The sequence below is a fragment of the Phoxinus phoxinus genome (assembly GCF_949152265.1).
Source record: "Phoxinus phoxinus genome assembly, chromosome: 25".
In the NCBI taxonomy this organism is placed as follows: Eukaryota; Metazoa; Chordata; class Actinopteri; order Cypriniformes; family Leuciscidae; genus Phoxinus; species Phoxinus phoxinus.
This window is the reverse complement of record NC_136900.1, coordinates 18,290,003-18,362,091: the sequence shown is the minus strand read 5'-3', so window position 1 is coordinate 18,362,091 and position 72,089 is coordinate 18,290,003. Positions and strand designations below refer to the sequence as shown.

At 36.7% G+C, this 72,089-nt stretch overlaps 3 protein-coding genes and 1 long non-coding RNA gene across 7 annotated transcripts in view; all 4 read left to right on the top strand.

Annotated features, from left to right (window-relative positions):
- The first annotated feature begins 22,947 nt into the window (after positions 1-22,947).
- Positions 22,948-36,530, top strand: prr5l (proline rich 5 like). Of its 2 annotated transcripts, XM_079604612.1 has the most exons (10): positions 22,948-23,187; positions 23,682-23,718; positions 25,063-25,210; positions 27,014-27,094; positions 28,514-28,562; positions 29,262-29,319; positions 29,446-29,537; positions 29,637-29,771; positions 34,126-34,246; positions 35,607-36,530. In XM_079604612.1, exons 3-10 carry the CDS (start codon positions 25,092-25,094, stop codon positions 35,951-35,953), a joined length of 1,002 nt encoding a protein of 333 aa, XP_079460738.1. In that variant the 5' UTR covers positions 22,948-23,187; positions 23,682-23,718; positions 25,063-25,091; the 3' UTR covers positions 35,954-36,530. The 2 variants fall into 2 exon arrangements, with proteins under 2 accessions (XP_079460738.1, XP_079460739.1); XM_079604613.1 differs by lacking the exon at positions 23,682-23,718 and having other exon boundaries at positions 22,958-23,187.
- A 1,494-nt stretch (positions 36,531-38,024) lies between these two features.
- On the top strand, positions 38,025-46,651 carry api5 (apoptosis inhibitor 5). 2 transcript variants are annotated; one of them, XM_079604478.1, is made up of 14 exons: positions 38,025-38,420; positions 39,842-40,003; positions 40,097-40,190; positions 40,306-40,371; positions 40,519-40,670; positions 41,252-41,479; positions 41,872-41,976; positions 42,091-42,180; positions 42,310-42,488; positions 43,591-43,684; positions 45,221-45,277; positions 45,365-45,456; positions 45,547-45,689; positions 45,766-46,651. In XM_079604478.1, the coding sequence occupies exons 1-14, from the start codon at positions 38,349-38,351 to the stop codon at positions 45,843-45,845; spliced, it is 1,614 nt and encodes a 537-aa protein (XP_079460604.1). In that variant the 5' UTR covers positions 38,025-38,348; the 3' UTR covers positions 45,846-46,651. The 2 variants fall into 2 exon arrangements, with proteins under 2 accessions (XP_079460604.1, XP_079460605.1); XM_079604479.1 differs by having other exon boundaries at positions 38,035-38,420; positions 41,252-41,458.
- Positions 46,652-53,722: 7,071 nt separating this feature from the next.
- Positions 53,723-67,661, top strand: LOC306994133. 2 transcript variants are annotated; one of them, XR_013796623.1, is made up of 6 exons: positions 53,723-54,219; positions 54,457-54,474; positions 59,738-59,845; positions 62,768-62,893; positions 65,568-65,663; positions 65,984-67,661. It is a non-coding gene; the product is annotated as an uncharacterized lncRNA (long non-coding RNA). The 2 variants fall into 2 exon arrangements; XR_013796624.1 differs by lacking the exons at positions 53,723-54,219; positions 54,457-54,474 and adding an exon at positions 55,972-56,180.
- A 1,702-nt stretch (positions 67,662-69,363) lies between these two features.
- The window catches only part of hsd17b12a (hydroxysteroid (17-beta) dehydrogenase 12a), a 19,071-nt gene continuing 16,345 nt past the window's right edge, over positions 69,364-72,089 (top strand). Inside the window, exon 1 of the mRNA XM_079604477.1 lies at positions 69,364-69,683. Coding sequence (XP_079460603.1) covers positions 69,506-69,683 — 178 coding nt within the window. The 5' untranslated portion in view covers positions 69,364-69,505. The remainder of the gene's footprint in view (positions 69,684-72,089) is intronic.

The window sequence follows — 72,089 nt, the reverse complement described above, 5'->3', positions numbered from 1 at the left end:
AAAAACAAAAAAAAACATGACCCGGGACTTGAACTCAATTTTTTTGTGGATGGAGCTTAACTGCCATCAGTTTAAAGAATATCTTTTGCCTTTTAACCATGATAGGAAAGTATGAAAAAAAAAAAAGAACGATGACCCGGGACCTGTCGTCAAAATCCCAAAAGTATGAGAAAAAAAACAAAACAAAAAACATGACCCGGGACTTGAACTCAATTTCTTTTTTGGATGGAGCTTAACTGCCATCAGTTTAAAGAATATATTTTGCCTTTTAACCATGATAGGAAAGTATGAAAAAAAAAAAAAAACGATGACCCGGGACCTGTCGTCAAAATCCCAAAAGTATGAAAACACAAAAAACAAAAAAAAACATGACCCGGGACTTGAACTCAATTTCTTTGTGGATGGAGCTTAACTGCCATCAGTTTAAAGAATATCTTTTGCCTTTTAACCATGATAGGAAAGTATGAAAAAAAAAAAAAAAACGATGACCCGGGACCTGTCGTCAAAATCCCAAAAGTATGAAAACACAAAAAACAAAAAAAAACATGACCCGGGACTTGAACTCAATTTCTTTGTGGATGGAGCTTAACTGCCATCAGTTTAAAGAATATCTTTTGCCTTTTAACCATGATAGGAAAGTATGAAAAAAAAAAAAAAACGATGACCCGGGACCTGTCGTCAAAATCCCAAAAGTATGAAAACACAAAAAACAAAAAAAAACATGACCCGGGACTTGAACTCAATTTCTTTGTGGATGGAGCTTAACTGCCATCAGTTTAAAGAATATCTTTTGCCTTTTAACCATGATAGGAAAGTATGAAAAAAAAAAAAAAAACGATGACCCGGGACCTGTCGTCAAAATCCCAAAAGTATGAAAACACAAAAAACAAAAAAAAACATGACCCGGGACTTGAACTCAATTTCTTTGTGGATGGAGCTTAACTGCCATCAGTTTAAAGAATATCTTTTGCCTTTTAACCATGATAGGAAAGTATGAAAAAAAAAAAAAAACGATGACCCGGGACCTGTCGTCAAAATCCCAAAAGTATGAGAAAAAAAACAAAAAAAAAAACATGACCCGGGACTTGAACTCAATTTCTTTGTGGATGGAGCTTAACTGCCATCAGTTTAAAGAATATCTTTTGCCTTTTAACCATGATAGGAAAGTATAAAAAAAAAAAAAAAACGATGACCCGGGACCTGTCGTCAAAATCCCAAAAGTATGAGAAAAAAAAAAAAAAAAAAAACATGACCCGGGACTTGAACTCAATTTTTTTGTGGATGGAGCTTAACTGCCATCAGTTTAAAGAATATCTTTTGCCTTTTAACCATGATAGGAAAGTATGAAAAAAAAAAAAAAACGATGACCCGGGACCTGTCGTCAAAATCCCAAAAGTATGAAAACACAAAAAACAAAAAAAAACATGACCCGGGACTTGAACTCAATTTCTTTGTGGATGGAGCTTAACTGCCATCAGTTTAAAGAATATATTTTGCCTTTTAACCATGATAGGAAAGTATGAAAAAAAAAAAAAAACGATGACCCGGGACCTGTCGTCAAAATCCCAAAAGTATGAGAAAAAAAACAAAAAAAAAACATGACCCGGGACTTGAACTCAATTTCTTTGTGGATGGAGCTTAACTGCCATCAGTTTAAAGAATATCTTTTGCCTTTTAACCATGATAGGAAAGTATGAAAAAAAAAAAAAAACGATGACCCGGGACCTGTCGTCAAAATCCCAAAAGTATGAAAACACAAAAAACAAAAAAAAACATGACCCGGGACTTGAACTCAATTTCTTTGTGGATGGAGCTTAACTGCCATCAGTTTAAAGAATATCTTTTGCCTTTTAACCATGATAGGAAAGTATGAAAAAAAAAAAAAAACGATGACCCGGGACCTGTCGTCAAAATCCCAAAAGTATGAGAAAAAAAAAAAAAAAAAAAACATGACCCGGGACTTGAACTCAATTTTTTTGTGGATGGAGCTTAACTGCCATCAGTTTAAATAATATATTTTGCCTTTTAACCATGATAGGAAAGTATGAAAAAAAAAAAAAAAAAAAACGATGACCCGGGACCTGTCGTCAAAATCCCAAAAGTATGAAAACACAAAAAACAAAAAAAAACATGACCCGGGACTTGAACTCAATTTCTTTGTGGATGGAGCTTAACTGCCATCAGTTTAAATAATATCTTTTGCCTTTTAACCATGATAGGAAAGTATGAAAAAAAAAAAAAAACGATGACCCGGGACCTGTCGTCAAAATCCCAAAAGTATGAAAACACAAAAAACAAAAAAAAACATGACCCGGGACTTGAACTCAATTTCTTTGTGGATGGAGCTTAACTGCCATCAGTTTAAAGAATATCCTTTGCCTTTTAACCATGATAGGAAAGTATGAAAAAAAAAAAAAACGATGACCCGGGACCTGTCGTCAAAATCCCAAAAGTATGAAAACACAATAAACAAAAAAAAACATGACCCGGGACTTGAACTCAATTTCTTTGTGGATGGAGCTTAACTGCCATCAGTTTAAAGAATATCTTTTGCCTTTTAACCATGATAGGAAAGTATGAAAAAAAAAAAAAAACGATGACCCGGGACCTGTCGTCAAAATCCCAAAAGTATGAGAAAAAAAACAAAACAAAAACATGACCCGGGACTTGAACTCAATTTCTTTGTGGATGGAGCTTAACTGCCATCAGTTTAAAGAATATCTTTTGCCTTTTAACCATGATAGGAAAGTATGAAAAAAAAAAAAAAACGATGACCCGGGACCTGTCGTCAAAATCCCAAAAGTATGAGAAAAAAAACAAACAAAAAAACATGACCCGGGACTTGAACTCAATTTCTTTGTGGATGGAGCTTAACTGCCATCAGTTTAAAGAATATATTTTGCCTTTTAACCATGATAGGAAAGTATGAAAAAAAAAAAAAAACGATGACCCGGGACCTGTCGTCAAAATCCCAAAAGTATGAAAACACAAAAAACAAAAAAAAACATGACCCGGGACTTGAACTCAATTTTTTTGTGGATGGAGCTTAACTGCCATCAGTTTAAAGAATATCTTTTGCCTTTTAACCATGATAGGAAAGTATGAAAAAAAAAAAAGAACGATGACCCGGGACCTGTCGTCAAAATCCCAAAAGTATGAGAAAAAAAACAAAACAAAAAACATGACCCGGGACTTGAACTCAATTTCTTTTTTGGATGGAGCTTAACTGCCATCAGTTTAAAGAATATATTTTGCCTTTTAACCATGATAGGAAAGTATGAAAAAAAAAAAAAAAACGATGACCCGGGACCTGTCGTCAAAATCCAAAAAGTATGAAAACACAAAAAACAAAAAAAAACATGACCCGGGACTTGAACTCAATTTCTTTGTGGATGGAGCTTAACTGCCATCAGTTTAAAGAATATCTTTTGCCTTTTAACCATGATAGGAAAGTATGAAAAAAAAAAAAAAACGATGACCCGGGACCTGTCGTCAAAATCCCAAAAGTATGAAAACACAAAAAACAAAAAAAAACATGACCCGGGACTTGAACTCAATTTCTTTGTGGATGGAGCTTAACTGCCATCAGTTTAAAGAATATCTTTTGCCTTTTAACCATGATAGGAAAGTATGAAAAAAAAAAAAAAAACGATGACCCGGGACCTGTCGTCAAAATCCCAAAAGTATGAAAACACAAAAAACAAAAAAAAACATGACCCGGGACTTGAACTCAATTTCTTTGTGGATGGAGCTTAACTGCCATCAGTTTAAAGAATATCTTTTGCCTTTTAACCATGATAGGAAAGTATGAAAAAAAAAAAAAAACGATGACCCGGGACCTGTCGTCAAAATCCCAAAAGTATGAGAAAAAAAACAAACAAAAAAACATGACCCGGGACTTGAACTCAATTTCTTTGTGGATGGAGCTTAACTGCCATCAGTTTAAAGAATATATTTTGCCTTTTAACCATGATAGGAAAGTATGAAAAAAAAAAAAAAACGATGACCCGGGACCTGTCGTCAAAATCCCAAAAGTATGAAAACACAAAAAACAAAAAAAAACATGACCCGGGACTTGAACTCAATTTTTTTGTGGATGGAGCTTAACTGCCATCAGTTTAAAGAATATCTTTTGCCTTTTAACCATGATAGGAAAGTATGAAAAAAAAAAAAGAACGATGACCCGGGACCTGTCGTCAAAATCCCAAAAGTATGAGAAAAAAAACAAAACAAAAAACATGACCCGGGACTTGAACTCAATTTCTTTTTTGGATGGAGCTTAACTGCCATCAGTTTAAAGAATATATTTTGCCTTTTAACCATGATAGGAAAGTATGAAAAAAAAAAAAAAAACGATGACCCGGGACCTGTCGTCAAAATCCAAAAAGTATGAAAACACAAAAAACAAAAAAAAACATGACCCGGGACTTGAACTCAATTTCTTTGTGGATGGAGCTTAACTGCCATCAGTTTAAAGAATATATTTTGCCTTTTAACCATGATAGGAAAGTATGAAAAAAAAAAAAAAAAACGATGACCCGGGACCTGTCGTCAAAATCCCAAAAGTATGAAAACACAAAAAACAAAAAAAAACATGACCCGGGACTTGAACTCAATTTCTTTGTGGATGGAGCTTAACTGCCATCAGTTTAAATAATATCTTTTGCCTTTTAACCATGATAGGAAAGTATAAAAAAAAAAAAAAAACGATGACCCGGGACCTGTCGTCAAAATCCAAAAAGTATGAGAAAAAAAAAAAAAAAAAAAACATGACCCGGGACTTGAACTCAATTTTTTTGTGGATGGAGCTTAACTGCCATCAGTTTAAATAATATCTTTTGCCTTTTAACCATGATAGGAAAGTATAAAAAAAAAAAAAAAACGATGACCCGGGACCTGTCGTCAAAATCCCAAAAGTATGAAAACACAAAAAACAAAAAAAAAACATGACCCGGGACTTGAACTCAATTTCTTTGTGGATGGAGCTTAACTGCCATCAGTTTAAAGAATATCTTTTGCCTTTTAACCATGATAGGAAAGTATGAAAAAAAAAAAAAAACGATGACCCGGGACCTGTCGTCAAAATCCCAAAAGTATGAAAACACAAAAAACAAAAAAAAACATGACCCGGGACTTGAACTCAATTTCTTTGTGGATGGAGCTTAACTGCCATCAGTTTAAAGAATATCTTTTGCCTTTTAACCATGATAGGAAAGTATGAAAAAAAAAAAAAAACGATGACCCCGGGACCTGTCGTCAAAATCCCAAAAGTATGAAAACACAAAAAACAAAAAAAAACATGACCCGGGACTTGAACTCAATTTCTTTGTGGATGGAGCTTAACTGCCATCAGTTTAAAGAATATCTTTTGCCTTTTAACCATGATAGGAAAGTATGAAAAAAAAAAAAAAAAACGATGACCCGGGACCTGTCGTCAAAATCCCAAAAGTATGAAAACACAAAAAACAAAAAAAAACATGACCCGGGACTTGAACTCAATTTCTTTGTGGATGGAGCTTAACTGCCATCAGTTTAAAGAATATCTTTTGCCTTTTAACCATGATAGGAAAGTATGAAAAAAAAAAAAAAACGATGACCCGGGACCTGTCGTCAAAATCCCAAAAGTATGAAAACACAAAAAACAAAAAAAAACATGACCCGGGACTTGAACTCAATTTCTTTGTGGATGGAGCTTAACTGCCATCAGTTTAAAGAATATATTTTGCCTTTTAACCATGATAGGAAAGTATGAAAAAAAAAAAAAAACGATGACCCGGGACCTGTCGTCAAAATCCCAAAAGTATGAGAAAAAAAACAAAAAAAAAACATGACCCGGGACTTGAACTCAATTTCTTTGTGGATGGAGCTTAACTGCCATCAGTTTAAAGAATATCTTTTGCCTTTTAACCATGATAGGAAAGTATGGAAAAAAAAAAAAAAACGATGACCCGGGACCTGTCGTCAAAATCCCAAAAGTATGAAAACACAAAAAACAAAAAAAAACATGACCCGGGACTTGAACTCAATTTCTTTGTGGATGGAGCTTAACTGCCATCAGTTTAAAGAATATCTTTTGCCTTTTAACCATGATAGGAAAGTATGAAAAAAAAAAAAAAACGATGACCCGGGACCTGTCGTCAAAATCCCAAAAGTATGAAAACACAAAAAACAAAAAAAAACATGACCCGGGACTTGAACTCAATTTCTTTGTGGATGGAGCTTAACTGCCATCAGTTTAAAGAATATCTTTTGCCTTTTAACCATGATAGGAAAGTATGAAAAAAAAAAAAAAAACGATGACCCGGGACCTGTCGTCAAAATCCCAAAAGTATGAAAACACAAAAAACAAAAAAAAACATGACCCGGGACTTGAACTCAATTTCTTTGTGGATGGAGCTTAACTGCCATCAGTTTAAAGAATATCTTTTGCCTTTTAACCATGATAGGAAAGTATGAAAAAAAAAAAAAAACGATGACCCGGGACCTGTCGTCAAAATCCCAAAAGTATGAAAACACAAAAAACAAAAAAAAACATGACCCGGGACTTGAACTCAATTTCTTTGTGGATGGAGCTTAACTGCCATCAGTTTAAAGAATATCTTTTGCCTTTTAACCATGATAGGAAAGTATGAAAAAAAAAAAAAACGATGACCCGGGACCTGTCGTCAAAATCCAAAAAGTATGAAAACACAAAAAACAAAAAAAAACATGACCCGGGACTTGAACTCAATTTTTTTGTGGATGGAGCTTAACTGCCATCAGTTTAAAGTAAATATATTTTGCCTTTTAACCATGATAGGAAAGTATGAAAAAAAAAAAAAAACGATGACCCGGGACCTGTCGTCAAAATCCCAAAAGTATGAGAAAAAAAACAAAAAAAAAACATGACCCGGGACTTGAACTCAATTTCTTTGTGGATGGAGCTTAACTGCCATCAGTTTAAAGAATATATTTTGCCTTTTAACCATGATAGGAAAGTATGAAAAAAAAAAAAAAACGATGACCCGGGACCTGTCGTCAAAATCCCAAAAGTATGAAAACACAAAAAACAAAAAAAAACATGACCCGGGACTTGAACTCAATTTCTTTGTGGATGGAGCTTAACTGCCATCAGTTTAAATAATATCTTTTGCCTTTTAACCATGATAGGAAAGTATAAAAAAAAAAAAAAAACGATGACCCGGGACCTGTCGTCAAAATCCAAAAAGTATGAGAAAAAAAAAAAAAAAAAAACATGACCCGGGACTTGAACTCAATTTTTTTGTGGATGGAGCTTAACTGCCATCAGTTTAAATAATATCTTTTGCCTTTTAACCATGATAGGAAAGTATAAAAAAAAAAAAAAAACGATGACCCGGGACCTGTCGTCAAAATCCCAAAAGTATGAAAACACAAAAAACAAAAAAAAAACATGACCCGGGACTTGAACTCAATTTCTTTGTGGATGGAGCTTAACTGCCATCAGTTTAAAGAATATCTTTTGCCTTTTAACCATGATAGGAAAGTATGAAAAAAAAAAAAAAACGATGACCCGGGACCTGTCGTCAAAATCCCAAAAGTATGAAAACACAAAAAACAAAAAAAAACATGACCCGGGACTTGAACTCAATTTCTTTGTGGATGGAGCTTAACTGCCATCAGTTTAAAGAATATCTTTTGCCTTTTAACCATGATAGGAAAGTATGAAAAAAAAAAAAAAACGATGACCCGGGACCTGTTGTCAAAATCCCAAAAGTATGAAAACACAAAAAACAAAAAAAAACATGACCCGGGACTTGAACTCAATTTCTTTGTGGATGGAGCTTAACTGCCATCAGTTTAAAGAATATCTTTTGCCTTTTAACCATGATAGGAAAGTATGAAAAAAAAAAAAAAACGATGACCCGGGACCTGTCGTCAAAATCCCAAAAGTATGAAAACACAAAAAACAAAAAAAAACATGACCCGGGACTTGAACTCAATTTCTTTGTGGATGGAGCTTAACTGCCATCAGTTTAAAGAATATCTTTTGCCTTTTAACCATGATAGGAAAGTATGAAAAAAAAAAAAAAAACGATGACCCGGGACCTGTCGTCAAAATCCCAAAAGTATGAAAACACAAAAAACTAAAAAAAACATGACCCGGGACTTGAACTCAATTTCTTTGTGGATGGAGCTTAACTGCCATCAGTTTAAAGAATATCTTTTGCCTTTTAACCATGATAGGAAAGTATAAAAAAAAAAAAAAAACGATGACCCGGGACCTGTCGTCAAAATCCCAAAAGTATGAGAAAAACAACAAAAAAAAAAACATGACCCGGGACTTGAACTCAATTTTTTTGTGGATGGAGCTTAACTGCCATCAGTTTAAAGAATATCTTTTGCCTTTTAACCATGATAGGAAAGTATGAAAAAAAAAAAAAAACGATGACCCGGGACCTGTCGTCAAAATCCCAAAAGTATGAGAAAAAAAACAAAAAAAAAACATGACCCGGGACTTGAACTCAATTTCTTTGTGGATGGAGCTTAACTGCCATCAGTTTAAAGAATATCTTTTGCCTTTTAACCATGATAGGAAAGTATGAAAAAAAAAAAAAAACGATGACCCGGGACCTGTCGTCAAAATCCCAAAAGTATGAAAACACAAAAAACAAAAAAAAACATGACCCGGGACTTGAACTCAATTTCTTTGTGGATGGAGCTTAACTGCCATCAGTTTAAAGAATATCTTTTGCCTTTTAACCATGATAGGAAAGTATGAAAAAAAAAAAAGAACGATGACCCGGGACCTGTCGTCAAAATCCCAAAAGTATGAGAAAAAAAACAAAACAAAAAACATGACCCGGGACTTGAACTCAATTTCTTTTTTGGATGGAGCTTAACTGCCATCAGTTTAAAGAATATATTTTGCCTTTTAACCATGATAGGAAAGTATGAAAAAAAAAAAAAAAACGATGACCCGGGACCTGTCGTCAAAATCCAAAAAGTATGAAAACACAAAAAACAAAAAAAAACATGACCCGGGACTTGAACTCAATTTCTTTGTGGATGGAGCTTAACTGCCATCAGTTTAAAGAATATCTTTTGCCTTTTAACCATGATAGGAAAGTATGAAAAAAAAAAAAAAACGATGACCCGGGACCTGTCGTCAAAATCCCAAAAGTATGAGAAAAAAAACAAACAAAAAAACATGACCCGGGACTTGAACTCAATTTCTTTGTGGATGGAGCTTAACTGCCATCAGTTTAAAGAATATCTTTTGCCTTTTAACCATGATAGGAAAGTATGAAAAAAAAAAAAAAACGATGACCCGGGACCTGTCGTCAAAATCCCAAAAGTATGAAAACACAAAAAACAAAAAAAAACATGACCCGGGACTTGAACTCAATTTTTTTGTGGATGGAGCTTAACTGCCATCAGTTTAAAGAATATCTTTTGCCTTTTAACCATGATAGGAAAGTATGAAAAAAAAAAAAGAACGATGACCCGGGACCTGTCGTCAAAATCCCAAAAGTATGAGAAAAAAAACAAAACAAAAAACATGACCCGGGACTTGAACTCAATTTCTTTTTTGGATGGAGCTTAACTGCCATCAGTTTAAAGAATATATTTTGCCTTTTAACCATGATAGGAAAGTATGAAAAAAAAAAAAAAAACGATGACCCGGGACCTGTCGTCAAAATCCAAAAAGTATGAAAACACAAAAAACAAAAAAAAACATGACCCGGGACTTGAACTCAATTTCTTTGTGGATGGAGCTTAACTGCCATCAGTTTAAAGAATATATTTTGCCTTTTAACCATGATAGGAAAGTATGAAAAAAAAAAAAAAAAACGATGACCCGGGACCTGTCGTCAAAATCCCAAAAGTATGAAAACACAAAAAACAAAAAAAAACATGACCCGGGACTTGAACTCAATTTCTTTGTGGATGGAGCTTAACTGCCATCAGTTTAAATAATATCTTTTGCCTTTTAACCATGATAGGAAAGTATAAAAAAAAAAAAAAAACGATGACCCGGGACCTGTCGTCAAAATCCAAAAAGTATGAGAAAAAAAAAAAAAAAAAAAACATGACCCGGGACTTGAACTCAATTTTTATGTGGATGGAGCTTAACTGCCATCAGTTTAAATAATATATTTTGCCTTTTAACCATGATAGGAAAGTATAAAAAAAAAAAAAAAACGATGACCCGGGACCTGTCGTCAAAATCCCAAAAGTATGAAAACACAAAAAACAAAAAAAAAACATGACCCGGGACTTGAACTCAATTTCTTTGTGGATGGAGCTTAACTGCCATCAGTTTAAAGAATATCTTTTGCCTTTTAACCATGATAGGAAAGTATGAAAAAAAAAAAAAAACGATGACCCGGGACCTGTCGTCAAAATCCCAAAAGTATGAAAACACAAAAAACAAAAAAAAACATGACCCGGGACTTGAACTCAATTTCTTTGTGGATGGAGCTTAACTGCCATCAGTTTAAAGAATATCTTTTGCCTTTTAACCATGATAGGAAAGTATGAAAAAAAAAAAAAAAACGATGACCCCGGGACCTGTCGTCAAAATCCCAAAAGTATGAAAACACAAAAAACAAAAAAAAACATGACCCGGGACTTGAACTCAATTTCTTTGTGGATGGAGCTTAACTGCCATCAGTTTAAAGAATATCTTTTGCCTTTTAACCATGATAGGAAAGTATGAAAAAAAAAAAAAAAACGATGACCCGGGACCTGTCGTCAAAATCCCAAAAGTATGAAAACACAAAAAACAAAAAAAAACATGACCCGGGACTTGAACTCAATTTCTTTGTGGATGGAGCTTAACTGCCATCAGTTTAAAGAATATCTTTTGCCTTTTAACCATGATAGGAAAGTATGAAAAAAAAAAAAAAACGATGACCCGGGACCTGTCGTCAAAATCCCAAAAGTATGAAAACACAAAAAACAAAAAAAAACATGACCCGGGACTTGAACTCAATTTCTTTGTGGATGGAGCTTAACTGCCATCAGTTTAAAGAATATCTTTTGCCTTTTAACCATGATAGGAAAGTATGAAAAAAAAAAAAAAAACGATGACCCGGGACCTGTCGTCAAAATCCCAAAAGTATGAGAAAAAAAACAAAACAAAAACATGACCCGGGACTTGAACTCAATTTCTTTGTGGATGGAGCTTAACTGCCATCAGTTTAAAGAATATCTTTTGCCTTTTAACCATGATAGGAAAGTATGGAAAAAAAACAAAAAACGATGACCCGGGACCTGTCGTCAAAATCCCAAAAGTATGAAAACACAAAAAACAAAAAAAAACATGACCCGGGACTTGAACTCAATTTCTTTGTGGATGGAGCTTAACTGCCATCAGTTTAAAGAATATCTTTTGCCTTTTAACCATGATAGGAAAGTATGAAAAAAAAAAAAAAACGATGACCCGGGACCTGTCGTCAAAATCCCAAAAGTATGAAAACACAAAAAACAAAAAAAAACATGACCCGGGACTTGAACTCAATTTCTTTGTGGATGGAGCTTAACTGCCATCAGTTTAAAGAATATCTTTTGCCTTTTAACCATGATAGGAAAGTATGAAAAAAAAAAAAAAAACGATGACCCGGGACCTGTCGTCAAAATCCCAAAAGTATGAAAACACAAAAAACAAAAAAAAACATGACCCGGGACTTGAACTCAATTTCTTTGTGGATGGAGCTTAACTGCCATCAGTTTAAAGAATATCTTTTGCCTTTTAACCATGATAGGAAAGTATGAAAAAAAAAAAAAAACGATGACCCGGGACCTGTCGTCAAAATCCCAAAAGTATGAGAAAAAAAACACAAAAAAAAACATGACCCGGGACTTGAACTCAATTTCTTTGTGGATGGAGCTTAACTGCCATCAGTTTAAAGAATATCTTTTGCCTTTTAACCATGATAGGAAAGTATGAAAAAAAAAAAAAAACGATGACCCGGGACCTGTCGTCAAAATCCCAAAAGTATGAAAACACAAAAAACAAAAAAAAACATGACCCGGGACTTGAACTCAATTTCTTTGTGGATGGAGCTTAACTGCCATCAGTTTAAAGAATATCTTTTGCCTTTTAACCATGATAGGAAAGTATGAAAAAAAAAAAAAACGATGACCCGGGACCTGTCGTCAAAATCCAAAAAGTATGAAAACACAAAAAACAAAAAAAAACATGACCCGGGACTTGAACTCAATTTTTTTGTGGATGGAGCTTAACTGCCATCAGTTTAAAGTAAATATATTTTGCCTTTTAACCATGATAGGAAAGTATGAAAAAAAAAAAAAAACGATGACCCGGGACCTGTCGTCAAAATCCCAAAAGTATGAGAAAAAAAACAAAAAAAAAACATGACCCGGGACTTGAACTCAATTTCTTTGTGGATGGAGCTTAACTGCCATCAGTTTAAAGAATATCTTTTGCCTTTTAACCATGATAGGAAAGTATGAAAAAAAAAAAAAAACGATGACCCGGGACCTGTCGTCAAAATCCCAAAAGTATGAGAAAAAAAAAACAAAAAAAAACATGACCCGGGACTTGAACTCAATTTCTTTGTGGATGGAGCTTAACTGCCATCAGTTTAGAGAATATCTTTTGCCTTTTAACCATGATAGGAAAGTATGAAAAAAAAAAAAAACGATGACCCGGGACCTGTCGTCAAAATCCCAAAAGTATGAGAAAAAAAAAAAAAAAAAAAACATGACCCGGGACTTGAACTCAATTTCTTTGTGGATGGAGCTTAACTGCCATCAGTTTAAAGAATATCTTTTGCCTTTTAACCATGATAGGAAAGTATGAAAAAAAAAAAAAAACGGTGACCCGGGACCTGTCGTCAAAATCCCAAAAGTATGAGAAAAAAAACACAAAAAAAAACATGACCCGGGACTTGAACTCAATTTCTTTGTGGATGGAGCTTAACTGCCATCAGTTTAAAGAATATCTTTTGCCTTTTAACCATGATAGGAAAGTATGAAAAAAAAAAAAAACGATGACCCGGGACCTGTCGTCAAAATCCCAAAAGTATGAGAAAAAAAACACAAAAAAAACATGACCCGAGACTTGAACTCAATTTCTTTGTGGATGGAGCATAACTGCCATCAGTTTAAAGAATATCTTTTGCCTTTTAACCATGATAGGAAAGTATGAAAAAAAAAAAAAAAACGATGACCCGGGACCTGTCGTCAAAATCCAAAAAGTATGAAAACACAAAAAACAAAAAAAAACATGACCCGGGACTTGAACTCAATTTCTTTGTGGATGGAGCTTAACTGCCATCAGTTTAAAGAATATATTTTGCCTTTTAACCATGATAGGAAAGTATGAAAAAAAAAAAAAAAACGATGACCCGGGACCTGTCGTCAAAATCCCAAAAGTATGAAAACACAAAAAAACAAAAAAAAACATGACCCGGGACTTGAACTCAATTTCTTTGTGGATGGAGCTTAACTGCCATCAGTTTAAATAATATCTTTTGCCTTTTAACCATGATAGGAAAGTATAAAAAAAAAAAAAAAACGATGACCCGGGACCTGTCGTCAAAATCCAAAAAGTATGAGAAAAAAAAAAAAAAAAAAACATGACCCGGGACTTGAACTCAATTTTTTTGTGGATGGAGCTTAACTGCCATCAGTTTAAATAATATCTTTTGCCTTTTAACCATGATAGGAAAGTATAAAAAAAAAAAAAAAACGATGACCCGGGACCTGTCGTCAAAATCCCAAAAGTATGAAAACACAAAAAACAAAAAAAAAACATGACCCGGGACTTGAACTCAATTTCTTTGTGGATGGAGCTTAACTGCCATCAGTTTAAAGAATATCTTTTGCCTTTTAACCATGATAGGAAAGTATGAAAAAAAAAAAAAAACGATGACCCGGGACCTGTCGTCAAAATCCCAAAAGTATGAAAACACAAAAAACAAAAAAAAACATGACCCGGGACTTGAACTCAATTTCTTTGTGGATGGAGCTTAACTGCCATCAGTTTAAAGAATATCTTTTGCCTTTTAACCATGATAGGAAAGTATGAAAAAAAAAAAAAAACGATGACCCGGGACCTGTCGTCAAAATCCCAAAAGTATGAAAACACAAAAAACAAAAAAAAACATGACCCGGGACTTGAACTCAATTTCTTTGTGGATGGAGCTTAACTGCCATCAGTTTAAAGAATATCTTTTGCCTTTTAACCATGATAGGAAAGTATGAAAAAAAAAAAAAAAACGATGACCCGGGACCTGTCGTCAAAATCCCAAAAGTATGAAAACACAAAAAACTAAAAAAAACATGACCCGGGACTTGAACTCAATTTCTTTGTGGATGGAGCTTAACTGCCATCAGTTTAAAGAATATCTTTTGCCTTTTAACCATGATAGGAAAGTATAAAAAAAAAAAAAAAAACGATGACCCGGGACCTGTCGTCAAAATCCCAAAAGTATGAGAAAAACAACAAAAAAAAAAACATGACCCGGGACTTGAACTCAATTTTTTTGTGGATGGAGCTTAACTGCCATCAGTTTAAAGAATATCTTTTGCCTTTTAACCATGATAGGAAAGTATGAAAAAAAAAAAAAAACGATGACCCGGGACCTGTCGTCAAAATCCCAAAAGTATGAAAACACAAAAAACAAAAAAAAACATGACCCGGGACTTGAACTCAATTTCTTTGTGGATGGAGCTTAACTGCCATCAGTTTAAAGAATATATTTTGCCTTTTAACCATGATAGGAAAGTATGAAAAAAAAAAAAAAACGATGACCCGGGACCTGTCGTCAAAATCCCAAAAGTATGAGAAAAAAAACAAAAAAAAAACATGACCCGGGACTTGAACTCAATTTCTTTGTGGATGGAGCTTAACTGCCATCAGTTTAAAGAATATCTTTTGCCTTTTAACCATGATAGGAAAGTATGGAAAAAAAAAAAAAAACGATGACCCGGGACCTGTCGTCAAAATCCCAAAAGTATGAAAACACAAAAAACAAAAAAAAACATGACCCGGGACTTGAACTCAATTTCTTTGTGGATGGAGCTTAACTGCCATCAGTTTAAAGAATATCTTTTGCCTTTTAACCATGATAGGAAAGTATGAAAAAAAAAAAAAAAACGATGACCCGGGACCTGTCGTCAAAATCCCAAAAGTATGAAAACACAAAAAACAAAAAAAAACATGACCCGGGACTTGAACTCAATTTCTTTGTGGATGGAGCTTAACTGCCATCAGTTTAAAGAATATCTTTTGCCTTTTAACCATGATAGGAAAGTATGAAAAAAAAAAAAAAACGATGACCCGGGACCTGTCGTCAAAATCCCAAAAGTATGAGAAAAAAAACACAAAAAAAAACATGACCCGGGACTTGAACTCAATTTCTTTGTGGATGGAGCTTAACTGCCATCAGTTTAAAGAATATCTTTTGCCTTTTAACCATGATAGGAAAGTATGAAAAAAAAAAAAAAACGATGACCCGGGACCTGTCGTCAAAATCCCAAAAGTATGAAAACACAAAAAACAAAAAAAAACATGACCCGGGACTTGAACTCAATTTCTTTGTGGATGGAGCTTAACTGCCATCAGTTTAAAGAATATCTTTTGCCTTTTAACCATGATAGGAAAGTATGAAAAAAAAAAAAAAACGATGACCCGGGACCTGTCGTCAAAATCCCAAAAGTATGAGAAAAAAAACAAACAAAAAAACATGACCCGGGACTTGAACTCAATTTCTTTGTGGATGGAGCTTAACTGCCATCAGTTTAAAGAATATATTTTGCCTTTTAACCATGATAGGAAAGTATGAAAAAAAAAAAAAAAACGATGACCCGGGACCTGTCGTCAAAATCCCAAAAGTATGAAAACACAAAAAACAAAAAAAAACATGACCCGGGACTTGAACTCAATTTTTTTGTGGATGGAGCTTAACTGCCATCAGTTTAAAGAATATCTTTTGCCTTTTAACCATGATAGGAAAGTATGAAAAAAAAAAAAAAACGATGACCCGGGACCTGTCGTCAAAATCCCAAAAGTATGAGAAAAAAAAAAAAAAAAAAAACATGACCCGGGACTTGAACTCAATTTCTTTGTGGATGGAGCTTAACTGCCATCAGTTTAAAGAATATCTTTTGCCTTTTAACCATGATAGGAAAGTATAAAAAAAAAAAAAAAACGATGACCCGGGACCTGTCGTCAAAATCCCAAAAGTATGAAAACACAAAAAACAAAAAAAACATGACCCGGGACTTGAACTCAATTTCTTTGTGGATGGAGCTTAACTGCCATCAGTTTAAAGAATATCTTTTGCCTTTTAACCATGATAGGAAAGTATGAAAAAAAAAAAAAAAACGATGACCCGGGACCTGTCGTCAAAATCCCAAAAGTATGAAAACACAAAAAACAAAAAAAAACATGACCCGGGACTTGAACTCAATTTTTTTGTGGATGGAGCTTAACTGCCATCAGTTTAAAGAATATCTTTTGCCTTTTAACCATGATAGGAAAGTATGAAAAAAAAAAAAAAACGATGACCCGGGACCTGTCGTCAAAATCCCAAAAGTATGAGAAAAAAAAAAAAAAAAAAAACATGACCCGGGACTTGAACTCAATTTCTTTGTGGATGGAGCTTAACTGCCATCAGTTTAAAGAATATCTTTTGCCTTTTAACCATGATAGGAAAGTATAAAAAAAAAAAAAAAACGATGACCCGGGACCTGTCGTCAAAATCCCAAAAGTATGAAAACACAAAAAACAAAAAAAACATGACCCGGGACTTGAACTCAATTTCTTTGTGGATGGAGCTTAACTGCCATCAGTTTAAAGAATATCTTTTGCCTTTTAACCATGATAGGAAAGTATGAAAAAAAAAAAAAAAACGATGACCCGGGACCTGTCGTCAAAATCCCAAAAGTATGAAAACACAAAAAACAAAAAAAAACATGACCCGGGACTTGAACTCAATTTCTTTGTGGATGGAGCTTAACTGCCATCAGTTTAAAGAATATCCTTTGCCTTTTAACCATGATAGGAAAGTATGAAAAAAAAAAAAAACGATGACCCGGGACCTGTCGTCAAAATCCCAAAAGTATGAAAACACAATAAACAAAAAAAAACATGACCCGGGACTTGAACTAAATTTTTTTGTGGATGGAGCTTAACTGCCATCAGTTTAAAGAATATATTTTGCCTTTTAACCATGATAGGAAAGTATGAAAAAAAACAAAAACGATGACCCGGGACCTGTCGTCAAAATCCCAAAAGTATGAGAAAAAAAACAAACAAAAAAACATGACCCGGGACTTGAACTCAATTTCTTTGTGGATGGAGCTTAACTGCCATCAGTTTAAAGAATATATTTTGCCTTTTAACCATGATAGGAAAGTATGAAAAAAAAAAAAAAACGATGACCCGGGACCTGTCGTCAAAATCCCAAAAGTATGAAAACACAAAAAACAAAAAAAAACATGACCCGGGACTTGAACTCAATTTCTTTGTGGATGGAGCTTAACTGCCATCAGTTTAAAGAATATCTTTTGCCTTTTAACCATGATAGGAAAGTATGAAAAAAAAAAAAAAACGATGACCCGGGACCTGTCGTCAAAATCCCAAAAGTATGAGAAAAACAACAAAAAAAAAAACATGACCCGGGACTTGAACTCAATTTTTTTGTGGATGGAGCTTAACTGCCATCAGTTTAAAGAATATCTTTTGCCTTTTAACCATGATAGGAAAGTATGGAAAAAAAAAAAAAAAACGATGACCCGGGACCTGTCGTCAAAATCCCAAAAGTATGAAAACACAAAAAACAAAAAAAAACATGACCCGGGACTTGAACTCAATTTCTTTGTGGATGGAGCTTAACTGCCATCAGTTTAAAGAATATCCTTTGCCTTTTAACCATGATAGGAAAGTATGAAAAAAAAAAAAAACGATGACCCGGGACCTGTCGTCAAAATCCCAAAAGTATGAAAACACAATAAACAAAAAAAAACATGACCCGGGACTTGAACTCAATTTCTTTGTGGATGGAGCTTAACTGCCATCAGTTTAAAGAATATCTTTTGCCTTTTAACGATGATAGGAAAGTATGAAAAAAAAAAAAAAACGATGACCCCGGGACCTGTCGTCAAAATCCCAAAAGTATGAGAAAAAAAAACAAAAAAAAAACATGACCCGGGACTTGAACTCAATTTTTTTGTGGATGGAGCTTAACTGCTATCAGTTTAAAGAATATATTTTGCCTTTTAACCATGATAGGAAAGTATAAAAAAAAAAAAAAAACGATGACCCGGGACCTGTCGTCAAAATCCCAAAAGTATGAAAACACAAAAAACAAAAAAAAACATGACCCGGGACTTGAACTCAATTTCTTTGTGGATGGAGCTTAACTGCCATCAGTTTAAAGAATATCTTTTGCCTTTTAACCATGATAGGAAAGTATGAAAAAAAAAAAAAAAAACGATGACCCGGGACCTGTCGTCAAAATCCCAAAAGTATGAAAACACAAAAAACAAAAAAAAACATGACCCGGGACTTGAACTCAATTTCTTTGTGGATGGAGCTTAACTGCCATCAGTTTAAAGAATATATTTTGCCTTTTAACCATGATAGGAAAGTATGAAAAAAAAAAAAAAAACGATGACCCGGGACCTGTCGTCAAAATCCCAAAAGTATGAGAAAAAAAAACAAAAAAAAAACATGACCCGAGACTTGAACTCAATTTCTTTGTGGATGGAGCTTAACTGCCATCAGTTTAAAGAATATCTTTTGCCTTTTAACCATGATAGGAAAGTATGAAAAAAAAACAAAAAAAACGATGACCCGCGGGACCTGTCGTCAAAATCCCAAAAGTATGAAAACACAAAAAACATGACCCGGGACTTGAACTCAATTTCTTTGTGGATGGAGCTTAACTGCCATCAGTTTAAAGAATATCTTTTGCCTTTTAACCATGATAGGAAAGTATGAAAAAAAAAAAAAAAAAACGGTGACCCGGGACCTGTCGTCAAAATCCCAAAAGTATGAAAATACAAAAAACAAAAAAAAACATGACCCGGGACTTGAACTCAATTTCTTTGTGGATGGAGCTTAACTGCCATCAGTTTAAAGAATATCTTTTGCCTTTTAACAATGATAGGAAAGTATGAAAAAAAAAAAAAAAAAAAAAAACGATGACCCGGGACCTGTCGTCAAAATCCCAAAAGTATGAAAAAACAAAAAAACAAAAAAAACATGACCCGGGACTTGAACTCAATTTCTTTGTGGATGGAGCTTAACTGCCATCAGTTTAAAGAATATCTTTTGCCTTTTAACCATGATAGGAAAGTATGAAAAAAAAAAAAAAACGATGACCCGGGACCTGTCGTCAAAATCCCAAAAGTATGAAAAAAAAAAAAAAAAAACATGACCCGGGACTTGAACTCTGGTCGTCAAAATCCCAAAAGTGTTAAATGTCAGTGCTTAGACCACTAGGCTATAGGGGACAAGTGCAAAACAAAAGTTTGTTGAGTATTTGAACCTCACTGCTAAGAAACATGAGAGGGGGGGAACAGAATCCGACGGCAAAAAACCAGCTTTCGGAATCTGTTCCCCCACCCTCATTATGAGAGGTTTTGATGAAGTGGCTTAAAAAAAGGCTGATTACATTTTTTTGTGGATGGAGCTTAAGGAATACTAAAAAGTTTTATGGCTAAGCAAATTGTCATAGGTGAAATTTCAATAGGAATCATGCGATTGTGAATTTTGCTCAAAACTTTCGCTTTCCGAAATAACTGGATTTTGAACAACGGTAACATGACCGTACCTTTATTTTTCGCATGTACTGTAAGTCTCTTTGACTTATACTGACACCAAGTGGAGTTGAGCCAGCATCACTCAAAACTGGAGTCATTATCTCATCTATTTTTTAATCTATGATTCGTTTATTTATCTGTATAACTTTAATGAAGAACAGATTACTTTTTTTAATCGTTTTCAATGAATGTTGCCCCCTATTACATTGTGCCTAACTACATCTAGTATGATTGACTACAATTATTTCCCTAACTAGATCTGTTTTCCATAAACATGAGACAATACGCCAAGCACATTGGCCCAGAGAAGAATATGAGATGACGGAGAGTGACGAGAGCAGAAGAATCAGGGAAAGCAGGGAATCGCCAGGGAAACAGAGGTGACAGGGACTGTGAGAGAGGGAAAGGCTGTTTCTGCCTTGTTGCTCCAGAGATTCATTGCTCTCCTCATCAATCATGGAGGGCTGATGAAATTGTTCCTGCCCAGAGAGAGCCTCATGGCTCTCATGTGCAGAGTTGGCATAAATCCTGCTGGCAGGGAATAGAAGTGGATTATATTGTGCAAATTAATTGTTGTTTGAATTTGCCACTTTTTCTTCCTGCCCGCGGAGGGCTTGGAACATAAGCAGTGTATTGTCTTTTTCTCATAGCTGGGTTTTTTTTTTTTTTACCTTTTTAAAGGAACCATGTCAAGAATTTCAATTCGAAAGGGAAAAGGTTGAGGATCAGCCTCGGAGAGCATTTTCTGGATCTAAGTATTCCAAGCAGAAGGTCAAAAATGGACAGATCTTTATTATTTCAGCCAGAAACCCATAAATTCCCATAAGCACATAAATATCCACACCTTCACTGAAGAACAAACAAAAGAGCACCGCCTTCACCTGCAGATCAGTCATTAATGCGTTCCGTTTATTTTTAGACCACTTCCCCTTTGTTTGATCGGGCCGGAGCTGTAGACAAGCTTCGGGGTGTCTCTCTCTCATTAGTGTTTAACACGGGACTCTTGCCATCAAGGTCAACAGGAACCCTGTGCTTGTTGAGGAGGGCCTTGCCAAAACTAATGAGAGGACCACCGGTCGCAGAGAACAACTTCTTTATTTTCCTGCTCAGGTTCAGACATTCACTGTCCTTTGCCTGACCAAAAGGTGATACATATTTTTGCATTTGTTTGCTTGCAATTAGTTATATAATAAGTTAGTGCTGCATAGATCTAGGTATGATCTTCAATTGATAGTTTATTTATTTTAAATGGTATTGATTTTATCTAGCCTATACCCTTCTTTTTAAATGTATTGCAAGACATTTGCAAAATTACACAAATCTGGGTTTTGTGTCTTGGAGACAGAAATTTTGGAGACATGGGTTCTGTAAAATTAATATAAAATAAAACTCATAGCTCATATGTTATAGTTTGACCTTCTGAGTCTGACAACCATCATGTTATGAAGGTTAAGCAAGCATGCACCTAAAGGACAATTTGTTGTAAAAAGAAAAATGTGCCTCTTGTAAAAAGAAAAAAAACGTCTGCATATGATACTGTATGCTTTCCTTTGAAGGTAGATCGATATTTCAATGGTAAATCAGCACACAAAAAAATGTATTCACCATTTCAACGTGATGAGTAACTGAAATGTGCTGAATGCTGCTAAAACTCACGAGCAGTGCAATACTGCCCTCTAGAGGATTTCTAAAAAGTCATTTCAAAGTATTGGCCAGATGATCCTGTTGTTATTGTCAAATCTTTCATTTCATTTCTAAATCCAGTAGGCTATGCGGGTCAGCAGTTCATCTTAGGAAGAAAAAAAAGCTTACATGGCCTAAAGAAATATGATATAGGACTCCTTATTTGAACTTATTTATATGATGAAGATGCTTGGGGATTTAAGAAAACCACAGCATATGAACATGGTAAATTCAAGTCATGCAGACAGGGACAATGCGTGCCAAACGCACATCAAAGCATCCACAGCTGTTGAACACAAATAAATGTTCGATTAACACATTTAAATGTTCGAAAACAAATATTTAGTTTGATTCGGACGTGTTTAGTAAATCACTTCACAAATTCGGTCTGACTGAATTGCTCTGTCTAAACGGTTATAGACTCTAGAGTCAATAGGTAGCCTATGTTCGACTTGATGCAGCGCTTTTACTATAACTCCAGACATGTTTTATAAATATTTTTTAATAAATATGACATCAATCAAATTACCCATATAGAGATCACACTGTCAGAGAATACTCACACATAATTTATTCACATAAAAACATGAAATCAGAGTTTTAAATTCAAACATTTTAAAAGAGAGCATTAAGCTGTGTCTTCAGCAAGTCGTTTCCCATCGTGATCAGCAGAGTCGGTGGAGAGCAATGCGCTCGACTGCAGAATCTGACACGTCTGCCTTGCACTGGCAAGAGTTTTTTTTTTTTTACATACGTCAGCATGACATCATAGCCAGGCCGACCGCACTCAGACACATTTCACATCTCGCGCAGATCACCGGTGATCGGTTGTGCACAGATTTTGCTAATCTCAAACAAGCCTATAATCGAGTGCACTTATTCAATCCCACAATGCACCGCAATAACGAGTAAGCTCAACGGCTAGAATACCCATAAGCCATAATAATGCACTGTGAGGGTCGTGCCAAATGAATTCCCGAGCAGAAGATGAACAATCCATCAATTTTCCGAACTGGTCCAATGTGGCTACAGCATAATATCATACAGTTATTAATCCCCTTTTAATATATTATTCAATTCTTTAATTAAGCTTTATACATGCTAGTTTTCATGAGTTTCAGAGTTCAAGATAAATATTTGAATTAGGCTATTACTACTGGAGCTGCCAGTTTGCTATCAAATGATTATTAAACGACAAGCACGAACTATGCAGAAGTGACAGCCCTTACGGCGGACTCAGTGTCCGAATTCACTCACTCGTTTTCATTCACCCCTTCAAGTGGGCTAAATTAGTGGAGTAATGTAGGGAATAGCCTAGTGAATGAGGGTAGGCTAGGGCGCGATTTCGAACAATCCAATTTCGATTTCGCCAACTACTTGAAGGAAAATAATTATTCGAACCAAGTTGTTCAAAAGAACCGATTCCGGAAATGACTCGGACTCACTACAGCACACTTGTTGCATGTGTGAAACAGTTGCAGAAAACTCCTCCCATGGTCCGCCCACGAGCGGCGCTTCACAGCGGAGCATCTTTCATTCTTGACTCACACGATGAATACTAAGTTGACAAACGGGCTTCTTGAGGGTTGAACTTTTGCTTTATGTGTAGCCTATGGGTTTTTACAGTAGGTTAGCGTTCGTTCGTCAAAGTTGTATAGAGAGTTCAAATGTGTGAGAACTGTCGCGGAAATTACAATGTGGCCAAACTAACGTTCAGTTAGGACTGAGAAGAACAAGCGGGTAAGTGCAACATTTACTCAGTAGCGTCTTGAGGTCCTGTATAGGCTACACCAGAGGATCCATAGAGAAGATTAACAAAACGTGCAGAACATAATGCCAGTTGAAATACTTACTTGTTACGTTGTAATGTTAGTTAATGTCATTGATGAATGTTATTAGAAAATGTTACAGAGTAAAGCTCACTTTTTATGGGATGGGATGTAGATGATTTCTCGGTTCCTTCATTGGCTGTGCCTCAAAAACTAGTGCGCTACAACATTTTTGGGCATTCATTTAGGCTATAGGCAAATTCGGAAAAAGCATTTTGTCATTTTACTTAAAATGATAGTTAACACCAAACTAATATAATTTTCTTATATTCTGTGGAACAGAAAATGTGATATTTTGAAAAATGTCTCATTCATTGAGAAGATATTTTGAAGATTTTTTTTTTTGTCCAAAGCAAAATTGGACAAAAAAAAAATCTTCAAAATATCTTCTTTTATGTTCCACAGAAGAAAGGAAACCTTACAGATTTGGAACTTCTCAAGGGTGAGTAGCTACATGATGACAGAATTATAATTTTTGCGTGAATTGAGAAAGGAAAACTTTGAAAGAATGTTTTTCCCAAACTAGCCATAGTTGTAATGTGGACTTCAGCTGCTTTAGAATTAGAATGATTATTTAAACATTATAGTTATCCTCCTTAGTGTAAATGGGCCTTCAAAAAGTTGAGGCTGACTTTGAGAGTCCGTTTAATGTACTTAAGCTAGGTCAGCAGTTGGACGCGGATGATAAATGAGGCTGTTTACTCTCTTCTGGTCATGCTTTGAGATGCTGCAGCCGTAATTGCATTACCTAACTGCCCTGAGTACTTGCTCATGTCTGTTATTACAAGTTCACCAGTCAACCATCAAACCAGACAATCCAAGCCCTAATTCACTAAAGCACTTGGTGAATAAATTAATAAACCAGAGCTAAAAGAATGAGATTATTCTTAAGGAGCGTGATGTCTTGGTTAGTGTGATTTATGATCAGAGGCACCCCATAAGCTCAATTCATGCGAATTATGTATGCGAGTGCAGAGAATGAATCAACGGCAGTGGGAGTCTGCAGCATGGCTTGCTTTTGGCCTCATAATTAGCAGATGGTGAGTATGGATGCATAACATTTTCATTCATGTTAGACTGTGAATGAGCTCACTTTCTTGCAGCAAGCGGCAGGATGGAACAGATTCGGTGTGCCGTCTGATATGACATCATTGCCATCTTCTTGCTTGGTGGATAAAGTACCAATTTAACCCATCATAGGCTTTACAAAGACAGCCTATAATTGGAGCCATTGTTTGCCTTCTCATGGCACCGTAGTTGCCATTGCTGCACTGATTTTGTCAGTGTGGGAACAGACCGAATCTATTATTAGGCAGTTGGGATAAATATGTACGTTTACAGTTGCTATCTGGTATCAGATGTGTGTGGGTTCGAGTTGTGATGCCGTCAAGGGTGAGTCTGTGAGAAAGACAGCTTGAGTCGCAATTCTGGGAAGCATGCTTGCATAGGAAACCAAGAGGAGAGGTGTTTGAACGTGTCAGCATCTGATACAGGCATCTGGTTAACTGCATCCTAACAGATTATCAGATACATCTGCAGCCATAAGTTCACCAGGAAGTCTCATGTCAGGCTTAGCATCAAAGGAAGCGTGCTTGTTTGTATGGTAGACGTTCTGTGTGGTTTTCACTATGTCACAGGCATCGATATAAATGAGTCACCGCAGATAAACCGTGTAAACAACTGCACTTTGCGGTGGTTTTGTGTGTTTTTTTGCGTCACACTTTTGGTGTACCTTGTGGGAGGTTTTGCCTCTAACGTGACTTTCTGCTTCTCACATTTGTTCTAGCACGTGCCTGTCCTCATCGCACCTGAAGCATGGGGTCACTCCGAAAGCCCAGACCCCGTTTCATGAGCTCGCCCGTGCTGTCAGACCTTGCCCGCTTTCATGCCAGCTCGCCAACATTGCAGCTGTCCAACGCTAGTGTTTGGAACAGGTGGGTGGTTCTCTTTCCCAAGGACGAAAAAGAGAAAAGGCATTGTTTAATTAATTGCCATGAGATTTGAGGATATTGCTATTGCGTTTTAATAGACAGAATAGAGAATTTTTTTACAAAGAAAGTTCATAAAAAAATCTGGTAATTTGGGGGAGTCACACCACATGACCGTTTACAACCTGAACTAAAATGTTTTATCATAAACACACATGGCAAGAAATGTACTCTATGTTTTTATATTGGTTCCATATGTTTTGAAAAACTTTCACACCATTTTCAAGAAAAGTTTATATCTAATGACTCTAAAAATGTAATGTATTATAACCATCAAGTAAAAACTATGACATATTTTCCTTACGCCTTGGATACCTATGTAACCTATGTACACATTAATTATTATTTTCCAAAAAGTTTTTAAATATAATATGTATAATAAGAATTCAAATATAATGAATTACTATTTCAAGATATTATTTAGTTTTTGGGAGTTGTACCACATGACATGTTGCAACCTGAACTAACCTTATTTTTCATAAAACATGGCAAGTTCTTAGAAAGGTATTGTTTTTTTTATTTTGGTGACATATGGGTTTGAAAAACTTTTACACCATTTTCAAGAAAAGTTTATATCCACTGACTCTAAATATGTCATGTAGTGTAAACATCAAGTAAAAACGAACCTTATCTTGTTAGAAAATGTTCACAATTTAGATTAGGGCATTAATATGTGCTTTATAAGTACTAATAAACAGCCAATATTCTAATAATATGCATGCTAATAAGCAACTAGTTAATAGTGAGAATTGGACCCTACACTAAAGTGCCATAAAACTACTATGGTAACTAACTTACTATCTGATATTTTAAAAGACTTACAGATCTTGACACACAGTAATAAGCGTCTGCAGGAGTCCTCTCAATGACATCATGTCCTGTATCATTGTCTTTTTTTAGTTTTACCACGTGCCTTGGATTTGGCAGACAAAAGTCTTTCGAATATTAATAAAGTGTACCAATTTTGTTAAAATATTTTTTTCTAAGAGATAATAATAATACAAATTCTGTCCAATTGTATTATTTTAATGGGAAAGGACTTTTTCTCTTTTCTCTTTTCATTATAATATCAGGACCGTAGCTGACCACAGTTCTCCTGCCAAAAAAAAAAAATGTGTTAATTCAGAAATAAATAAAAACATCCTCGTATATAAAAGTCATTGTAAAAATGCATGGATACTTTTTTATTTTTTTAATCATTGACTCAAATATTGACAGAATTTTCATTTTTGGATGAACTGTCCCTTTAAATTGATAAAACAAATAAAAAGTCTTTAGCTTTAAAATGATTTTGCATTAAAAGGGGCGATGTTTACAGTACATCTGACTTAAAATTGGAACCTTGCAGTGTAACTTATGACTTCACACTCTTTGGGGAAAACCCTTTAGAGACAGTAAGTTTTTAAGGCATTGGAGAAGGAAGCACACAGCAGCCTTTGCCTTTACCACTTCCTAATGGAAACGAGACCTCTGCTGCCCCTCTCTCAGGAAGTGTTGAGCAGGATGTTAGTCAAATGTGGTCGGTTGGCAGTGAAAGTTTGCTGGCAAGCAGACAAAAAATGCTGACCATAGATATGAACAACAGAGACAATTTCCTTGACACAGGTGACATTGCTTGATTCTGAATTTTTTTTTTTTACAAAGTGGAAGTCTTGCATATAAAGGCATGTTTTGCATGGAATTTGCTTTGCTTGCAAATCAGCGGTCAGGCCTATTTGAATAATTTCCTGAGTCGTTTCTATTTTGCAGTGTTCAAACGGCTGTTATTAAAGTCTTCCAAGGTGGGGGGCTGCAGACCAATGAGCTTTACACCCTGAATGAAAGCATACGGTAAGACATCAATACAGAGAAAACCAGCCATGTACTCAATTCACTTTCAGGGCTGCCATCTTTTGAGGTCAGGACGGGAAGGGGTGTTTTTTGTTGTTGCTAGAAGTATTGTGATTGTCAAAACATTTGATAACTGAACAGAATTTCATTAGGTTTACTGACAACATGGTACAATGACTAGTACTGCGTTTTTATTAGGGCTGGGTTTTGACACAAATTTAATTATTCGATTCGGTTTTGATTCATAAGCTTGCGATTCGATACCAATCTCGATTCAATTTGATTAATTTGAATGTGGTATAGTACATATTAATGTGTCTCTCTCAGCTGCTGTAAACTTACAGGTAACCCTGTCAGTTGGTACATGATTATTAAAAGTAAAATGAATATACAATCATTCATTAAAAATATAAAATTTGTATGTAATTGACCCTTCGCAGGGAGTTTGATTGACAGGTGATCTGACCAATCATACTTCGCCGTCCGCCATTTTGTCCGACAAAGCAGTCAGGAGAGTTAGTAGATTAACATGGGAGGATTTGAACTTGAGAAACGGAGTGTACTGGCGCCTTTCCGCGGTTAAAACAACATTCCTTCTTATGTTCATTCATGTTTATTTGATGCTATAAATGAACTAGAAGGAAGAGATGATCGGTTCACGAGCAGCTTTAACTGAGGCTCTACAGCGATCTGTCAGACACATTAAAGAGCCACAAAACGGTATTTATTGTTTAAATTTCTTTTTAAAAAATGACCAAATTTGAAAGGTGAGACTTTGTTTTATATGTTTATATCAAAAGTAACCGAAAAGTAACCTGGTCTGTCCTGTCCGTCAGCTCGTTGTCAGTCTCCTCTCTGCTCCGCGATGTATTTTTCTCTGCGTGAGAACAAGGAACTTTTTAATGTTATAAGAGTAAAAGTATAATCTATGTGTAACATAGTGCCTATTTTGTGCATAATGCTCTTCTCTAGAATAAATTTTCTGAGGTAAATGTTAAAATTAGCAGAATTTGAAAGCCGAGACTTAGTTTCATATCATATCATATTCATACATTCGTTGTCTATTCTTTGATCTGCAATGTTTTTTCACTTTGTGAAAAAATAGACATGTGACGTGAGAATGGTGTCAATTTTGTGAGTCTTTCACTGAACGTGTGAGAGTTGGCAGCGCTGTTTCTGATCTCTAATCAAGTCATGATCTGACTTTTTTGAATTGAGTAAGTAGGCAATGACCCAGAACAAGCTAGAAACCACATAGAAACACGCTAAAGAAACCCACAATCAACATTTAGCAACCACCCACAACACCTAGCATTGTGCTGGTGAGATTTGAACAGGCAGCATCACTCGTGTTTTCTTCAGAAAATGTAAAAGTATACTTTATAAGGGCTTGTCTCACCTAATAAACTTTTTTAATAGGTGGCTTTTGAGGACAGAGTTGGGATCATTTATCGCAGAGTACTTTCAGGTAAAATGTATTTCAGTCTTAAAGACATTATGAAGTGAATTTCAAAAGTTACTGTAAAAATTGAAGTTACGGTGAGGCACTTACAATGAAAGTGAGTGTGTGTGTGTGGGTGGGTGGGTCGTGTGTGTGTGTGTGTGTGTGTGTGTGGGTGGGTCGGGTGTGTGTGGGTGTGGGTGTGAATATTTTTTTTATACCATTTATTAACTATTCTTGATATTAATTAACAAAATTGTTCATGTAAGTTCACAGTGCAATATCTACCTAATTTCAACAAATACAACTTATATTATTAAATATATTATTAAATGTTGAAATAAACATTAACTACGAATAATAAATGCTGTAGAAGTATTGTTCATTGGTCATGTTAAGTCCTGTTAATTCATGTAGTTTACTAATGTTGACAAATAAAACTTTATTGTTAAGTGTAATCCACCATTTTTACAGTTGTTTTAGGGTTTACGGCTGTTAGTAAGCAATCTTGTAGACTAAAATCATGTTAAATTGTTTATTTCTTATGGCTATCCTATTGATATGAGTATTCTAATGCTTACAAATTGGCCCCGTTCACTTCCTTTGTAAGTGCCTTTAGCATTTTTGTGCTAATCAACATTATACCACAAATGCTGTCAATTGAGCTTAACTCGTAACCAATCCAGAATATTGCTTTAAAGTACTTGCATCACTCACATTATCCAGGATCAACTCTTGAATAAGGGTCTGACGGATATTCTGGAGAAGATTCAGCTAAATAATGGTGAGTGCCGGACCAGATTTTCTCACTCATTTCATGGCCAGCGCGCGCTTTAATAAAGTTTTATACAGATATGTGTAATCCAATCACTCCCTGCATTCTTCTCTCCTTTCTCAATCTCATGGCCAGATGAAAATCGGCTCCAAGCGCTGTCTGAGATGTGGGTGAAGTTTTTCACAGAGATCCTGCCAACTCTTCAAGCTATTTTCTACCCCGTGCAGGTATTAAAATGATCTCACCTACCATTCAAAGTAGTAGGGCAGTGTCAAGTTACCGACTCTATGGTGACTTGTGTTTTTTGGCTGTGTGTGTGTGTGTAGGGTCAGGAGTTGACTGTGAGGCAAATGGCTCTGCTTGGCTTCAGGAACATGGTTCTGTTGAAGCTTCCTCTGGAGAACATGTTTCAGAGCTCCTCATACCCTCCTCCAATCACACAGATGCTGCTGATCCTGCAGGTGAGGTCTCACTATAGCTTATTTCATTTGTATACTTTAAGGAGTATACAGTGTTGGTCAAGTTACTTAAAAAAAGTAATTAGTTATAGTTACTAGTTACTTCTCACAAAAAGTAACTCAGTTAGTAACTGAGTTATATCATTACAAAAGTAACTAATTACCAGGCAAAGTAACTATTGAAAAAAAACTTAAAAAAAGAAAGAAAAATTTAAATATGTGAAATATCTTGGATACCCCCAATATTAAATATGTTAAATGAATGAAATGGACACTAGAACAAATTATTATTATAAAACATTGATGGTTTAGAACTTTTAATATTTATTGCACAGACCACAACTGGCCAACAAATCCAAAAATAAATTACCGCTATGCTTCTTAAGAAATGTACCAAAAATAAGTAATAAAAAATATACATACACATAGGCTACACTCTTTGTAGTGCAAATTAAAATGATAAAACTTACAACTGGTAGACATTCTAGCCTACTTGAAGTATTTTCTTCCTCACAAATGTAAACAGTTTAACTAAAAGTGTTCTCAATATAATATTGAACAATGTACCAACATAAATAATAATAATAATAAAATCGAATATTTTGGGGGTTTATTTGTATAACCTACAGAGAACGTCATCATCAGAGGTTATTTAAGCCAAATTCTAGTCGTGTTTGCCGCACGTGTTCACAACCGGTCAAACAAAGATGTTTTCTTTGAACGTTCCCTGCAGGTTATTTTGGAGTTTTATTTTATAACCATGTAAACTAATTAAAACGTTGCAGATGATAAACTATATTATGCTCGGACATAGGCCTACTCGGTCTCTCACTCTCGCGAACTGTCGAGCGCGCTCTCGGATGGACACACTCCGGTCTCTCTCGCGAACTGTCCAGCGCGCTCTCGGACGGACACACTCGGTCAATCTCGCGAACTGTCCAGCGCGCTCTCGGACGGACACACTCGGTCTCTCTCGCGAACTGTCGAGCGCGCTTTCGGACGGATCACACTCGGTCTCTCTCGCGCGCTGAAGACGTTCGCTTCGCTTTTGTCCAGTCCGGCGCCTCGAAACACACACATACACCAGAGAAAAGAGTTTGCAGTTCCTATGGCGGAGAAAAGAGCCCGATCGGATGAAAACCGCTTCAGTGAACTCAATTATAGTAACGGCGCATTTTATTGTCAGTAACGGTAACTGCGTTATTACGGAGGAAACAGTAACTAGTTAGATTACTCGTTACTGAAAAAAATAACGCCGTTAGTAACGCCGTTTATTTATAACGCCGTTATTCCCATCACTGGGAGTATAACAGAGCAGGGACGTGCAGAGAGTTCCACAGGGGCAGGGGCTCAAATATAAAAAGGGGCATATATATATATATATATATATATATATATATATATATATATATATATGTGTGTGTGTGAGTGTGTGTGTGCTTTGCATCACAGAAATAAATTATATTTTTAAAGTATATTAAAATAGAAAACCATTATTTTAAATTGTAGTTTTTTTTCTGTATTTTTGATCAAATAAATGCGGGCTTAAAGCACATAAGGGACTTCTTTAAAAAAAATAGTAATGTGTGTGTGCAAAAATGTTAAAATAATCAAGTCACCATTTCACGTGTTGTTGTCAGGCAGCCTACACTTCACATAATAGGCCTGCAGTAGGCCTGGGCTTCATTTAACAAACTATGATAGTTTCATAATGGTAAACGGTGTATCAATATAAACTAAATACAAGTGACTTGAATACTATACTTACCATTAATGCTACTTTTGGTGCTGGTTTGTAGTCAATTAACATCAATTAGGTCAACGACGGAGATTCAGATCACTTCAATGTAAATTCGTCTGTCCATGTAATTTTCAAATGATTTATTTATAAATGACCGTCCAATGATATTTGAACTTCTTGTGCCAGATGACGATTGGTCGGTGTATTATGCATGACAAACAGGCTTCAGCGAATTAAGTAATATTTTAAAATATGTGTTATGTGGATTTTTAATTGAATCGACACGCAACCTTTTATTATAAAAAAAAAAAATAATAATAAAAAAAAAGTTTTTTTTTTTCTTTCTTTTTTTCTGCCGTCGAGCCATACTCACTGAAAGACGCTCGAGAGCATCGGTTCCCAAGCAGACTGTCTGGGATACCTACGTGTACACTGACTAGTACATTTTTATTTTAAAACGCATAACTTTTGCTACGGTTATGCCTGCCGTCCACACACTACTCCGGAGTTTTAGAGCCTCGAAAATGGAGACCGTCAGTCAAGACCGAGCAAGACACGCACAACTTGACGCAAGTGACGCAACCCATAGCAACGCGTTATAGCAACGACACCTCAGACTGACATAAACGTAAAAATAAACGTGAATTTAGGCTACTTTAGTCTTGTACACATTGTCATGTAAATTATAAGCAAATGCATTTTGTTTTATTGACCACAATATTATCAATGATATTTGTTTGAGAAGGGCACTTTTGATTCATTTTGAAAAAGGGCAGGGGCTCGAGCACCCAAAGCCCCCCCCTCTGCACGTGCCTGTAACAGAGTTACATTCGGTTTCCAGAGAAGGATCCAGCACGTTGTGGCTAAAGGCTGCTAAAGAGTTGTATATATACGGTGAGAACACTACAATGGAAAAACTGAAAAACCTCTGTTTGTAGTCAACATTTGCAATCTGGATGACCACGAACACAGTGTTTTATGCCAAACAGATTAGGAAAAACTGAAAGAAACGTCCTGAAAAGGCCTTAAGCTGTCAAAACTCGTGTTGCACGGACAGCAAGTTAAACTTTGTTCATTTACATATATTACTGATATTGTAATAATGCAAAGCGGGTTGAAAATCAGCAAAGTTACACTTTCATAATGTCCATTTTCAAGTTTTGTGATGGAAATTACATTTTGAACATTTTTAAAGCAGACTTTTCTGTCCTGCTAAGGCTAGTTTTATAGCTAAATTAAATCATATTTTCACACGTTTGGCATAATTTGACAATTACAGCTTGATGCACAATAAAACATAATCTGATATCAAACTATATTTACCTTAATTTTTCTTTGAGTGCATCCCATTTCGCCTATTCTATGATGCTTTGTAGTATAAATGTGTTTGTTAGTTTGTTCACTCTAATAATTCCAGAAAGTACACTTTAAATATCCAGATGATGCACTTAATTAACCAAAAAGAGAAATTGTGGAATGTTAGACCCTTCATCCACTCAACTTAATTACGTATGAATGACAAAAATTCATACACTACACAGATAAATACATACTGTACAAGTGTATAGGGCGTCGTTTGGGACACGTTTTATAGGAAAAAAGTTGTTGAGATGAAGTCACAAGTGAGAGACAGTTAAATAGATATAAATAATGTTCACACAGTAAATATTGAAATTGTTTATGTTTATTAATCATCATCATTCAAAAAAATATTATATTTTTATGATTATTTTCATATTTTTAGATTTACAGGCAAGGTCATTTATATATAACAAAAGTAGCTAAATGAATGATGAAGGCATCTGATGTGACCTTTATATCAGGATTGTTATGAGGTAAAAGTATTATAAATCATTTTTTTTATAACGCTGAAATAAAGAAGATCAAATATAAATATGAAAACTATAACTGAAATGTTGCCTTGGCAAACTAATTGATATAAAATAATTGTAATAATAATGTAATAATTATAAATTATTCCAGTTGAAGTACTAAACTTAATAAAACCGAAATAAAAAAGAAATTAAAGCTAAATAGAAGTATTTAAAAAAAAAAAAAACTGCGGTAATAGAAATGTCTAAAACTTCAACTAAAATTAAAACTGGAAATATAAAAATACTGTAGTATACATAAATAATACTACAATAACACTGCTTTATGTGACAAAAAGAAAAGTTGAAATCCATTTTAATAAAAATCAACCACTGTTTATGTCTATTACCGTTATGCAAACATCTGTTAACACACAGGTGAGAATAAGAAGCAGAGATATGATGATAGATCCTGAACATTGTGAGAATATTCCCTGAGTGGCCGTGCGGGAACATCTTCATATCTGCTTTGTGCTGGTGTAATCTCAGACCAGAGACCAAGCACCTTGACCCAGCATTAATTTTTAAAATCAGGCTCCTCTATACAAAAGAAATTTGTCAGCTTTGTTCCTGAACAAGACTGAGTCCCACAGGGATTCAGTGTCATGCTTAAGGGTATAATGGTGATGCATCATCTGTTCCTGAATTACTCCCACTCGTCAGCTGTCTTGGGATTGAACCCAGATATTTAACTATTCATCTACCAGCATTCTTTATTTTGGATTCATATTTTCATTATTTTCAGGGCATTCATGAGCCTAACGGACCTACACAAGAGTATTTCCGACTGGAGAGACTGGTGGACATGGTTGTATCTCCTTACCTGAGTAACTACCTCTACACGAGCCCTAGCGATTCCTCTTCAGGTGATCATTCATTTTATGCTTTATCTTCTTTTGCATTGTGGGTCAATGACATGATGCACTTTTTTTTGTCTGGATCTATTAATTTATTCAAAAATGCATTAAAAATGCAATTAATATATACAATGAACTGAATACACACTATTGATGAGCAAGTTTTTTCAATTTTAATGTAGTTTTTGAGAAACACTTAACAATAAGGTCTCATTTGTTAACATTAGTTAGAACTAACAATGAGCAATATATTCTTACAGCATTTATTAACCATTGTTAATGTTTATAAAAATGTTCACAGTGCTTTAATGTTAACAGATACAACATTTGATCTTACAAATGTATTAGTAAATGTTGAAATTAACTAAGATTAATAAATGCTGTAGAAGTTAGTTTATGTTAACTAATGTAGTTAACTAATATTAAAAAATATAACTGGAATTAAAATTCATTAAGATTTTTTTTAGGGAAAATATGTCAAGGTGGTATAACTGTCCTAATATAATAATGAAGAAAAAAAGCCATAAGTATTGTCGCTTAGAGGAAAATATTTTAACAAAACTGCTTCACTATTTATTAATATTATAATAATTTAAAAAAGTTTGCCCAGCCGATTAAAGTCATATGGTGTAACCAGCTGAAAAAAAGTGTTAAGAGTGTTAAGATCAAGAAGTCTCAAAAATGTAAGATAATTTGACATTTTGATGACAAAGCATGTCATAACAAATGTCACGTGGTGAAACTACCCTACAACGTAATGATATTTATGAACTAGTAATAATTCATGTTATTTGAATAAATGTCTTTAAAAATATATATATATAAAAAAAAAAAGGTTAAGATGTCTACTCTCACAGGTAATCAATGTGTAAGGAATTTTTTATTTTATTGATAATATAGTCTATATTATATTCTCCTGCTGCTGCACGATGCAGGAGAGTATAACACAAGTAATATTTAATCCAAAAACTCACGGGACAGGCAGGAGAAACTCAGGGAACAGACTAAACATCCACTAAAGTCGACGAGGCAGGACAAGGAATGGAGGAAACACAGTGCTTATAAACAGAGCAAACAAAAGAGAAAAGGAGATCATTAAATAGACAACAGATGAACAGGATCATTCATCGAACACACTGGGGAAACTGGGTCAAACTTAGAATGACAGGAACAAACACTGAACAGAGCATAATCCTGACATAGTGACACCGCATGACATTTTCATCATTAAATATAAAACCCACATAAACACCAACAAAAGCAAAAAGTGTATGACGCATTTCTTTTTTACGTCATTGATCCTAGTCTAATTTCTGCATGTTGTAGTCAGCGTTGAATCTAACCACTGTCATTATGGCTTCCCCCGCAGAGGATCGTCTGGAAGGCTTGAGACACCTCGCTCAACCTGAGATTATGGTGACACACTTTGCCCACGAGTCTTTCCTGGCACCTCTAATCGAACACGAAGGCGAAGCCTATCTGGAAAGGACCGGCGGCGGCCGACGCCACACTGTCGCCAATGTGCAATCGAACATCCAGCTCCTGTCCATGAAAAACAGGGTGTGTTCAGAAAAGGTCGAGGTCAGGACGACCAAGAGCAAAAAGACACCTAAGAGTTTCTACAACGAACAGGCCTTTTTTGACTCCCGCCCAGGTGGCGTGGAAATCCTTCGAGGGCAAAGCACTGCAGAGATGAAGTGTGGCTTAACTAGTTAACTTAAAGCTCTCTCTCTCTCTCTCTCTCTCTCTCTCTCTCTCTCACACAAAACGCCCACTGCAATCTTCTAAAGTTATGATAACTGAGACACGCTAGAACCTGTTCATTTAATACAATATGAAGTCTACTGCTGTGGAAACATGCTGTGGTTTGTGTGCTAAATACTGTAGTGTGGAGGTTGGTTGAAGAAGTCAACGGTTCAGCTCTTTCTTGTAAAGCACGCAGAGAGTCACACTTTTTTTCTGCCGTGGAGGTGGTAAAGACGTGTGAAAATATGCCCTGCTGAGCTCATGGTTTACAGCGGTAAAGTAAAAATCACACTGAGATCACTAACTTTTCTGCACTTGCTTGCAGTTGCTGTCTTCTACCTTATCTTCCTTAAGTGATCTCTTCTCTTTGTAGTGCAAAACAAACATGCTGATATGAAGAAAAACTGGCATTTTAGTCTTTTTATGAATATTTTTGTTATAGTTTTATGGAATTTTAATATTATGGTAATTTAAAAACAAATGCATTCAAGTGTGGATGTAACAATGTTGTATATATTTTCTAGTAATAAATGTAATGAAGAAAGCGATTCTGGCATTTGATTGTTCAGTGAACGTTTAGTTCATGTGGTCGTTTCTGCGCGGCTTCTGAGTTCCTTTAGGAGATTAGCTGTTAAGGAGCTTTAGGTGCTGTTTTCAAAGGTTGATCGCCTCAGAAAGCCTTCGTGGCAGTGTTTCAGCACGTGAGCCCTGCCAAAGAGCCTTTTGGATCAAGAACATTTGACCTTGGTGAAGGTAAGAGCGGTTGGTATGTGATGTTGTGAATTTAGACAGAAGTATTGCAGATGTCACATTTGTGAGAAGGTGCCAGAATCACTGAGGAAGTTCCTCTTGTGACTTTCACTGGAAGGAAGTTCAGTGTAATCTTATTTGAGGTGATTAGTTCAGTGCGGTTTGCCTATTAAGAAGATATGAACATTGAGCTGCCAAAGGGCATGATTTTACTTTGATGCCATCTTCTGGCAATTTTACTGGATTGCAGCTCACAGTCAATAATTATAAATTACTTTCTTTTTCTTACTGTTATTTTTTTTTTGTGTGTGTGTGTGGGGGGTAATTTTGACAGCTGTGAGAAGAGAGATATTCAATATATATATATATATGTAGATATATTCAATATATATATGTATATATATAAAAAAAAAGTTAATCAAGGTTGTCTTAAGACAAGAACGGGTATTGTTTCAAAATGCATGTATAACTGATGGTTTTGATCCACTTCAAATGTCAACTATATATATATATGTGCTATCAATCGATTGAAAAAAATAACTAGATTAATAATAATAAAAAATCTGTGATCAATCGCAATTACAAACACTTTTTAAATATTTTAGATTAGATTGGATTAATAAATAATCATATTAGAATGGTTTTTGAAGGATCATGTTATTTACTTGTTGCATGAATTCTTTAATAAATGTATATATTTCTTGAAAATGACATTGTAAGATGAAAAAAAAAAGAATGCATAAAGAGTGTCAAATTGACCCGTATTTATTTCCTATGAAATTTTGACTCAAAACATTATTTTTTGATACATTTTTGTCAATAATCTTTTCTTTTCTTTAAACTTTATGGATTACTTTTTATTTATATTTTTTGCTTTGAGCCAAGAATTTGCCTCAGACACCCACCCCGTGTCTGAATACACATATCTGTGCTGTAAAGTAAAGCGTAACCCACTTTACTATCCATGCATAGACAATGGGAAAGGAGTTGTAAATGGCAGAGAAATGACAACTCACAGTATAGCCTAGCTCACATGACAATACTAACATCAAATTATAGCACTATTATAAGTAGGTTTTTTTCCTTAGATTTAGCACTTCACACAGAGAATGAGTTCAATGGGGCTAGACAACAGTATAAATGTTAAAAGGATAGTTCACCCAAAACTAGTTCACACTCAAGTTGTTCCATTGTATGAATTTCTTACTTCTGCTGAATACAAAAGAATACATTTGGAAGAATATGGGTAACCAAATAGTTGATGTTCCCCATTGACATTGACATGACTTCCATTGTATGGAGGGGAAAAAACACTGGATGCGCCATCAGACACCCAATCCAGCAGATGGCGCTCTCAAACAATGACGCTCTCAATCACGTCGCAAAAGCGCGGAAGTGACGTTCCTCCCGCCGCCCGCACAGAGCAACAAACCCAAGCTGGCGACCTGCACGCTAGAGCAACGTTTACTGTGAAAATAACAGCACACATCACACCTGTGCTTTCATACCGTGACGCGTTTGAGCACATCTCGAGCAGATACAGCGATAATATCACAGAAGGAGCAGTAGAACTGCCGAAATTCATTGAAACCCCGCGGTGAAGTCGGACACGCTGATGGCGGCGACAGTGGAGGATCTCTACCGTAACTACGGCATCCTCGCCGACGCAAAAGAGGATCTCAGCACGGTAAACAAAGCCTCGTATATCTGTGCTTCGCTCAATAGCAACCATACTCTTTAGATATTCCGTTTGGGTGGGAATTTTTGTTAAATATTAAAGACTGGTGTGTGTCTGCGAGGCCTCCTCTGACTAACGTTACTAATGTTAGCTCATTAGCTCCAATAGCTTGCGATGTTTGTGCGTTTTTTAGTAAATAAGCTAAAATGGTCATCTGCGAGCATTTAGGGAAGCTGTGCATCCACGAATTTTCATTCTGTATGCAACTCATGAAATACTTTGGTTTCTTTGAGATTTGTTGAAGAGAAAGCTACCGAGGCTATTGTTACGCTGTGAGCGTAACGTTAGAGTGTTTGTGAATCCGGGTTTCCGCTGTTCTGCACACTGTAATACTGATAAATAATTAACAGTGTAGGATAGGCTTTCATGAGGGAGGATGAGTTAATTTACATAATGCAAATCTTATTCTGGGGGAAAAATCTTCAAATTTGTCCTTATTCAGGGAGCATTACATCTGATGAAATTGTCAAATGTTTGAAATATCGAATGTATATCCCCTACGAAGATCAACCATGGTTTTACTACAAATACAACTAAAATACCATGGTTTGTAGTTAAACCATGGTAACCTCAAATTAACCATGGTTATTCTACACTAACCACAGTTTAACCATGATATTTGTAGTTTAACTGGTTATACAATGGCAATCTGCCCAAAAAAAACTTTTACTACACTTTTGCTATAAAGCCATGGTTAATTTTCGTAAGGAATATATGTTATGTATTTATATATTCTACAATAAATATTTTTATTTGATCCTTGCTCACCTAGGCTGCATTTATTTGATTGATATAATATTGTGAAATGTTATAACAAATTTCTATTTGAATATATTTAAAAGGTAATTTATTGATACGATGTCAAAGCTGAATCGATTAGGCTATAATTGGTGGTGCTCGGTTAATAATAATTGTTCATCACAGCAATACATTACATTTCAAAATTTCGAATAAAACAAATATTTTAAATCGACCCGATAGTTAAAATATTTTTATTAGAAAGACTTTTCTCAAAAAGTAAACATTAATGTGTTATTAATTCCTACTGTAACTCTGTCATGTATTAAAATATGTAGGCCTATTAAACTTAAAATACATTTATTTAAAAAAAAACTTTCTACTCTAACATTAGTTAACATCAACTAACAATGTACAGAACTTCTACTCCATTTATTAATCTTAATTAATGTTAATCTAAACATTGACTCACATTTTTTGGATCCTTCAATAACGGAGGTAAAAATATATTGCTTGTTGTTAGTTTATGCATTAGCCTAACTAACGTTAACACCTTATTGTTAAGTGTTACCGATATCATTATTTAAAATAATATTATTAAATGTCACTTATTTTTATGTATTGTTTTTCAGCACAAAGATGCTTATCAGGTCATTCTGGACGGCGTGAAAGGAGGTGCAAAGGAGAAGCGACTGGCCGCACAGTTCATTCCTAAATTTTTCAGCAGTTTTCCAGAGCTGGCCGATGCAGCCATCAATGCCCAGCTCGATCTGTGTGAGGACGAGGATGTATCCGTGAGTACATCATCACGTCAGGGATTTGCATGACGTGGGCGGTGATATGGGAAACGCATCTCTACATTGTTGGTGGTTCTCTTCTGATTACAGATCCGAAGGCAGGCCATCAAAGAGCTCCCCCGTTTCGCATCAGGAGAGAATTTACCCAGAGTCGCGGACATCCTCACACAGCTGTTGCAGACAGGTAGCCTACAGAGATCGCACGTTTACTAAGAACATGTTTACTTACATTCTGCATAAACTATTGCATCTGAATGACATGCTGTATGATCCTAGACATTTCTTCTAATCTCTTCTAGATGATTCTGCTGAATTCAATCAAGTTAACACAGCTTTGATCTCCATATTCAAAATTGACGCAAAAGGTATCCATTTTTTGTTATGCTCTCTGTGCTTTGTGTAGAGTGTGGTTTCTGTTAATTCTACATATAAAATACTGATTGTTTTTGTAATGTCTGTCATGACTGAAATAGTCTTGTTGAAGGTGAAGTTGTTGTCCTCTTTCTTTAAAGGAACTCTGGGAGGCTTGTTCAGTCAGATCTTGCAGGGAGAAGATATCGTTCGAGAGAGAGCGATTAAGTTTCTCTCTACTAAGTTGAAAATGATGCCAGATGACACAATGACAAAGGAGGTTGAGGACTATATCTTCATAGAGACAAAAAAGGTATCTGGGCTCAATTCATGTTTTTATTTCCCACACATACATTACTCAAAAGTTTAGGATTTGTAACTTTTTTAACATTTTTTTAAAGTCTCTTCTGCTGTCCAAGGCTGCATTTATTTAATCAAAAATACAGTAATTGTGAACTGTCAAAATTGCTTTTCTATTTGGATATATTGTAAAATGTAATTTATTCCTGTGGTGCAAAGCTAAATTTTCAGCAGCATTACTCAAGTCTTCAGTCACATGATCCTTCAGAAATCATATCAATACAATGATTTGGTGCTCAATAAACAGTTCTTATCTGTTTATTTGAAATAGATAATATTGTATGTTTCAAGTTATAATTTGAGATGCCGTATTTTTAAACAAATATCATGAATTATAAATGCAGAAAAATTATTTTTGGAGTCATGCCACATGACATTTTACAACCTGAACTAACTTCGCCGTGTCATAGAAAGGTCAAACTGGTTGCACCACATGAGTTTGATGCGATGAATAAAGTTTATTTTGGCCTTGGATCGTCCTCAAACTCGACTCGTCTCTCTCTCTCTCTCTCTCTCTCTCTCTCATTGTCTTAGGTGCTTGAGGATGTGACGGGGGAGGAGTTTGTGCTTCTGATGCGTATCCTGTCCGGGCTGAAGACCATGCAGACCGTGAGCGGGCGGCAGCAGCTGGTGGAGCTGGTGGTGGAGCAGGCCTTCCTGGAGCAGGCGCTAAACCCCGCAGATGCTGACAGCGTCGACCGGCTCTTACAGTGCACACGCCAGGCCTTGCCACTCTTTTCTGTGAGTGAAACCACAGCAACGGTCAGCACTTCAAATATCTCATGCATCACACCGTGGTGGATGTGATCAATTAATATACTTTTGTTTTTCCAATAATCAACTATTGAATTTTTGTCAGTTTCTGGCAAATGCTCAGAAGCCTGAATAAATTGTTCAGCATCTGAAACTAATAAGGGGCGTTTTCTGTATAAAAAAGCAAAACTTGAATCTAGACAAAAAGAAGCCTCAATTTTATTTCTATAAACTATTTCACAAACTATTTTGTTTCATAGTATTGTTAATGTTTTCCGTTCTTTCAACTTTTTGATTTATTTTTGTTGTGTGTTTGTTTTGGTCATGTCTTCCACAAATATTTCACTAGTAATGGTGCAAATCCCAATTATTGACTTTTTTTTGGTCTTTGTCTCCTCCAGAAAAATGTGCATTCTACTCGCTTTGTGACATACTTCTGTGAATTTGTTCTGCCCAACCTCAGTCTGCTCACCAGCCCTGTAGCCGAACTGGACATCCAGCTTGAGGTGTGTATCACATGATGGAAATCACAGAAGTTACACTCTTCTTTTTATAAATGTCAAAATATTCATAGAAAGCTAGAAGTAGATGCTTGAAAATAAAATATTTTTGCTTTGCAGGTACTAAAGTTGTTAGCAGAGATGAGTCCGTATTGTGGGGACATGGACAAACTGGAGGTCAACCTCAATATGCTTTTTGAGAAGCTCCTGGTAAAGGCATACATTAGACTCCTGAACTCACGGAGGAATTTAGAAAGTTTTCCACTTCAACCTCTTTGTCATCAAACATCCTCTTATTCTGTGTTTTTGTTCCTTTTCTCTGTCCCCTAATGCCTTCAGGAGTTCATGCCCCTGCCACCAGAGGAGGAGAATGGAGAGAACGCTGCGAATGAAGAGCCCAAACTACAATTCAGCTACGTGGAGTGTCTGCTCTTCAGCTTCCACCAACTGGGCAAAAAGCTACCCGACTTCCTCATCGACAAAATCAGTGCAGAGAAGCTGAAGGACTTCAAGATCAGGTCAGATCTCACATTATTCAGCAGAAAGACAACGGATGTGTTGCTACTGAAAACATTTAAAATCTTGAAACATTTGCATCATTACTAGAATTGTTACAATATGAAGAAAAAGCATTAGTACCAATACTAAGTTTCATGATTCTCAATACCAATTTCGATGCCACAGCAAAGGCCATGCTTTTTTAATATGTACACACAATACCGCAAAAATAAATGAATACTGTTCTGTTCAGCGAGATGTTTTGATAGTAAAACATTTCTATTTCAAATAAATGCTGTTCTTTTGAACTTTCCAGTCATCAATGATTTGTATCACAGTTTCCACAAACACTTTTTTTTCTTTTTTTCAGCCTTGCTGAGCAGAAGAAACGAATTAAAAATATATATATATATATAAAAAGTAACAGCAGCCGTTCCTAAGTCTAATTCTAGTAGGGCTATTTTAATGCCAATTCAACAGCGAGTGTGACAACGTGTGCAAAATGTTTTAACAAAGTTCCGAATTTTTTTATACGAGCCTATACTGTGTGTTAAATATTTCTGCTCAGTGTCTGATATTTCTCTGCTTAAAGTAAAAGTCATAATATGTGAAGACAAAATGTTGATCTTAAGTGTTTTACATCAGTAACCTATTAAACGGCGCAATCAGAAATCAAAAAATCTTTACATATTTAAGTTAATATTGTGTCCAGTTTGGCCCTGTAAATAAAAGTTTTTTTTTTTTTGACAAAGTGTGTGCGGTTTTGTTTTAGTACCGGTTCAAGAACCGTTTAAGCACCGGAACCGTTGAAAAAATACAGAGTAGGTACTGGTATCGGATAAAACCCAACCAATACCCAACCCTATACTTAATAAACACACTTATCATCATGATTTCTATCTTACCAGAGAAAGAGAAAAATCCTACTCCAGTAAGTAAACATGTCCCTGTCCCCAAAAATGTTGGTACTCAAAAGCGCTTCTTTACACGTTTTCTGGTGCACGTCGTTTATTTTTACCACTCATGCGTACCAGTTATGTGCACCCCTGATTATATACATGCTTTGTGAAGGGCAGGTCAACAGTGCATTAAATTATTATTATTTTTTTGTTTATTTCACAGGTTACAGTACTTTGCACGGGGACTGCAAGTATATATTCGACAACTGCGTGTTGCTTTGCAAGGCAAGACTGGAGATGCACTGAAGACAGATGAGGTATATCATCACACTTTCTTTGTGATCTTTGGTCTGTAAAAGTAATGGAAATTATTTAAATCTTCATAGGATTTATAAAACCACTGCAGAAATTTTATTCTACTTGGCAAATCTAAGTTGTTTAAAAAAAAAAAACTGGGAGAAATATAGTGAAAGAAGTCACATGACAATAGAGCTGCATGATTGACCGTTTAAAGGCAGCGCTCTCATTCCCAAATGACAACGATCATTTGCCTGTGTCTATTAAACCTTTGACAAAACCACACCTAAAAACATTCAAATCTGTATTCGCACTGCCGCTGACCAGAGAGAGCAGTTGTCATGTAGGTATAGGTATGAAACAACTTTACAGTATTTTCAAGTACATAGTTTTATTATTTCTGTTACAAATATTCATATCACAGAAATACTGGAATTAAAGTTTATAGTTTAACACTGATGTCTACAGAAGCGACCAAAATAGAGCAGGGTTTTTTTTACTTTTGAAAGTAACAAGGCGCTTCAAATAGATTATCACACTTCTTATTTCCAGTAAGCGAAGCGGTGTATCGCTACATCTGGTACCATCGCAACGCAATTAAAACTAATGCCTGAATCCTCCTGCTGGTGTTACTGCAGCCACCCGGCCGCTCTAATTCTAAACAGACACCCTTACATCAGTTTTCTTTTAAAATAATACGTGGAAGTACGTTCGTGTGTAGTAGAATTACACATTTCGAAACTAAGGGTGTTGACGTTAAATCTTCAACCCGCTGAAATGTTCCTCCTATAAATATATTTCCCTTTTAGATGTGCATTCTGAATAACAGATGTATTTCCAAACTAACCTGACGCAGTCCAGTTTTTCTCTTAATGATCATATTTCATACCTGTTGAATTTACATTTTTGACTGATAAACTCCCTTATGAAAATTAATCATGGTTTTATTTTAGAAAAATGTAGTAACCATGTTTTTTTGCGGATTGATTACCATTTGTATTACAGTTTTACTACAAATGCCATGGTTGATTTGTGGTTACCATCTTTGAACTATAACCAGGTTTCATTTGTAGTAAAGAGTTAAGTTTGAGTTTGGAAAATCCTGTACACCTGGATGAAAATGTCCGTATTTTGAAATCATCCTGCGGATGCTGATTTTAAGAGGTGTTTATTCAACTAGGACAATATACATAACCGGAAGAATTGATACACTGCTTTGACGAGCACTTGCAGACATCAATTCCGCTGTGATAAAGGTCTAGAACAATTTTATCAGTTACATCGTTACGCCACCTGGTGGCAACAATTGACTGGTCTGTGTTTGTCATTGAATCATTCAGATTAATTCAATATTTAAAATAGACTGCAGCAATTAATATTTTATCAGAATCTCTAGTAAATTACATGTTTTTTGGTTTAAAAATGTATTTTTCTGTTCAGAATCGTGGGAGAATTGAGATCTGTTTGAAAAACAAAAAACAAATCATGATTCTCAATTTATCCAGAATCGTGCAGCTCTAAATGATATCTTTCAATCGCTTTTTTTCTCTTCACAGAATAAAATCAAAGTTGTGGCTTTGAAGATCACCAACAACATAAATGTTTTAATCAAGGTAACATTGAATTATTCTTATAGCGTTTCTTTGCCGTTTTTATATAGAATTTTGAACATAAGATCTTATTTGTTTTCTCTTCACTAGGACCTGTTTCATAACCCTCCATCCTATAAGAGCACAGTCACTCTGTCCTGGAAACCGGTGCAGAAGAGCGAGGGGGCGGCAGCGGCAATTGGGTACGTCCACGGATCAACTTTGGCATCCAGACATCACCATGTTTAGTCTGCTTATTAAAGTTTTTGCCATGGTCTCTGTATATCCTCCAGCCAGAAGAGGCACTCTGGAGAAGACATGGGGACAACAGCGACAACAAAGAAGCTTCCCACAACTTTGCCCAGGAGGGACGCCCGGCAAATATACAATCCGCCCAGCGGGAAATACAGTGCCAGCATTGGGGACTTCACATATGGTGAGTGTCTAATCAAATCGTGTGTGTGTGTGTGTGTGTTTGTGTAACTGATCTCTGATGTCATCTGTGCCCGCAGAACAACGAGGAGGCTTCCGGGGCGGCAGAGGCCGGGGCTTCGGAGGAAGAGGGAACAGAAGCCGAGGCCGGATTTATTAAGAGGACCGCATATGTTTCTATACCCATGCAACTGCATCACCACAACACAACAGTATCTCTGCTGTGTTGACACTGTTTCTCCCCGCTCGACCTGCGTCTCACAGACCTCCATCCATTCTGTTCCTCTCCACATTGTTTTATTTTTATTCTTGGGTGTGTTTTTGAAAATCATACACGGCCTCTTTTCAGTGGTTGTCCCTTTGGTTACAAATGTGTGGATTGTTTTTCTTTCTGGATCATCTTTGTGGAGCAAAAGACTGCCAAGGTGTATTTGATTTTTAAGTGTTTTTGTATGGTGACATGCATTCTTTGTATCTTTTTTTAACTTTTAAATTTTCCCGAGCTTTTGTTGGTTCAAAAATCACAAATTTGTAAGACGTAAAAATAATATCCTTCTGAATTTTATCATAAACTTGTGTGGGTCAAATCTTATGCTATCTTTCATTTTTTCAGGACATAAATATTTAAGTTTGTATGACGCCTTGTGTGACCTGATGTTTGTTTATTAGCTTAATTATATTGAGTTAAAATATAGAGAGAGAAGTATTTCATGGAACTTGTCCTTTTAGAGTAGGAATGCCTCGTCTTTTCAATCCATTACAAAAATAATTTAAGCAACCACGTTTTCAAATATTGCTTGCGTAGATTTGAGTTCACTTTCAATTTCCAAAATTGTGCATGCTTAGATTGTAGAAGATATTTAACTGTTTTTGATTAAGCAGATCAGACATGTATGTATTGCAGCTGTTTGTTTTCATTTCAAACTAGTTTTTTCACCCACATTAAAAATCTTTTTGCATTTTTCAACAGATTCTCGTAGGTTCATTTGTGAATATTGGGGAAAATATTTTGTCCGACGGTGCCATTAATCTTACATTCACATATTCTCTACCAACTTTCGTGTGCTTGGGAGATAAACTGCTCCCAAATGCCTTATTTACATATATGCATTTGGCAGATCAGTCTAAAGTGACTTGGATTACATTCAAGGTGTATTTTCTCAATTCTAGCTTTCCTTGGAAATTGAACCCATGATCTTGGTATTGCACTCTATTGTTTGAGCTACACCGCATATGTAGGCTAACAGAGTTTAAGTCTTTGTGTGTGTTACAATCTCCATATTTCACGTGTTTTCAGTTTAGCCATCATCGAATTTAAGGAATATGAAACAATTTAACCACAGGTCATAACTGTAGTTTGGAAGAATCACACCACTAGATGGCCATCTACGTTCACAGGTTAGAACAGAAAAAAACATATTACATTCAAAATGTCGATTTAAGATATTAGAAAGGAACTTTAAAATCAAAAACTTTAAATGATCCGTTTAAGATTATTTTAATGTACTTTTATATATATATATATATCACAGATTTTAATCCAATGCCTAATACCATCGGGGTTTTTTAGTGCTGTGCAATTATTGTTAACTCCAATATGCATAGGATTTATATATGCATCTCACAATTGAGATAAAATGAAACTCATGTCTGAATAGTAATAAGTTTAAAATCTAAAAATATGTTTTTGGGATGTGTAGAGTTCGAGGATATCATTAACTTAATATAAAAACAACTTTATTTTAATATGAAATAGCTACCTAAATGTGAAAATTAGTTAACATGGTTAATTGATGTCTGTCTGGTGATAACAGCGTCATGTGAAACGTATAGCAAACAAAACTGGATTTTTAGAGTTGTGTCCGCCAAACTCCAACAGTTCAGCCCTTGACCGCCAGGTGGCGCTATCACACCACTCAAACACAGCGTGGCGCGCTCGTGACTAGGTATTTCCCAAATCACTCACTGTAGCTTTACAGCTCCTCACGCGCTCACTGCAAGAGATAAAGTGACTGAATAAGAAACCTCTTTATGATTCTGATCGTGTTAAAGACGTGCTTTGCCTTTGTCGTTTAACAAGACCGGAACGATTAAAATCTAGCACGCCAACATAGATGGGATGCATGCAACATTAGGCGTCTGGTAGTGATCGGCTATTTTTGTAAGACGTGATAAATCGATGAACCAATCATGAGGTGGGCAAATAAACTGGCACAACAAGCGTACGATATCAAACAAAATGTTCATGATACTGCAGTGAGCAGGTGGGGCAGCAGTGGCTGTAAAGGATGGAGTGGAAAACCACCACAACAAGTCGACTAATCAACGTTATTTGCATTAAATGTGCCGCTTTAATACACCATGTCCTTAACTAACAGGTCACCTGAGGTTTTACAAGGCTCACTGATGTTGTGTTTTAAAAACTTTACAAAGACTGGAAATAAACCAACTGATTTTCGTGACGTGATAGTTCCGGTAACCATAACAGCGTACTAAGCTACATACTCGCGCTGCGTCCGAAATTCGAATATCCCTAACTTTACTTCTATACTATATAGTAGGCGAAAAACAGCATGTGAGCCTAGTAGTATGTCCGAATTCATATAGCCTACATAAAACAGTAACGTTAGACGAAAAGTACCCAAATTAGGCCTACCTACTACTTCCGGATAGATTTAGCAAATATGATGGACACTTTGGCTGCGTCCGAAATCGCATAACGTACTTGAATAGGTAGCCTACTTATTTAGAAAAATTAGGCTACTTCACGCCCGCTAAAGAAGTAGGCTATAGTATGAATGTGTGTAGTTAGGATGAATGTAAACTGGACGTGCTATATTCGCCATGATGTCATTGTCATGTGACCTACCAGCGTCAGTTGTGTTGCTTCACTGTCATTCATCTTCTCCTGTGGCCTCATAAAGTGTCCATTGTTTGCACACTTCAGAATCTTGCAGGAAGAAGAAGGTCGTCCGGTTACTTTTTGTCTCTTTTATGAGTAGGCTACTGTGAATTCGAACATAGTAGGCCTACTTCTTTTGTCACATAGGCCTACTATTTTTCGCCTTCTATTTAGTAGGGAAGTATGCGATTTCGGATGCAGTCTTTATACTATCCCACGACTCCACGAGGCCATAAGAGATGATTTGTGAATGGCAGTGAAGCGACGTAACTGACGCTGGTAGGTCACATGATAATGACAACATGGCGGATGTAGTAGGCTACGTTCAGATTAAATTCGTATACACATACACATTAGTACTTTTTTAGCGGTTGCGAATGTCAAATGTTATGTAGTAGCTACTGGCTGCACAGTATGCGATTTCGTATGCAGCACCGTATAGTATGTCCTGCACTGCTATTTACCACAATACTGCCATTCAATGTAACATACAGCGCGATAAAATAAGAGTAGATGGATTCCCAATCGAATGACAAAAACCGGTTCTTTTTAGTGAATCAAAAGCAAATTGCGTTGCTGTTGCAGTCAGATTCCCAAAGAAAATGACTCTTATAAACCAATCATTTTTAGTAAATAAAAAGCATTCAGCTTAAAAGCAATTCTTGTAAGCCAATTCTTTTTAGTGAATCAAAACCATACAGTGTAACCATTGTATTCAGATTCCAAATGACTCATATGAACCGATTCTTTTTTTATTGAATTAAAAGCACGTCGCTATATAGCCTCGCCACTCTAATGAATCAATCGAAGCAGTAACTTTTTTTTTTTTTGTACGGTTGTTCATATACTTTATCATATAGGCTACATTAAACAGTTCTGTTGGTATTTCCAAAGAAAGAATTACATATTTTTTATATGTTCACATTTTTTATTTAACATAGGTTGAGAACCACGGTAGTTTTGTCCCGCCTCTTAAAAGTCAATGCAGCTTTTGCAAGAATATATTTCTGGTTTGTTTATGTCTGTTCTGATGAAATCTGAAATAATCTCATCATCGGGCAACAGAACAACGCAATAAGAATAGCTTTTTTCTAAACGTTACTCCTTTCTGTTTCTGCTTCAAAAGTAGGACCGTTAACGGAACAGTAAACAAATCGATTGTGAATCGGAATCATAACCACAATCGTTTTTTTAACGATGAATGCCCATCCCTATACTTAAAAAAAAATTAGAACACATGATGCATTTAACTAAATGCCATATTAATTTGTTCACAGTGTTCTGCAGTAAGTTGGAAACGAGTTGTCGCACCCTGCAAAGACACGCGACAGAAGAATGGCTGAAGAACTGCAAGAAAAGGAACGCTATCCTCTTTTTCTGAAAGAGAACCATCCGCCCCCTCATGTACAATGCCCGGAATAGTAACAGCACTGCCAGGCTTACTAAATATAGCAACCAGTGAGTGTTAACATGTCAAATAGGAACCCGAAAGAAGTGCTTTCCACACGTGTGGCTGTACACATAGTGCTATAAATAGACTATGCGACATGTCTTCAATAACTTATAACCGTAGAAACATAGATCAATATGTGCCTTTTGCTTGCTCTGATGGCTTGTTGCTCATCAATGTCGCTTCACCCTGCACAAATCACCTGTCTAAGTTATGTTGGCCGTAAATGCATGTTAATACCTTTCTCTCTTGCGCGCAGCTTTGTTATGTAATAGGCCTATGTATGTGAATGGAGACAAGGGGCTGGATGAAACGTGAAGGATCATGCGAGCAGCAGCAGAGATGCAAACAAGGCTGGACCCTCGGGGTTTTGGATGCACAAGTTAGTTTGTTGATTGTTCTTCTCCCATTTGCTGTTGCAGTGCATCTGGGAAGTTCAGGTCCCAACTAACTCTTGAATGAATTAATAGATTACTAGAGGGGGTAATGCATGAATTAATGAATAAATGAATGACGGCTAAGTTTATGGAGATGGTGAGAACGTGCACATGACATTCTTAACATGTTACGCAGGAGGGACATAATGTGACAGCTTGCCCGTTCATAAATATTCACCGTCTCTATTCATGCAGACTCTTCTCTTGAGGTAGTCATTGTGCCTCGGCTCTGAACCATGTGATTCTGATGGGAGGGGAGGGGAGGGGAGGGGAGGGGGGATTCTATAAATAGCTCTATAGCTCAGTTTCCATTGACATCATTTAGGCAGGAGAGACGGAAAAATAAACAGAGAGAAAGGGCTATAAGGGTGGAGATTCTTAATCTGAGCTTGAAATTCAAACAAACCCTCATCAATTCTGATTCCCCTCGCAACTCTCCAATAGAAACCACCGGGAGCAGTGTCTGTTTCCTAGAACATCCATGTCTCTGGTCGTAGTGGAACCAAACCGAGGAGATAGGGATGGGGGGAGAACATGTGTAGGAACATTCAAAAGAAACATGTGACGAAAGGCCAAAGCAAATATATTGGATTATGTTATTAATGGGACTTGGAGGACGGTTATGGCCAAGACTTCCTATGTGAGCACTTGTCTGTCAACAATAAAGATTGATGAGATGCGTTCATCCCAGCATATACACTCACCCGGCCACTTTGTTAGGTACACCTGTTCAACCGCTAGCTAACGCAAATATCTAATCAGCCAATCACATGGCAGCAGCTCAATGTATTTAGGCATGTAGACATGGTCAAGATCTGGTGTAGTTCAAACTGAGCATCACAATGGGGAAGAAAGGTGATTTAAGTTACTTTGAATGTGGCATGGTTGTTGTTGCCAGACCGGGTCTTTTCGAGTATTTCAGAAACTGCTGATCTACTGGGATTTTCAGATACAACCATCTCTAGGGGAATGGCCCAAAAAAGAGAAAATATCCAGTGAGCGGCAGTTCTGTGGGTGAAAATGCCTTGATGCCAAAGGTCGGAGAATGACTCTGAATGGTTAGAGATGAAAGGCAACAGTAACTCAAATAACCACTGGTTACAACCGAGGTCTGCAGAAGAGCATCTCTGTGCACAACACGTCGAACCTTGACCAGTGACACCTGTTTCCTTTCAGAAACTGAGCCTACGATTCACACGGGCTCACCAAAAGTGGACAATATGATTGGAAAAACGTCTGATGAGTCGATTTCTGCTTCTACATTCAGATGGTAGGGTCAGGATTTGGCATAAACAATATGAAAGCATGTATCCATCCTGCCTTGTATCAAAGGTTCAGGCTGCTGGTGGTGTAATGGTGTAATGGATATTTTCTTGGCACACTCTGGGCCTCTTCGTACCAATTGATCATCGTTTAAACGCCACTGAGTATTGTTTCTGAACATGTCCATCCATTGTAATTCTGGACTGCGTAAATACTGAATCGTTCATATCTGGTCAGGTAAATGCAAGGATACTGGTGGTCAAAGATCACATTAAACATTTGAGCAAAGCAAAACTTGACGTTCATAATTATGATCATTCAACACAACATTGGGTTAATTTGTGCTATGCACTTATAAGTTAACCATTGTGTTTCTTGGTCGGCAAGAGAAACCCCGTTAAATCTTGCCACTGGTGGCACTTTCTAAAGTGGTCAAATTGCTATTGACTGGCAGCTGCCAATCAGATCAGACTTGAGACAGATCTTGATTTTTTTTTCTCTCATTATTTTAGTCTTTTATTTTATTTACAATTTATTTTGAATTTAAATTGAATGTATATGTAATTATTGTCATTATAAAATGATGTATTAGATTTCTTTATATATGAAATAATTGTATATATATTTTTAAAACTGAATGGTTTGTGATTCTCACTCTTGGAGCCTCGAGACTGCTGTCCCTGTCAAATTTGGCAAGGTGGGTTCAATGAGTAGAAGCTCTGAGCGAGATCAAGCCCACACAGCCGAAATCGAGGTATTTTTAGATTTAGCGGAGGGTGCAAACGTCCAGCTTCATTGTCAGATCAAAGCCGCCACTCATGTCACTCTTTGCAGTACTGATTTATTTTAAGGGAAGCATGATGATGTTATATTTATGCCCTTGATCTAAATATTTACCTATTTTCGGTCCCCCCCCCCCACCCCACCACACAGACACACACACACATAACTCGTCACCGCCCGCTCATTCACGATCCTCCAATTTTAGCAGCAGGAGTCCGACGACACTCCGGAACATCCCGTGTGTCGCGAAAGGTAGGATCAGGACATCGCACTGTTTTATGAATAGGAGCTTCTATTCAGTCATACACTTGTAGCTAACATGTCAGGGCGTTTTCATGTGTTTAATATAATAGAAACAACCTTGAGGTGCATGAAATGTAGCCTATTATAAGTTCGTGTCTGTTGAGAAAGCTTGATGCGATCGTTTCAGCACCACGGACAGCGACGCTCCAGACCTCGAGTCGCAAATCCACCGACTCCGCGTTTCTTTAGCCTTTTGATTTTGTTAAGTAAACTAGTCACTTAATAAATAACCTCACAAAAGCAAATAACTATTTTAATGCGATTTTTAAAGCAGTTTTAAAGTGAACTACCACTAGTTTTAGCAGCTCTTGAATGGAGTTTGGCGACACCAAGCGGCAAGATGGTCTGATCCCCCCTTATACCGCACTGGTAAAATTACTTTGTGTTCTGCACGTTCACTTTAAGTGGTGTGCTTTGCAATCCGACAGGTTTATGAGTCCTAGTCTTTCTGTCAGGGTTGCACGGTCGTTTGTAACATTGCATTGACTTAAAGCTGAAATCGAAAATATTAGACACACATCTCCTCGTGTGCAACACTATAGCAACACCAACTTTTTCTCCCTTAGTGATCTCCCTAAACCATGTACACGTGTAAATCATCCAATGGGACAACTAACGTGCTTAAACATGGGCTAGTGGTGCGTGAATCCATTGGCAAGAGAGTTTTTCCACGACGCCAGGCGACTGCAAGGAGTGGTTTCGCTCTCGAAAACCGAAGCTGTGGTCACTTGCAAAGCGGACACTTTACGTCTCTCACCTATTTAGCCCCTTTTCGCTTGCTTCGAGACATTTTCATTAGCGTTAGGCTGTCTGCGAGCACATCAGGGACGGTTGTAATCAGCAGCCATGGATTGTGAAGTGGGAAAACCTAAACGTGACGTCAATGCCTAGTAACTGACGCAGCCCTTTAAAAAAAGAGAGAGAGAGAGAGCGAGATTCTGCAAGCTTTAATTATCATCGTTTGTGTACTGCTCTCAAGACAAAACATATTCCGCTCGCAGTGCAACTGATTATGGTTGTTTGTGCGCGTGAGCCCGCGTATGTGTCTCTGTGTGAGTGCGTGCGTGCGTGCGTGTGTTTTCTTCTTTATGAGCAGCGAATCCGTCCCGAGTTTCCAAGCGAAAGTTGCATGGAGACACACCGCGTAAGACGCGTATAATAAAGAGGATGGTGAGCGACATAAAGGAACGAGGAGAGCGAGAACAACTTGTGCGTTAGAAATATTTAGCCCATAAGAGAGAAGGGCACTGAAGCAGTTCGTTTGAAAAAAGAAAAAGAAAAAGAAAATCACTGCAGCTATGCATCGGAGGCGAGTCGGAGCCCTCGCATGGAGTTGGAGAGGCAAAATTAATGTACATTACATGCACTCCACGTAACGCTCCTGAGCGATGTCTTTGTGAGTGTGTTTTTTTCTTACTGGGCGCTAAAAATAGCATCACTGTTTGATCGTGGTCCAGAAATAGGAAGAGTGTATCACTTGTATAAAAAGGACTGCGATTCTGAGAAAACTTGGACGTGTTGCTGGGGATAGATATGTACCAATGGCAGTATTTGATTTTCATCTTACTTGTTTTTGTGTGACATGCTCACGTATGCTGGTTTAAACTCATGTCTGTGTTTTCCCTGTTTTCAGCAAGGGCTCGCTGCACTGGTAAGTACACATTCACGGCGATTTTTGGTTCGATTACATGTTTTTTTTTTGTTTTTTTTTGCACGATTTGTTGCATGCATTGAGTAACGTGTCATTCCCTCCACCGAACAGAGTGCATACCATTTGCTTCATGCATACTGTGTGCTCTTGTCAAACAGGTGCCTTGTTGTTTTCATCCACTTGTTAGAAATGCAATAAACCACTCTCTCCTCAGAGCAGGAACCTCGCGAATGGTAAATAAGTGAAGCAAAAAAAGCTAATCCAAACTCCTTTGTCTGACGGCGCTGTTGAGTCAATTTTTGCCTCTTCGCTACAGCTGAAAATGTGTATGGAAACCGACAACACTAGAAGAGTGAGGGGACATATCTCTCAAAATATGTGAAGAGGAAAATAGGCTAATAAATATAGGTGGAAGACGCCGCGCCAAAAGGAAAAACACCAGCAACAGCCGACGAGGGAAACCCTGGTGTGGCGTCAAGGGGTTCCGTGCATCCAAAATCGCCCTAAATGGTCAGCCCTTGTTTTGGCCACCACCCGTGAAAGGGATCCCACTAGGCACACGTTCTCAAAATGCGACTTAAGTTTTAGGACTTTTTTTTGTTGGTGTGCGCAAATGTTCCCGCGTGCGTTGTTTGAACACTTGGCCACCAGATCTGCTCGAGACTGTGTGTAGCTATAGGCGGATTCACATGGATTACTCTTCCGCCCACGTCATTTTCATTATACAGTACGGCAATCGACTGTTTTCTATTGCTGTGGACTATACTACTGATCTTGTGCCAAAACTAACGCGTTCGCGTTGCATTCAACACCATTTGTGCAGTTGCGCAAAAAAAAAAAAAAAAAAAAAAAAAAATCACATTAGTGTTGTTTTGAATCAAAGCACCTCTTAATAAATGTCTAATTTCAACCCTCCAGCGTGCACACGGTTTAAACTGTTCAAGGGTTATACTCCCTGCAAAATTTGCATGCGAGTTCGCTTAAATGCTTTAAGTCGTAGTGAGTCCAGGAATGACCGCGGATTTTTTGCAGGAAAAAAAACTCATTACCTTGACCTTTTCAAAGACACTGTGGTTCTCTACACCTATCCCAGACATAGCAAGATCTTCTTAAGTCAATGCTGGCGTTGTAATTTTAGTGGAAACACGGATTTATCCGAGTCGTGACTGCTATAGTGAGTAATATGTGCGCGTTGGCTGCGTCAGGAGATGCAGTCGCTGTGCGGTGCAGACAGAAGGTGGAGAATCGTGACTGACTGGAGACGTCCGCAAATGATGCGACCACTAAATAAAATCCTAAATAAAAGATTAAAAAAAAAATCATTATTATTATCATTTTTACACCTGTTACATCTCAAGCCATATCTATTTTGCCTATAGCCACTTCAACCTCCCCTTGCACCACGAAGGCGCAAGAAGAATATCAGTGATTAAGAGGAAGGGAGGGGGGAGTCTTGGTTCGGGATGAATTTAGACTGGGGAGGGGAGGGATATGTGTGTGTGTGTGTGTGTGTGTGTGTGTGTGTGTGTGTGTGTGTGTGTGTGTGTGTGTGTGTGTGTGTGTGTGTGTGTGTGTGTGTGTGTAGGGTGGGGGGTTCCAGATATAGATCGTGACCCTCCTACTTCGTATTGCTTCTTGCATAGTTCCAAGAAGAGACGCTCTTGTGAAATTTGACAAATGATCGCGTGGATGCAAGAACTTCACGGGTAAGTGAAACGAAGTCACATTCCACAGCTGGAATTAGTGAATGGCCAAAATGTGTGCAAGAGGGATCACTGAAAACCCCCTTGTGTGGTGTTTTCGTGCCATTATTAACGTTTTTCACTTAAGTGGTGATGAATTGACTGCTGTTGATGCATTTGCTAAATGTTGTTGTAAGTTGTGAAACATTTGTGTAAAGTTCTTGTGGTGCCAATAGCTTAGTATAACGCACCATTGTTTTGTTTGCTGTGCCTGCAGGCGATGTCAGATCTGATGCAACTGTAATGTATAGAATTTGTTCTGTTCCGCTGATAGTTTAGAGACCCCCGTGTCCTCACTAAGTGGTATCAGCCAGTGAACTCTCTGTGGTCATGAAATGAAATTGCTCTTAGAAGCCTGTCGTGTTGTTGTTGTTGTCGTCGTGCTGGCGATGTGTTTTGTTTTACATGCACGTTAAAAAAACCGACGCCTCCAATTTTTTTGGACGCCTCCGTTTTGAAAATGACCCTAATGTGTATATCTCTGTTTTGAATGAACACACGACGATGCACTTGCAGACGTGAATGCACGACGTGGTGTGTGTGTGAGAGACATTTTGAAACGTGACATGGCGAACGAATTCGGCTTAAAAACAGACAACATTAAATGTTATTGTCTTACACGGAATATTTCTGGTCACTTGCGCCAACGAGGATACAATTTGGTTTCCCCTTTCTTTCTTCCTCTCTCTTTTTTTTCAAAAAGGGGGGTCCCTATATAAGCAAGAAACCGATTGGTGGATGACGATTTTTTGTTTGCGCCAATAAGATCTCTCGCTGCTCTCTATTTATTGCAAGCAGATTACAGACTGCTCTCTCCTCACCAAGAGCGCTTCATCTGCTCAGCTCTCCACTAAACGGCATCACGAACCAGAGGATATATTTCATAGTAGCAACAAAACGGCGAAGCAAAAATAAATGAGCTCAATGGTCGCTGTGTCATATGTGTGTCTTTGTTTAGATGTAATTATAGCAGCGCACGTCGGTGTAGGCACGAGCGACGAGAAAAGCCAGCGAGAATAAAGTACTGGGAAGGAGTGAATTCAGCACCGCGGACAGCGCTCGCACGCAGAATACAGGCATTTGGATGCTGGCTGCTCTCAAAGCTTCCCATGCTCGTAGAATGTGAATGAGTTGGATACAGTTCAGCCGCGGAAAAGGGCTTCGCTGTCTCGCTTTTCCCGATGTCTGGACACAATAGGATTGGGAAACCAGAGCCATGCACAAGCCACCTGGATGTCACTGTTTGATGTCACGGACTTCAGACTGCGATTTGTCTTTCGCGAATCTTTTTGCGGTCTGGGCTTGCTGTTCATAAGTATCTAGCTGGGAAGCCCTTACCCCAAAAAGCATTTGCGGAAGGCGCATTCACCGATTGATGCTCCATACGCTGCGTGGATTAAATGCTTGCATTATTATTATTATTAATATTATAATTATTATTATTGTATTTATTTTCTACAAATATTTTTTTTTTATTTTTTTTTTAAAATGTCATCACTGTTATGCGGCTCAAATGTAAAGCCGAACTTCTCTCCCACTTACGGCCCCAAAGTCTGAGATCCATCCCTGTCGAGAGTTATCTGGCGTCTCCATTGCCAGAATATTTTCTCTCGTTAATACGATTACAAAAAGTCACCCAAACAAAACCACAGTTCCACCAACGAGCCTCCCAGTTTGCACGTGGGAAAACACAGTGGTCCATTAGGGGGGAGGAGAGGGGAGGGAGGGAGTGGGGGGGGGTGCGAGTGAGAGGGAGAGAGAGAGAGAGATAGGGGGCCATCACGTTAGTGTGCTATTCACTTAGAAGCCAAACAATGTTGAAATGACCCCACCCTGTTCGCAATAACATGTAAGCTGTATAACCCTGCCGGACGCAGTTATAGTTCTACACAGGTTTAAAATTAAAATATCAGCCCATTGATATAGTGTCATGGTGTGTGAGAGAGAGTGTGTGTAAGAGAACACGTCACCGTAGGTGCCCAAAGACAACAAGGTTTCACCCAACCTCATTGCTTTCTTATCTTTTCTGTCTTTTCTCCCTTTTTTACACACAGAGATACACGCGCGCGCACACACAGTATTTTGGAAATATGACACCTCGATGAAATATGACACACCTACGCACACTCAGGATATAACATGTAGACACACTGGGTGATAAAGTTTTTATGCCATGCAGACACAGTCCATTGAGAAATTCTCAACAGCTGAGAAGTGACGCGATCCGTGTCACTACAATCTTGAAGTCAGGTCCCCCAAGTGCCTCATAAGTCATTTCCAGTTTTCGGTGACACTCACCTGTCCCCTGTCCTATATATGCTAGAGGAAGTGCAAATACAAATGCCCCCATTATCTGCTACAGCGTTTTGGAAAGGGCTCCATAGTCCCTTAGTGACGACCCCAAATTTCTTCAGGTCAGACTAAGAGTAACTCCATCTCAACCGTGTGTGTGTTCCCTTCCCTCACACGTTATTGCATTATAACAGAGATGCATTGCTTCGATTATAAATGGAGCAATAAAAACATGACGTCAAGACGAGGTTCTCAAGAAATTGGTTAATAAATATTTGAAAACGTATTATTAACATATTATGTAGCCTAATTATTTTCGATATGCTTAAAGTCTCGAAAAAAGTTCATACTTCAAGAACATTGTGGTCAGACTTTAAAAACAATCCTTATTTGAAATACCTATTGCTGTTTGCTAAAATGTAATATGCAAAATCATGTAAGTGTTCGTTTTGAGTTTGAACACGTTTTTTGGCCCAAATGATTCATTTGATGCTCATGTGAGCAGCGAAGACTGAAGAGAGATTTACAGGTTTTCGGATGGAAAAAAACGCGGATATTGGTGGCCTTATGATTTTATATAATTACGACATGTTTGACTGCAGGAATTCATAAATAAATAAGGTTAGAAACATTACAATGGTGTGTAGGGGGAAGCTTCAATAGGCCGAGCAGAATGTTTTCTTTTTATGATAAAAAGCTGTTTCTATTCTAAAAAATGTTTCTATCCATTTCACTTGTACCAACAATTTCTGTAATTTCAACTCGATATCACAAGTTTTCTGCACAGTAACTGAATTCCAAGTGGTCAAAAAGTGCAGTGAACTTTCTTGAACTAACACATAATGCACATGACGCTTTAAAGTTTGTTAGTTTGATTTTTCTCACAGTGTTTAATGGCCTATAGAATTGTTGTACCATCTAATTCATTTGACGAAACTTCTCGTGACGCACATTTACGTCACTTTAGTACAGTACACTCTACAGTGAGTGAATCTCTGCGTATGTAAACTTACTTGAAAAGTGCACCAAACGTGTTTTTGTTGAATGAATGGCACGATGTATGCGAATGGCTTTTCCAAGCGTTATCTTTCGCCCCATGATCTACTCTTTTAACTCACTAAACATGTGTCGTAGCCTACATTAAGCCGTTCATGTCCAAACTGCGCTTTTCAAACGATCCCACTGGTATTTATGTAGCTACAACTTTGTGTTCTTGTGTTTGTGCACAGGGCAGGACAAAACTTGAGAGATCCATCATGTCAAGTACAGAAGATGAAACGAACGGTTCGAGTCACAGAACGTTCCCAAACGGTGTTGATTGTGACGTCACCGTCTTCGTAAGTTCATTCTTTCCGCTTCAGTCCTTTGCGAGAGTGGCCTCTGCTTTTGTCCTTGTTTGTCAGTAACCGTTTGAAGCTGCAGCAGGGATAGGGTTTGCCAATATTACAAGGTTTCAACTGATGAAGGTTTTTCTTCTTTGTTATTACGCCTATGAAACTGTTGGATTCCACGGTTTCAGGCCTGTGTAACGTCTTAAGTGCTCCGGTTCGTAGTTTACAATGAAACGACCTGAAAGTCACTAAGGTGTGGCGCCCTGTGTACTGTGTGTTAGGACAATTCCGATGACATTTTCATGTCTTTCTGTTAATATATGTGATATACGTATAAGGTTTGATAGAAAAGCATATTAATACTTTTGGTATTGGTTTTGCAGATGGTAAATGTGGCAAGATTTTTTTTCTATAGTGAATTGAATCACTACTCGGGTTTGTATGTTAGGCTATTTATGTTAAATACACATTCAATATTTATTGCTATAACAATTAGGAAGAATAAAAACATATTCTCACAGATATACTTGATATGTGCATACACAGGGTCTCACACACACACACACACACACACACACACTGATTTCATATCTGTATGCATATGTAGATAGGTAGTTAATGTGTTTTTAAAAACAACAACAAAAGGACATGAAAATATTCTATTATTTCTGTGTCTGCACTAAAGTAGCTTTCATAGCTACGTATATGCGGAAAATCTGATATTTGGATCGGCTCGTCAACAATTTTAGTTTGAGAGATTTTAGTGTGTGACATCTAAGTGCTGATTGCAGTTTAGTTTACTGTAAGTCCAGGATGATTTTGGTTCATTGTTTTTTAAATGGAAAAAATATGTGTGTGTATCATAAAAATATTTATCACCTACAGAGTAAGGGAGAGTAATTAACACAGGCTGGACGGTACGAAGGACACTAAAAGACAAAATTAGCCAAACCTTTTTTTCTCTTTGTCTTTTTTTAAGGAATTAGTGACACAATATTGTCTGTTTTTGGTCTTTAAACACTAGCTGTTATTAACTTTTAAAAACCTCCCAGAAGAAATTTCACGACATAACGTTGAGATGCTGACAAACTATGTGAGACAAAGTGTTTTAATACAGATTTAGGTACAGATTACTTTAATGTAATATCATAAATAATATTTTTTTTCTTTTTCTGTATATATGAGTCATATTCTACTGACATTATATTATAATTTAAGTGAGGATAGGGACCTAACACTGGCTACAATGGGATATTTTCATTTAGCAATTTATTTAATTTGAAAACTTAACCTCTTTAAAAATAAATATAACACAGTTTTGTCATAATATCATATATATATATATAAATACTTGTTTTTCATACCTGTAGTCTGAGATTTTAGATGCTTTCAGATCTTCACGTAGGTACTTTTCCCCCCACTCACGGCTATACGTCTCTCTCTTTGAAAAATGTATTCAAACATACACACATTTATTAAAAACATTAGTTTTTTTTATTATATAAATTATACGTTTATTGATTGATTAACTGGGTGAACAAAAGACGTCACCCGGTATTCTCACCCAGTCAGTTTTATCTTATTAAAGATGCACGACTCAGTAAAAGTCCCTATTGTTCAGTGTTAGATTTATGAGTTTAAACTAGTGTTTGTTTTTTTCTAAACAAATGACGTGTAATTGTTTTTCCTTCTCTACTTAATACTATTTAAAGATAGAGTTTTTAATTTCTTTTTAACACTCACATATTAATTATTAACTATTATTAACCACAATCTAAATCAGGATAAAAAAAAAAAATTTCAAAAGCATGACAAACAAGAGACACAAGCTTTTTTTCATGTTGTTCACTGTTTTACCCTCTCTTTTCCCCTCAGCTCATTCCCTCCGGTCTCTTCCAACATATTATTTGCCGGTCTTTGACATGTTGTGTCAAAGACATGTTATTTAATCTCCTCTCGGGCATTTCATCATGCCATGGTGACACTAAATAACACCTAAAGCCTTTTTACTGTCTCAAGAATCCTGTGACTTTCCTAAATTTTTGCAAAATGACAACATGATTCCAACATTAGCCTCCCGTAACAACAAATAACACTTATCAAATGATGGCCGCATATGGATTAACAAGACGAATATATGTATATGTGCTCCCCCCCCCCCCCCCCCGTTCATTCTTTCCCTCTTTTCTCACATTCCCTCTATCCATACATGGATGAGTCAGGGAAGGTGTGAGGGATGAGTCAGTTCCGAAAGGACATTTTTAGGGAAGGGGAGTGTCCGCTTTTGCCTAAGAGGGTGGTCCCGTCATGAGAACATATCACGACCTCACTGCCACAGAAATACCCGTTCATGCATTTACTCTGCATTCAATTATTAATATAAAAACGATATGCATGATATTTCTCAGTTAAATTCAGCTACTGTGTTTTTAAACACGGTCGGTTCATTTTACATGTGGTTAAAATTGGATTTTTTGATCAAATACATTAATTTAAATGTAAATCTGAAATTTTCAGCAAATAGCAGAAATTTAACCAAAAAATTATAATAAAAAAAAAAAAGATATCTCACTATGATGAAACTTCTCTTATTATTATTATTTAAAAAATGTATAAAAAGATCATATGAAGTATGTTGACATAAAGTGTGTAAGAATTCATTTGATGACATAAGTAAATATTGTAATTTGTAATGGAGAAGAAATTATAACTTTACAATGTTAGAACATAGAGTCTAAAAAAAATATATAATACTATAAAATAAAATAAACCAATACAAAAATATGAATTATTAAGTATTTAATTTAATGTAATCAACAATTTTAGCACAGATAAAGAATGCAGATGATGTGTGTGTGGGTGTGTGTTTGGCTGCATGTCTGGATGTTTTATAGGGTTTCTTTAGTAATTGTGTCTTTTTATTTGTAGAAAAACTGCTGATGACCATGACATCTGTGCAAAAGCGAGCCGACTGCGTTCCTCGTGGAAGGACGAGGACGGCTGACGGAAATGGAAGTTGACGGAGGAAAAAGAGGGAGTTGACCAATAAACGAGGTATCAACCGACACCTGTTTAGACCCGAAACACACCTACGGGGAAGCATGGGAGTGTCCCGCGCTAGTTAGAATAGTTATAATGACAAAAACACGCTTTCTGACATCCATTCACCTCAGCAAGAATAAGAAAAGAAGCTAAATTCAGCTTTTTGAGTGTGTGGTGTCTGAAAATCACCTTTAGAAATGTAAATAACTCTCTCTATGTAAAAAATCAAGTGAGCAAAACCTAACTCTCACAATCAGTTCTGTTCGTGTGGTCTGCTCCGATTGGAATATCTTCCTAAAGAGGAATTATCCCTATTGCATGTATTTAAAGAACAAAATAAGGTGTTAATCATGTATATAATGTTAAAAAAGCAATATAGACGTGTCAGGTCTGATAGTGACGTAAAAATATGAATCAGTTTAACCAAACTCTTAAAACCAGAAATGCTGAATGGATGCATTAAAAAACATAGACATAGACATTGCACAAAAATGTTGCCTGAACAAATGAGTTAAAATGAACACATTTCTTTTAAAGTGAATGTCATAAAAATCTGAATGTAAGTTCTGATACAACTTACAAGCTTAGAATGCCTTTTATCTGGTTTTAAACTGTTTATCTTTAGTAATGCAAAAACTTCTATTAAAAATAAGACAAATAGCGTAGTTAAAACTAGTTTCATACTAAAAAGTTGTAGAAACCAGTGAGCTAATCCACTCTGTCACTCAGTTTCATCTTAACATTGTAAGCCATCACACACGACCATTTTATATACATTTATATTTATAATTTGACACACACATATATGTATATAAACTGTTTGAATAGTGTTTGATTTGATGTCAGTAACTTATATATTGCACCTAGTCAGTACTAGTCTGTATGTAGTTTGCATGGGGGTCTCAGGAAACACATTTAATTTTAGTGACGTTGTTTTTATGACTGTCATGAGCAAATTTTCATTGTTCAGGCCAAATCTGTGTGTGTGTGTGTGTGTGTCTAGTGCCATATATAACTGTGAGATGTGTTGCTTGTGTCATATGTTTGCATACCCACACAAAATGCTCTGGGAATGTGTGTGAGTGTAAGTGTGTGTCAGAATTATTTCTAATAGCATTTTATTGTGGATGTGTGTGTGTAAAATGTCTTGTGACTATATATGCACGTTTGTTAGAGAATGTAGAGGTAGATGTGTGTGATTTTGTCAGTATAGACAGCGTATCAGCAAAAATGCTTGAGAAATGTGTGCATGTGTTGGTGTGTGTAAAAAAATCTTGTGTATAAATGTATCTGTGTGTGTGTGTGTATAACTTGTGGTGTGTGTGAAATGTTCAAGTATACCATTGTAAAGTGGTGCATTGTAAATCAATGCACTTTTATATATTGTGTAAATGTTCGAGAATACGACAGATGAAGCAAGTGTGTGAGTGTGTGCACATCAATATGAATGTACAGGAATGTGTGTTAGTGTGTCTCAAAAAGCTTTGTATTATTTTAAGGTGCATGTGTGTTTGCAAAACCGTGTACGTACGTAAGAGTACTTGCATAGATATTTATGAATAGGTGTGTGTGTGAGTGAATATAAAGCATGCTAATTTTTGCCGTTATTACAGTATGTGTGTGCTATTTGCTTATGAACAAAAATGTGTGTAAGTGTATATCAGAAAGCTTTGTATCATTATCGCAAGGCCTCTTGTGTGTGTGTGTGCAAAATGTTTTGTGTAAATATGAGTGAGTGTGTGTCTAAAGGGAAGTGTGTGTGTTTTTGTCAGTTGTACTGATATTTACGTACTGTAAGAGCGTACAGGGATGTGTGTGTTCATGTTGTAAGGCTTTATGTGATTGTTTAGAGGCCCTAAAACTGCTTGTGTGTGAATGCAAGCATATTTGAGCGTGTAAGTGCAGATGTGTGTGTAAATTCTTGCGTTCAATTGTCTGCGCACATGTAAGGGCTGTATGTGTGTGTGTGTGTGTGTTTCTGAGCACATGGCCGAGAGGTTGTGAAACGTATGCATGAGCTTTGAGAAAGAGACGGCAGGGCAGACGAGCCAAAGACATGCAGTTATATAGTACAACACATCAGAATGCATTGTTAAAGATAATTTAGCTACATTTTGATTGATTATATTTTCTTTTAAATGTGTTATGTCTAAACATAACATATTAAATGGTTTGTTGTGTGTTTAGTAAGCAAAGCAACTTGCTTTACAAGTACATTTGCTAGCTTTTTCTATAATATGAAATGACCCTGAATAATTTTAAACACTAAATTGTTATCTTAAATACAGATATGCAGTTTACAGTAGTAATTCTTCACAACATTAATTTTAGATGTTTAAGAAAGCAGGACTAATGTGGAATACAGGATGTTGTCTATTTTAAATAATTGGTATCTGTACGGTTGTGGTCAATATGAAAAGGTTGTTTTGAAATCTAATAAAATGATGCACAAGGATGGAAGTGGACATGATACATGTGGATGTGCATGTGACGTGTGTGTGTGTGTGTGTGTGTGCTCAGCATATGTCATGTTTCTCAGACTATTTGTGTGAAACATATGTATTGTTAAAGAACTAAGCATATATTTATATTACTGTAAATGCTCTAAAATCCCTGTTGATGTTTGAAATCATAACTCTTTATCTGTTTGTTTTTTTGCATGCTTTGTCTTTCGAAACCCGTCTAGCGTGGCAAAGGCCTCAGCCGTGATAAAATCGTGATGTGGTCCAGCGGTTAATCGTCTGATCCAGAACTTTCACATGTGAGATGGAAAAATAAAAAGGTATGTGGCATTTTATCAGTGTCTTTATTTTTTTAACCACATAATGTGGCATGCGTCGAGCTGACAGTATATGAACTTCCCTCTCAATAAATGTTATAGAGGAGATTAGTATGATTTTCACCTTATAAAATGATATATAAAATACTATATTTTCTGAATGAGCTGAAGTGGTGATAAAAACCTGAAATATATGTTTTAAATATATATTTTAGTTTTATTTAATGCCATCAGTTTTTTGCTAGATGATACATAAATGATGCATGATTCAGAAGATGTGATCTTTTAAAGAATACTAAAACGTATTTTATTTCCCCCCATAGGATAAGAAAATCTGGGAAAACTTTACCTTGCATCCTGCCCAGAAGATCTACTTTAACCCAACGTCTGTTAGACTGCTTTACACCTGTTAATGGATATTCAGCAAGTTCATTTCTTTATAGGAACACAATAACACCGTCAGGTATTTGCAATATTTGTCTGTAAACTATCTGGGTTTTAATAAATGAGCTGGACTTTCCTTACGTTGTCACATCCAGACGTCTGTCACGTGTGAGCTGCGTGAGACCTAAGGGGATATGAAAATGATAACGTATTAAGTGTTTGAGCTACTAAAAAAAGTATACTTGCACATAAATTAATATATTGATAGATTTGTTGTAACTTCACCAAAGTGAGGAAAACTATGAAACGTACGAGAGCGCTTGTGTTGTTTTAATACGCAAAGATGCGAAGGGGAAACGTAGTCTGATTTAATCTTATTTGTGCTAATTAAATAGTAGGCTAGTCTATATGTAGCTTGAATGAATTTGTTGTGACTCTGGTAATAAGAACGTGAGAGCGTTTAACGTCCGCGTCTGTAGAAGAGTATGACAATTACAGGCGCAGCACACGGATGCTTTTTTTTTGTTTTGTTTTTTAGCTTGTGGTGCTTCATAATTGGGAGGGTTGCATATTTCTGGGATACTATAGTTTGTTCAAATTGTTGAAGATGCAGACAGTTGAATGGGGAGTCGGAGCTGTCCACTGCACGTGGTGCTGAAACGGGCTGCTGCTGACGTATCACTCACACGGCCCAAAGTGAGCTTATAACCAATACGCTGCTTTTATACGTTCTTTCCATAGAATAGTTCATTATATCGTGTATATATTTAATAATGTTTCAGTGTTTATGGACCATTTTGAGCACAATTAATATGAAAAATTATTTGTTCGAATTGTCAAAGGGTCAGAGGGCCTGGGTAGTGAAGAAAAAGGTAGAAGCAAATATGTTTGAATAAAACATATAGATTGTAGGCGTCGAGTTCATCTTAAGATGTCTGTGGTAGATCTGTGTGTGAGTGCCAAAGACGGAAAGCAGGAATGTATAATGTGTTGCGTGAAAGACTGAGAGGAAACGTGTGTGTGTGTGTGTGTGTGTGTGTGTGTGTGTGTGTGAGTGAGTGAGGTAATGTCGAAAAGTATGTTTTAATGTTTGTATAAGCAAATTATATTAAAGTAAAAATATCTAGATTCTGCATAATTTATCAAAGTATTATTATATAGTATAATAAAAATAACAGTGGTAGTGCTGTATCAGATTATTTGTGCTTTGCGTGTCTTATATTTGTATTGCTTTATAATTGTACTATTTTTTTTCTGCCTTGCTGTTTTTGTGTATCATGCAACTATACGTGTCTGAAGTTGTATTGTGTGAAATGAGTTACATGTGCTTGCTGGACGACGTTAACGAGTTTTACACTCCTATGTTTTTGTAATTTCTATATAGTGCACTTAGATAACATGCTGAATTAACTATTTGACTAATTGTTTAGCTTTTTATTACATGAAATAAGCTGTACGTATGGTATAAGTTGTATATTGTGTGATTAAAGTGATTGCATATTGCAAAATCTAAAAGCTGGAAGTTTGTTGTTGACGTGACGAAGTGAATCACGTATTTTGTAATTAATTAATATGTATTCTCTGTCCCATGTCAGTGCAAATAAAATGTTTGGAGCTATTTTAGAGTCTGTTTGCTTATTTTTATACTTATAAGTGTTGGGGAAATCTTCAAAACTGACATATTGTAAACTTTCGTGTATGAGTCTTTCAAATATAAAAAAGACAAAAAAGTAGCGTGAGGGCAATACACAGAGAGAGGGGTTTCCACAGCCAGAGCATCATACAATTAAAGATACTGACTTTAAAATGTTTTTCTCCACGATACCAATGCTTTTTTTCTACTAAACACTATGTGGTTTACATGTTTCATGCGTTACTTAAATTGTGCACGAATCGGTGGGCTTATCTTTTAGGTTAAGTTTCGGGTCGTGATTGAACCGAATGGCGACAGTAGGCATGGGTGAATGTGTTGGAGTGGTCCATGTGTCTGACTGAATGTCAACCTGACAAGCTAGACACGAGCAAAGAGCCGAACGCTAGTTTCACCGCGTGCAACACTCGCGTATCCCTTTCATGCCTGTGTGAGTCGATTAAAATGTGTTTCACAACAGTTTAAGTTGTATTTTCACAGGTTGCTCAACTGCATACCTACTACGTGCCTGTGTGTTTACATAACCATCCTCTCTCTTCCGCCTTACTCGCGCCCAGATTTCTCGCGATGTTTTGTGCAGCGCTGCTGTGTGGTAACTGTAGTTTCACAAGCTGGGATATTCACCGTGAGAATTATAAATAATAAGCGTGTCTACATTATAAAATAGGCAGAGTTTCCCCAAATAACACTGTTCAAATCATATTAACTTAGGTTGTACGCTATTTACGTTTAATGAACACGTATTTTCATATCCAAGCTTTGTGCCGCTTGTTACTACACAGAACTGGTGATTCATCTTCATCACCACGCACATCCAGCCGTAGACATGGATGATGGATAGATAGAGGTTCTGCAGCATAGGCCTACCGGTAGTTTCGCTTGTTTAAGCTATCCATGTCCTCATGCATTTATGTAGGCTAATGTAGGAACTGAACTGAACGGTAGGCTATGTGTCCTATGGATGTATATGCACACTTTTATTCTTAAAACAATGACTTTTCGATATTCAAAATATTAATAACGTTTTATTTTGCACTGTGCAAACAAGCGGATTTGAGGGATTTTAGTTAATGCACAAACGTTGTTATGTGCTTCGGACAGTTCGGAGAACCAAGAAAGTGGAAAAATCGAGTCATACATGTGCCTGTCGAAGAAAAATGCCGCAAATAAGCATGCCAGTCCTTTTTTTCTCGGAGTATGACTCATTGGTGTGACAGCGCGAATGAATGAATGTGACTGACGTTCGTGCCGACCAATAGAATCGTAGCGACTGCTCAGCGGGGGCGGGACAATATGAGTCCTCGTGGCAAATAAGTAACAACCTTCATTCATAAAACAGTGTGGGGGGTGATCGTTGGACGCGTGGGTTTGGAGGTTTCGTAACCCTGACTGAAACAGAAAAAACAGTTCTGAATCACAACCAATTAAATTATTTGAATGGAGGTTACCGTAATGTTTGTCCAATCGCTTCTCTCGCAGAATAGTTTTGGTCCCGCCCCATTGAAACAGGCAACCGAATGAATGAGAATTGGCTCTTTGTGATTGACGCGCGCGGTGGCCAATAAGCGGTAAGTTTCGATTTACGGACGCGAGTTTCGACCAATCAACAATGGACGTGGGCTCGCATGGGCGGCGATGGAGTATGTGGGAGGTGTGCACTTAAATCTGGATAGACTAGTATGTTAGAGGAGTTGTAGGGGTGTGATGCCACAACCTGCTTATAAAGGGGCGCACACGTTGAAGCTTTTAAAGCAGTGCATATCGGCTAATTTTGCAGGTCCTCCACCACCACGCACAGCCAGCCGTAGACATGGAGTCGTTAACCGTGGTGGAGACGCTACAGCCTGCCGACAGAGCGATCTTCTGGGTCGGCGCACTCACCACGGCCTCGCTGGCTCTGTGGCTGTTGTACTTGGTTATCACTGGCTTTAGGATATGGGTGCTGGGAAACGGGGATTTGATCTCTCCCAAATTGGGAAAATGGGCAGGTAAGTTGAACGACATGCTTTGGGAATGAGCTCCTGCTCTGGCAGGACATGATGGGTGGGATAAATGTTGTGCGCATTTGGCGCAGCCTTAAACTAAATAAAGCTCAACTTCATGGATTTGGGGGGAGGGAACTAATAATTGTAACTTTTTTTGCGCATCAGATTTAATATAACACGTTATTGTGACAGTTTACGAAGGGAGGAATACCTCTCACGTACGTTTAATTATCCTTAAGGAAAGATTGGATCAGCAGACTAATTGAGGCATTAGTATTTTATGCGTATGGTCAATGGAGGCGACGTGTGTCTCAGGTTGACTGATTGCGCCATACATTCATATATTATGCGCAGAAAGCATGTCACTATGAGTCATTCAGGTATTTAAATCTGACGTTTTTTTATAAGCTTGCTCTTATTATGTTCGGTCAAATACCACCAATTAGATAAAAAGTTTATACAACATTATTTCTAAATCTTATATTTTATTTCAAACGCATGCTTAATATTCAACCAGATATTTCGCTAAATCCAGGTTTATTTTATTCATTTCTAGTTTTTCCTCAATCGTTTATGCCTGGCCTGACCCAGTTATCCAGTTTTACCGGCTGCGCGTGTCAGTGTTTGTCCCGACAAACGCTCTTTTCCACACTGCTTTCGTGGGTAAAATGCGGTTTGGTCTTCTACTTGATGCCTTTTTTGGCCGCTGTTGTCTGCTTCATCCCCTCACTAGGGCACTCAGGTTGGTTTTTGGCAACATGACGCAGTTTAAAACGCCAATCTTAATTATAATGCGGGTCCATACCACGTGCGGCATGTGAGGGGAGACTTGTGATGATGCTCAAATGTACAAAAGCCTTGAGGTTCAGTGCGAAGATTTTCTCCAGACACCGTAATCGCACTTTCAATAATGTTACTTCAAAACTCATCACACTGTGGAAGATTTCGAAATGGCTCATCATGCCACAGTCTTTCACTGCCTTGGATGTTGTCTATTTAGGCAGCAGGTGCACCAGCACTCAACGCCCCTAGCGGTCGACTCGGTTATTGCACGTTCAGAGCGAATTATCTTATAGTGAGTGTGCTGATTCTGAGCTATTTTCTTTTTATTAATTTTTTTATCGAATGCCAGCTAATATCTTTATTTTCAAAGTACCACTTGTCAGCAGGTTTGAACCTACAACCTTTTAGATGTTTGGGGTTTTCTCACCTGCCAATAAAATGTTCCTGTGATAATTCTCTCCAAAAATAAGCAATTATATTTTGTGTAAAAGTCAGCCTGTTTTTTTTTGTTTTGTTGTTTTTTACTGATTAAGTGTTTGATAACCGATAGCAAGAACCAATTACATCACCTGTGAGCAATGTGGTTTTCTGTTGAATGTAGGTTAAAGGTAGGTTACCAAACTTACCGGATTTAGAGCCAATTTTTCAAACATGTAAAAAATAAAACAGACCAATTCTAACGAATTTTGCCTGTATAGAAACAATGAATTGAGGACTGTGACATTGTTTTTTTGGGACAATAATGCATTTTACTCACTATCTTATTAAATTGGTAACACTTTACAATAAGGTTTCATTAGTTAACAACATTAACTAATAATTAACAATACTTCGACAGCGTTTAGCCTATTAATCTTAGTTAATTTGAACATTTATTAATACATTATTAAAAGAAAATGTTGTATTTGTTCACATTAGTTCACGCAGCACGCTCTATGAACTAACATGAACAGCTGGATTTTTATTAACTAACATTAACCCAGATTAATAAATACTGTACCAAATGTATTGCTCCTTGTTAGTTAATACATTAATGTTAATGAATGAGACCTTATTGTAAAGTGTTACCATTACATTAATGTGCTGATTTTACTTTAACTCTCCCCATTATTTTAGACTATCATGGTGTAAACATGTTTCACAATTCAAATAACATTTTTTTTAATGCATTTTTTTTTTGCACTGTAAAATGTATTGTTGGTTTTAGCTGAACGATATTGAGTTAATTGAAATGTATAAAAAAATTAATACAATGTAGGAGATTGGTTAAATCAACAGACTCAAAATATTATGTTGAGTTTAGACAAACTGCTAAACGTTTAGACAAAAGAGAAGTCTTTAATGTCATGGAAATAAAAAAAAAAAAAAAAAAAATTGGTTTCATTTTAAGCAAAAAAATTCTTGTTTCTCTTGATTGGAGTGAATATGACCTGCACATTTCCTCGGTATAAGAAGAATCACCTCGTTGCTCTCTTGGCAAAACCACTCCCTTTTACTTTTAGAACTATTTCCTTTCTGTACATTCTGTAAGTGTGATGTCAAAAATGAAGCTGATGAATGCCACTCCCTGAAACCCACAAAAAAAAAACCAGGGTACCAGTCGGACTCGTTCAGTTTAACGTGCGC

Coding starts and splice junctions, on each gene's coding strand:
- api5 (XM_079604478.1), top strand. CDS start 38,349: ATGGCGGCGACAGTGGAGGATCTCTACCGTAACTACGGCATCCTCGCC. Junction 41,977..42,090: donor AACTGGACATCCAGCTTGAG/GTGTGTATCACA, acceptor TTTGCTTTGCAG/GTACTAAAGTTGTTAGCAGA. Junction 45,457..45,546: donor GGGGCGGCAGCGGCAATTGG/GTACGTCCACGG, acceptor TATATCCTCCAG/CCAGAAGAGGCACTCTGGAG.
- prr5l (XM_079604612.1), top strand. CDS start 25,092: ATGGGGTCACTCCGAAAGCCCAGACCCCGTTTCATGAGCTCGCCCGTG. Junction 25,211..27,013: donor AACGCTAGTGTTTGGAACAG/GTGGGTGGTTCT, acceptor TCTATTTTGCAG/TGTTCAAACGGCTGTTATTA. Junction 29,538..29,636: donor CTATTTTCTACCCCGTGCAG/GTATTAAAATGA, acceptor GTGTGTGTGTAG/GGTCAGGAGTTGACTGTGAG.